The sequence below is a fragment of the Mauremys reevesii genome, linkage group 23, assembly GCF_016161935.1.
Source record: "Mauremys reevesii isolate NIE-2019 linkage group 23, ASM1616193v1, whole genome shotgun sequence".
Lineage (NCBI taxonomy): Eukaryota > Metazoa > Chordata > Testudines > Geoemydidae > Mauremys > Mauremys reevesii.
Genome location: NC_052645.1, coordinates 1350046 through 1420453, shown reverse-complemented (window position 1 = coordinate 1420453; position 70408 = coordinate 1350046). Strand labels below are relative to the sequence as shown.

The following is a 70408-nucleotide window of genomic DNA, read 5'->3' as shown; positions in this document are numbered from 1 at the left end:
CAAGCTTTGCTTGTGTTTGGATTCTGCAAAGCAGAGGAGCAGGTCAGGTTTTCCTTGCAAGCTCTGTGTGTGTGTGTGTGTGTGTGCGTGCGTGCGTGTGTGTGTGTGTGTGTGTGTGTGTGAGAGAGAGAGAATCTTTGGCCAGGTCTGCACTACAAGGTTACTTCAGCATCATTATATTGCTCAGCTGTGTGAAAAACACACAACGCTCCCTCGGTCGGCAGCTTGTGGCTGGTGCACACACTGCAATACCACGTCTGGCGACAAAATTGCCCTGTTTTGGTGACAAAATAAAACCACCTCGACGAGAGGCCTAGAGCTTTTTGCAGCAAACTTAAAGTGACAAATGTCAGTGTAAATGCTGCTGGTCATTATATCACCATAACTGGTCTCCACCAGTATCCCACAATGCCTGCCGTGAACTCACCTCCCCCGCATTTCTGCTACAGAGCCATGGGCCCCTCCCCTTTCATAGCTCCAGAAAGTTCTGACAGCTGAGCCACTATCTATACCGGGATTAGCTTGATAGAACTGCATTGCCAGCTTAAGTAATGTAATTACACCAACCTAATTTTGTAGTGTAGACCTGTCCAAAGAATCACACACACACCTTGGGAGCAAAACTTCATCTGCTCCTCTGCTTTACAGAATACAAACACGAACAACACTTGTCAGGGCCCAATGGGGATTGGCAGAGAGTCAGGTGTGGGCCATCTTTATCCCAGGAGAGATGGACTCTAAGGGTACGTCTCCATTGCAATGTAAGCCCAGGTGTGGCAGGCTGTGCTCAGAGCAGCACCTGGAAGCCCCATATTCACCACTCTCATATAATGATGACATGGTTTGTTCAAAGTCTGCCTGGTGACGTATCATTTCAAAAGTCTTGATCTGTTGAACATTAATATCGTGTTGGATTGTGTGTGCTCGCATTGGTTGGGAAGTTATGAAGTTTTGCTCTGTGTGTGTTACTGAAATATGTTATGAGGTTGGGAAATGCCCCCCACCAGCCTTTCAGGTGCGACAAGGGAGGAGCCAGACTCGCTGCTGGCCCATTGAGGGGATCCACACTCCCAAGCACTAGCCCAGGAACCGTGTACAATGCAGGCTTCTCCGAGATAGCACAGAGGCAATGGGCACTGCTTGACTCACATCGTAGCAAAGGAGCTTCCTAGCAAGTTGGAGGAACCTATGAAACAGGGGAAGAGACATCATGACTTGGCCTCTCTCCCCCACAACTCAGCAGCTAGAAACACACCTGGAGGACAAAGACTGAACTGAACTGATTCAGAAATCAGAAGAGAATAATAACAATAATACTTGCAAACCAAAGTCCCCAAACAGACTAGTATTGGTTTTTCAGCAGAAAATTTTCAGTTTGGGGAATTTTGTTTTCTCAGTCAGACCTTGCCAAGGGAAGCAGGGAGAAAATGTTTGAGTTGCTTCCTTCAGAACAGCTTGGCCTAGACACTAGCTCTGGTTCACTGCTCTGGCCTTGCTCGGGTTGAGGGTATTTTAATAATTTGGGCAGGTCCCAGGGTGTTTGGGGGAGAAGATGAGGATGTTCCCTTTTGAGATAAAAACTAGGAAATACAGCACTAGAGAATTTCTTTTTTTAAGAAATCTGGGATTTAGACATTTTATTTAAAGCAAGGGAGTTCTGAGTTTCTGAGAAGGTTTTTGTTTGCAAGAAGAAACATTGTTTGATCTGTCATTGTACCAAAGGGGGAGATGGTTGTCTACAAAGGAGGGGTGAAAACTAAATGCATCCAATGAGGATGGGATTCGAACCCATGCGTGCAGAGAACAATAGATCAGCAGTCCATCACCATAACCACTCAGCCACCTCATCTGAGTTCTTACAAAAGGGACAGGAGGAGAAATCTAAGTCCAGCAGAGCTAGGGACAATAAGGAGTTTTTAAATACTAAGCAGAAGCAGGGGCTGAATGAGATCCTCCCTCACATCTAGTGAGGAGCTGGGGGAAAGATTTCAGGAACAGACCGTGTTTGCACAGACACATCTACTCTGCCTAGGTATGCAGCATGATGGGGCCACTTTCCCAAAATGACCAGAGTTCGCTGGTGGTGGGTTACAAATCAATTTAGGATTGAGTGGAATGAAATGTTATTATCCTTCCTGCATGAGTGAAGGGCAGCAGAACATACCTAGTCCGTCCTGATGGAGGGGTGGGTGAGGAATAGCTTTTATTGGACATTGTAGACCCAACTGAGAACATCACCCTAAACCAGTGGTCCCCAAACATTTCACACTGTGCCCTCTTAGCCATGGCTATGGCCCCTCGGAAGCCGCGGTCATGTACCGAGGCTGGGAGTGGGGCCGTTGCTTGCTGGGGAGAGAGGTGCAGACAGGGGTAAGGGGGTCGAGGCCGAGCTGGGAGTCAGAGCCCCAGGTTGAGGGTGGGGTTGGGGAAGAGCTGGGGCAGTGTGGGGCTGAGTGCTGCTCCCTCCATGGGGGCTGGCTCAGGCCCTGAGGTGCCCCCATGAATGTTCCTCTGTGTCCCCCTAGGAGTCATGCCCCACATTTTGGGGACCACTGAACCCTACTCGCTAAGCAGGGGCTAGTGATGCCAAAGCCCAGGGAAAGGGAGAACAAGTGCGGGGCCCCCAGCACTGGAGCCATGTGAAGGGGCTGCAGGAGAGGGGCAATGGCTGGTGGCCCAGGGATTTAAGGGCAAAGGGGGCACAGGAGGGGGCAGGAGTTAGGGGTGAAGGAGGTGCAAGGGTTGGGAGTGCAGGAGCTAGCGGTAAAGGGGGAGTGGGGATCGTCCAGGGGCAATGGGGAAGTGCCAAAGTACAAGCTTTGCCCAGGGCACCATTTTCCCTAATGCTGGTCTGAGCAAACAATTGGAAATGACCCTTCAGTGAGACCAGAACCATCATGTAGAAAAGGCCCTTCATTAAGTGGTGGTGGCTGAGGGCTTAGGGAGATGGGTTAGAAAGCAACAGGCGTTTTTCTGTGGAGGTTTGATTCTTGCCTGTTAGGCAAGGCTGGTGTGTGGTGTCTCCATGGCTGCACTTTCAGTGTCTGATCACCCCCAGGGAGCCAAGTCTAGACATATTCAGAGGCTCTGTGCCAGGGTTTCTCAAACTTCCTTTCACTACAACCCCCTTCTGCCAAAAAAAACCTTACTACATGGCCCTGGAAAGAGGGACCAAGCCCCTCCACACTGGGCAGAGGCAGGGGAGACAAAGCCTGAGCCCTGCCCCAGTGAGGGGAGGGCAAAACCAGAGCTTGAGGGATTCAGCGCTGGGTGGTGGGGTTCAGACTTTTGGCTTCAGCCCCAGGCCCAAACAAGTCTAATGCCAGCCCTGCCAACCCCATTAAATCAGGGTTATGACCCACTTTGGGGTCCTGACTCTCACTCTGAGAACCACTGCTCTATGCTGAGGGGAGAGAGTTTTCCTGTGGGTGCAGTTAATCCACTTCCCAAGAGGTGGCAGCTATTTCGGTGGGAGAAGCTATATCGGTGGGTGCGCAAGCTGTGGTGTTTGCCACATTTAAGACGTTTAATCAAACCCCATTTTTAAAACCACCTGTGGTCTGGGAATGGCAAAGGAGCTTGATGAAGCAGGGTCTATCCTGCAAAGTCCTGGAGATCACAATTCTATAATCCTGTTGTCATGGGGGTATAGCTCAGTGGTAGAGTGCTTGCCAGCCAGTTAAGTGGTCCTTGGTTGAAACCACTGTGTTCTCTTATAACCTTCTTTCTTTTTTTAAAAAAAAGGAAAATATTTTCATTTCCATTCTCCATTCTGTTCAGGAGCTCCACTATACGGGGGTGCTTGATATGAATGTAAACACTCAACATTTCGCTGTCCAAATGCATAAAAACCTAGCAAAGCTGTCCATCGGCTGAAATCAGTTCCAATCCTCTAAGTGTCTAGTTTATGTTTTCATCAATTAAACAAAGGTATCATATGAATGTACATTTGCAGATCCCTCTTCTCCAGGAGCTGTGCTGTGCAGAAGAACAAGAACCACATCCAGCTGCAGTTCACAAGTCTGATGACCAAAGAGCCACGAAATGTTCTGAGGGTTGGAGAAAAATGCCTTCTAGGGAGCTATTGAACGAGCTCAACCTGTTTCGCTTATCAAAAGAAGATTGAAAGGTGACTTCATTGAAGTGTTTAAGGGCCTTAATGGAGAGAAAATATTCGATATGAAAGGGCTCTTTAATCTAGCGGAGAAAGGCCTAACAAGACCCAATGGCTGGAAGGTGAAAAGAGACAAATTCATATTACAAATAAGACACATTTATTCTACAGCGAGGATGAATCACCACAGGAACAAGCTACCAAGGAAAGTGGTGGATTCACCATCTCCTGATGTCATTTAATGAAGACTAGATGCCTTTCTGGAATGTGTTTTCTCCAAAAGTAGCTCTTGTGTCATACAGGAGGCCTGTGATATGCAGGGGGTCAGATTAGATGCTCTAATGGTCTCTTCTGGCGATAAAGTTGACTAATTTCTGAAAAACTGAGTGTAGCACTGGGAGCAGCGTCTGATGTTTTCCTGTCTAGCCGGCTTGCTTCCTAGAACGAACGCTCCTTGAGTGGGGTGATCCACAGGGAGTAGCTCAAACCTCCAAAGTGCCTGGCCAGGGGCAGGACATTAGCCCAGCAAGGGAGGGGTGTGGCAGTGACATCACAAAGGCCTTTTGCAGGACCTCAGACTATTGGTCAAAGGTGGTGGGGAGGTGGTGACCTCACAGAGAGATGCTGACATCAGCCAGGCAGGACAGGGGCGAGGGGGCAGGGAAACTTCAGAGACCCCTGTGGCTTTGCTTCAGCAAGTCTCCTTCTCCAGGTCTCTCTTTGAGGACAGAGAGTATTCGGGTTCACGTATGTGAGCGCCAGGAGGAACCTCTTTTGAGTTTTCTCCTTCCCTTTTCCTGATTTTACTAGAAAACAGCCGTCCCTGTTTAGAAGGTAAAAGCCTCCTCGAGGTTTGAAACCTGTTCAGTCTGATCCATCTGGTGACTGTTGAATTCTAGGCATGGAAAACATGAGCTTAAGGAGGCAGAGGCAGGAAATGGGCCCTTTGCCCACAGAAATGGTCTATAATGGACGGCTGCAGGCAGCAGGCCGAGAGATAATCTCATCAAAATTATTAGACTACTGGGTAATGTAATCAAAATCACTAAAGGAATGTCAGGGGTTTCTATTGGCACTTAACTTGCCTGCCTCTGGCTGTCTCTCATTGTACAAGATGTCCGTGTAATCAGGGTACAGTTGTGTAAAAAAGAGTACTCGCACTGCAAGGGATGTTAGGCAAAAGAGAACTTTGTGTGTGATGATGGAAGGTTTTAAGGACCTAAACTGACACTCATGGTTTGTAAAACTCTTGTTTTGAAGGTTCAAGGTGAATTGGTTTGGTTCTGCTTTGTTGGTTTTTTTTTATAATGCCACTGAATATCCATTTGAATCATTCAAAGTGGCAAAACTGCCAGACACCTTTTGCCAGACACAGGTAACTAGTTTTGTTTGGGTTTGGGATTTAGCATTTAACCCTTAAGGTACCTCACTACTCTATAAAGTTCAAGACTAGAGTTATGGCTGTAGTAAGGGGCAGCCAGAACCAGAAAGATGGAGAAAGAAACATGGACAGATGGACAAACCGAATAATTAAGCCTCTGTTTTAAAAAAAAAAGGCTTAAAAACATTAAAAGGAAAAAAGGGGCAAAATGTTTCCCCATTTACCAAAATACCTCAGCCTAGCTCTGCCCTTGGGGTTCGGGGGTGGGGGGCACCGATTCCAGGGTTTGCCTAGGGCGCCAGGTGCTGCAGCTAGTCTAGGGCTGCCCCTGCCCAGAGGCCTTTATCCCTCCAGCCTGCGAGGACAGAGGGGGTGTCAGGAAGTTGCCCCTTCAATCCCACACACAAAACCCCTTCTTAGGAAAGGCAAAATCCTGAAGAGAAGAAGTAACATCGAGAAGGACTCCAGAGACAGAGGTTTTTGAGACCTTGGGGAATAGTTGAGTGTCTGATCAGGGACTTGAACTCTTGACTCCCAGATTAAAAGTCTGACACTTGGTCAACTGAGCTAGCCAGGCTCACAGTGAAAGTGAGAAAGTTCATGCAGAGGAGAAACTATGGAAGAAAAAGAGAGCAGGAAACACTAGAGGAAACCTGCTGGTCTCTCTCTCTCTTCCCAGCCCTGGCCCTGGCCTGCTCCTCCCGCCAGCACCCTGAGGCATTTTGCCAGCACCATGCCCCAGTCAGCTCCACCCTCCCCAAACGCTGGCAGGCCCAGCTCAGGAACCTGGCCGCTCTTACAGCCGCCTCTTCCGCCCTGACCAATAGGGAGGAGGATTGAGTCTCCCTCCCTCAGGCCTGTGCTTCAGCATTCCTGGGGAAAGACCAGCGCCGCCAAAGTGGCTTTGGGCCAGTAGGTCAACCAAGAGGGCGGCCTCCTGTGCCTGGCTGCAGCCCAGCTGCAGGACTCCAAGTAAACCCAGGAGACAGCCCCCTTGGTTGACCTACTGGCCCAAAGTCATGTTGGCCATGTTGGTCTTTCCCCAGGAATGCCGAAGGGCGGGCCTGGGTGGGGGTGTGCGCAACGTCACACCCTCCTCCTGAACTTACTGCCAGAGGCTTGGACACTGTCCATGGTGGAGACGGGACACCTAAAATCCCTGCTTGTCTCTGGTCACACCCCCTTTCAGTACCTTTAAATGTATGATGTCCTACATGGGTGGTCTAGCAAGGTATGGGGTTCCTGGTCCCCGGCTGCCTGAAAACATGTTGGGGTGTGGTATTGCTAACAGAGTGCAGACAGCAATATCTGTTAACGTGTAGGTGTCTTGGCATTTAGCCACCAATGTGCCTCGGTTTCCCCTCCCACACAGCAGCGTAGGCCTGTTATGCTTTTGCTGCTGTGCCAAGCTTCCAGCCTATTTACAGGTATGAGTTGAAAAGAAACAATTCTTGTGGGACTGTCTTGTCACCATCCCTAGCATGTACAAAAGGTTTTTTCCCCACAAATCAGGTATGTCCCACATCTTTAAAGGGTTTACCACTAGTATTAACTCCTTGGTCTTGATGACGTAGCAAAAGACCCCCAGATTAACAGCAAATCTATGGCGGACAGGTTTTGTTCACACAATTTAACTTGTTTAGTGTCTATTACATTTCCCAATTCCTTTGTGTACCCTCGTAAGTGCTCTGATGCAGATTGTTCTGCCTCTTTGGAATAGGTTTTAAATTCAGGCATGTGTTTGAGGTGTTGGCAAGGAAGGGTGCACTGCAACCATGCCTGCCCTTGGCCCAAATCACACATTCCTTCAAAGCTTGTAATGTCTTTTCCCCTCACCCACGTATCTAACAAATCTCTCATTTCATTTACATAAGCCACATTACTGAATCCAGATCCCCTCTTAAGACTCCTGAATTTAACCCTGTAGGTTTCAGGTGTCATCTGAAACTGTTTTAAAACTAGTTCCTTACATTTACCATAGTTTGTAGCATCATCAATAGGCATCTCATTCAATATGTCCATAGCTCTTCCAGTCAATTTGGCTACCAATGTGACCATTTTTTGATCACCAGGGATTTCACAGAGGTGCAGAGTCTCTCAAAGGTGATGAAATATTCAGCAATATCACTGGATTCATCATACTGTGGACATAGTCACTCCCATTTGTGGATTTTTGGGGAAGTGGAGCCAGCTGCTGGAAGGTTTTGTCTCTTCCACTCCATAACAGCCAGTCCATGCTTCTGGGCCTCAGTTTGGGCCTCTATTTCTCTGTCTCTTAACTCCAGGGCTCTTGTGTGAGCAGCTCCCTCCCTGGCTGCCTCTGCTTCCATAGCCCTTCTGTGCACAGGTGCCTCTGCTTCTTTGAGCTTCAATTGAAACTCCCGGTCCTTTGCCTTCTCTTCTGCTTCCAGTCTGGCCAGCTCTAGTTAAGTAGCTGCCTCTCTGGTAGTCATTTTCCTGCTTTCTTGTGCTGAGACACCCCCTCTGCAGTTCACTGAAACTGGGATGCACTCAGCTCAGGGGCTTCTTAGTTAACAGAGACTTTCCCAGCGCCCAGTGTTCAGCCTTTCTGGGCAGCAACTTGCAACCTGTGCAGTTCCAGCTTCTTCTGCTCTTCACTCTTCATTAGTTTGCTTATTTTTCTTTCCCTATTTCCCTTACCCGAAAGGAGCAAACAGAAAATCATAAACCAGTAACCACTTTGTCTGTTCTCCAGCCACCACACCCAACTCACTACCAGTCTCTCAAAGCAATCAGCTGTGAGTCTGGAGGTCAGGACTGGGATAGCAGGGGCTGCAGGTCGGGAGTGAGGAGCACCAGCCGCTCAGTGACTGGGGAGCTCAGCGGGGAGCCCAGGGGGCTGCGGGTTGGGACTGAGGGGCACCGGTAGGGCTGGGAGTGAAAACTGTGCAATTCAGAATGTGAATAGTGACCTCGTCTCCTTCCTGCACCTGCTCTACATTGCTCCACAGCAACTTCTCCACCTGCAGAGTCACCCCAGCACGGCGGTGCAGCCGCCCAGGGTTCAGCAGGGGCCCCTAGCAAGGACCGTGGGTGCAGCTAACAGCCCAGTGTGCCTGGCCGTGAGGCAGCTGTAAAAAAGCAACACCCCCCCGGCCAGAAGTAGAGACTGAATTCCCCAACTTTAACATCATGACCCTGTGTAGAAAGCCACACGTGTCAGTTGTATTTTCACAGGGAGATGCAAAAATCAAGTGACATCAATTTTCAAGTTGAGTAAATAAAGTTGAGGAGATAGTTATTAACCTCCCAAAAATATACTAAAGATCCCTCAACATAACACCTGAAGGTGAAATATGACCAGAGACAAACCTTGTCAGCAAAGGCTCATTTCCCAAACGATCCTCAAAATGTTACTAATTCCCACCCCTCCTCCACAGGAGCTCTGTGCAGTGTAACTGTTCTGCAGGCAGCTTCCCATTCAATGCTGTTGTGGGACATTCCCAGGCCTGGAAATGTACCAACGACAGAATTTGAAGAGCAAACCTGGCTCCCTGCACCAGGCGGGATTTGAGTGTTTTGTCCCTGTCACTTAGTCTGTGTCAATAGTACGGACGCCAGGGGCAGGACTCCAGGCTCTGCTTGACGGATCCTGGCACAGGGGCTGCAGGAGGGAGGGGGGCAGAAAGGATTGCAGGTTCTGACCTGTGCTCTGGAGAGGAGGTAATAAGTGAAGGGGGGTGTTTTTGACTATTCCCCTGCCTCAGGGTCCCCAGGGCTGGAATTCTACATTCCACAGGGCCAAATGAGGGGGTGATGCCATGTGGTCAATGAAAACCAGGGCTCCAGGTGAGGTTTGCACTCACAACTTCAGCATAGCTCCTCTCAGCACTGCCCTGTAAGTACTGCGCACTAACCAATTGCACCACCTGAGCACCTGTTAATTATAATTCTGAGACCCCCCCTAGGCTGATACAGGCAAGGAGTGACCCCAAAACAGTCTCAGTGGAGGTGAGAGCCGGTAGCGACAAGCAGGGCCGCCCAGAGGGGGGGGCAAGAGGGGCAATTTTCCCCAGGCCCCGCGTCCCGCAGGGGCCCCCACGAGTGTTTTCTGGGACCCCTGCGGTTCCGGTTGAGCTCCCGCAGGCATGCCTGCGGCAGGTCCACCGGAGCCCGGGACGAGTGGACCTGCCGCAGGCATGCCTGCGGAGGGGGCGCTCGTCCCGCGGCTCGGCTGGACCTCCCGCAGGCATGACTGCGGCAGGGCAAGCGGAGCCGCGGGACCACGGCACCCGCCGCAGGCCCTCGTCCCGGGCTCCGGTCGACCTGCCGCAGGCATGCCTGCGGAAGCTCAACCGGAGCCAAATGCCGCCCCCCAGGTCTTCGGCGCGCTGGAGTCTAGAGCCGCCCCTGAGCGGGGGCCCCCCGCCGCCGAAGACCCCGGGCCCCCGGAATTCTCTGGGCGGCCCTGGCGACAAGTGTTGTACTCAGTGGGGTGGATCCTTCTTAATGGTTCCAGGCACCATTTGACACCTTGTGGTCCCACCAGGAGCAGAACAGGCTCCCTAAAAGCAGGGCCGCCCAGAGGATTCGAGGGCCTGCAGCAAAGCGGGGGAGCAGACATAAAAAAGGTGCCACCCGCTGTGGCGCTTGTACTCACTGGGTGGCGTCCGAGTCTTCAGTGGCAGCGGGTCCTTCACTCGCTCTGCGTCTTCGGCAGCACTGAAGGACCCACCGCTGAAGTGCTGCCAAAGACCCGGACTGCTGCCGGGTGAGTAAAAATTAAAAAGGCGCCTCTAGCCAGGGAAGGGATTCTTGGCCAGGGCTTGTGGGGCAAATTGCCCCACTTCCCTCCCGCACTTGCCCTGCCTAAAAGTAGCAGCCACCAGAGCCCAAACAGTAGCCCCACCCCTTCCACTCGAGGCCACGCCCCTGCCCCACCCCTTATTACCAAGGACCCAGTCTTACGCTGCCTCTTCCCCCCAGACCCCTCCTCCCACTCACTGCTCTCCACCCCTCCCCCCCTCACTCGCCCTTACGGTCATTACAAAGTGGCAAGGCAGAGCCCTCCCATCTTTTAAAGCCCTGGGGTGTTGTTCCCCCCTGTTCGGGCACCCCTGGGGCCCTGCACTTCACACAGCTCTCCCTGATTTCAGCTGTTAGTGAGGGAGCCTCACTGCGAGCGCAGACTGGGCAGTTTCTTGCATGAGAGACACTGTCCCAAAGCAAGACTAATGCTTAGAGCTGGTTCTCAGTGATTTCAGATCTGTTGGGCTGCAGCAAGACTCTCCATTGAGTCTTAACCAGCTCTGCTATTACACAGGGAAGAACAAAAGGGTCAAATGGGGCCTGGAACCCTTAAGAAGAATCCACCCCACCGAGTACAACACTTGTCGCTACCTGCTCTCAGCTCCACTGAGAATGTTTTGGGGTCACCCCTCGCCTGTATCAACCTAGGGGTCTCGGAGAATGATAATTAACAGGTGCTCCAGTGGCACAATTGGTTAGTGCACAGTACTTATAGGGCAGTGCTGAGAGGAGCTATGCTGAGGTTGTGAGTTCAAACCTCATCTAGAGCCCTGGTTTTCATTAGCCAAATGGCTTCACCCCCTCATTTGCCCCTGTGGAATGTAGAGTTCCAGCCCTGGGACACTGAGGAGGGGAGGAGTCAAAAATGCCCCTTCACTTATTACCTCCTCTCCAGAGCACAGGTGAGAATCTACCATCCTTTCTCCCGCCCAGCCCCTGTGCCAGGATCCCTCAAGCAGAGCCTGGAGTCCTGCCCATCTTTGACCCCTGAGCCTGGTGTGAGAGGAGCAAGGAGCCATTGTTAGAGGCTTTCCCTTCCCCCGCCCACTTCCCTGGCTCTAGTCACGCAGGCAGCAAGCAGCGAAAGACCAGAAGCCGGAAACGCAGACAAAGGGATGGTTACTGGGGTTAGTTTCCCAGCAGGCAGATTCCGAAGCCCTTCATACCAGTCGGGCTTATCTCTATACACCGAAAGAGTCTGTTCCCCAGTGTCCCCCTTCCCAGCTCTGACACCGCAGTTCTTAAAGTCTAGGCCTGTACAGGCAGCCTGAATATCTCTATTCTAACAGCCATCGGTCCCTGTGGGAAAATGATCTATTCAGGGTTGTCCCTAGACATTTTGGTGCCCTAAACAGCACCCCCGTCCCTCAGCCCGAGCTGGCAGAGCGGAGCAGGCTGGGGCCAGGTCACTCCACTTCCCGCCGCCCGGTAATTGCAGGGCAGGCCTGACCCCACACTCACGGGGCGGCGGGAAGTGGAGTGATCTGGCCCCAGCCCACTGCACTCTGCTCCCAGCCTTGGAACTTGGGGGGAAAACACCCCCCAGCACTCACCAGTGGCGCGGCTGGGAGCGGGTGGAGCAGAGCAGGCAGGGGCCAGGTCGTTTCATTTCCCACCGCCCGGTGAGTGCCGGGTGCACCTGATCCCTCCTGCAGTCCACCGGGATGTAGCTCAGGGGAAGGGGCGGAGTGCAGGGGGGATGGGGTAGAGCAGGGGTGGGAAGAGAGGGGTTGGGGCAGACCAGGGGTGGGGGCTGTGGGGAAGAGGCAGAGCAGAGGCAGGGGCAGCTTTCCTGGCCGGCTCAGCCAGCGCGGGGATGGAGTTCGCCGCTGGAGCAGTACACAGCTGCATAGGGCACCAGGAAATTTGGGGCAATTTGGTGCCTCACATTTCCTGGCGCCCTACACAGCTGCGTAGTTTGCGTATGGGTAAGGACGGCCCTGTATCTATGTAGCTCACTGAGGGGTTGGTGGGCTGAGCTTCCCCCTCCTGGAGCTTTCCAGGGATGAGATTTTGATGAATTGCAACAAGAAGAAAATCTCCCCTGTTCCTGTTTGTCACCTTGGCCCCTTCTTGTGCCCCCCTGAGCCTCTGTTCTTCCTGCTGGGGGAGATACAGAGCCAAGCCCCCATCTGCCTGAGTCACAGAGTCTGTGGCCACCTCTGAACTATTGCCGCTGGAGAGTGTGGCTCCCACTGCTTCCCCAGAGGGGCTGCAACAGCAGCTCCCCAGCTGGGTCTGGGGGTGTCAGAGATCCAGGCTGTAGGGTGCAGGGGATCCAGGGCCTGTGAGTCCCCTGCCTGAGGGGAGGCCAATGCGTGTGGTGGCCATAAGCACCACAGGTTTAACCCCGTCTGCTCCCTTCCCCACGGCTCTGAGTTCAGTGACACTGACGTCCCCCTGTGGCTGGGGAGATGGATTTGTGGGCCCAGCACAGTGCAGGGGGCTTCCAAGACAGCCTGTAATTCAGCAAGTGCTTTGCAGCTGGGCCTTGGGCTGGGGGTGATTTTCTCTCCTCGCAGCGGATGGGGGATGCGCTGGGACCAGCTCCTGGCTCTGTTTTTGGGAGCTGGTTTCTCGTGAGGACACACCAGCCATCACTGCTCTCTACCTAGGGGAGAACCACCTGGGAATGTGCTCCTGGCCCAGCCGATCTGGAAGGGTAAACGGGATCGTGGCCAGCACAGCAAGGTGGGGCTAGGTCCCTGAGCAAACAAAGGGGGTGGGGTAAGAGCAGAGACGAGAACTAGATATGGGGGAGGAGACAGGGTCTCGAGGGAGGGATCAGCTGGAGAGAACCAAGGAGCGCAGTGGACAAGTCTGCCCTGTGAATACTAGTGGTCACAGGTGTTCTGCAGAAAACCCACAGTCAGCTGGTCCCATGGTGTGATGGTCGGCCCTCAGGACTCTGACTCTCATAGTCCCAGTTCAGAGCTTGGCAGGATCTGCTGGAGCTGCGTTGTATTGGTACGAAGCCCCAGAGGCCCTACTGCTCAGCATCCCAATTGCACAAAAGTCTCTCTTGTCCCTCCTGCTTGGTTACTAATGCCTACTCAAGGGAGATCTTTGGTCCAGATGGCCCCATGCTATTGAACCTGAGAGTCCAGCTAGAGATGCCTTCCCTCCTTTGGGGTGACTTATAGCTGCATTCCTGGCTGCCTCAGCTGATGACCACAGGCTCTTCGGCACCCCGGCCCCGAACCCAGGGCAGGTGGAGGGTTTGGAGCTCCCCATAGTGGCTTTGGCTCCCTAGGTGGCTTTTACCGTGGCCCGGCTTCAGCTTCTGTCCTGGCTTGGGGGCAGGGCCTCCAGGGGAAGAGGAGAGTTGGGGCCATGGAGAAGGGCAGGGCCTCGGGGCTCCCCCACTTCTACCGAGGTTCCGGTGCTTTTGCTCAGGAGCAGAGGCTGCATCATTGTTTAAATCTAAACCAACCCCAGATGGGGATGGAGACATTCCCCAGGGATCTCAGTCCGAACTTGCAGCCCTCAGCTGTTGCTGCTGGAGGGCGTGAAGCCCTTTCACTCGTATTGCCTAGTGTCCCTAGCTCTGAGGCCTTTCTCTCGCCTCGTCCTGAGGGACCTTCCACTCCATTCCCAACCCACCTCCTAATTATCCAGGGGCTCTTCTCCCAGAAGAGGATCACTCGGGGACTGGATCCCTCTTTGCCTTTTCTCTGTGTCTAGCACAGTTCGAGGTGCCCATGGATGGGGTGTTTGATCACAATGACCCTCCGTGGAGCTGCCATTCAGCTTCCCTCATTTGGTCTCATCTTTCACTGAATCCAACATTTTTTCAATCCCTCATCACCATCCTCCCAAGCACATTTCAACTGCCTCCACATCCCTTCACCAGGCAGCGTCCCTGTGGTGTGGGCTGTCTGCATAGGCCCTTTCTCAATCTTTCTCACCCTCTTGTCTCCAGTCTCCTGTGTCTCTGCTTTCTAAGCACAGACTAACTCTGGCTGTTCAGAGGAGGGGAGAACCATGCCTATGCGTGGCCAGCAGACAGCGACAAAGACCCCTGGCCAGCCTGCTCCCTGCCACGCCAAACACCCACTGAAGGCCACCCACAGACCAGCATGTGGGGCGGCTGCTGATGCTCTGTGGCCAACATCAGAAGACGGTAGGAAAGCAGGGCCAGCCCCCCTGGTAGGGCCTCTGACCGTTCCCACTCAAGGTGCTCACTTTGGCAGTGGGGCAGGAGATTTTACCCCAAGAGGCTTTTCCCCAGCTGGCGAGAAGCAGAGAAACACCCAGGCTCCCAAGGGGCTATGTAGCAAGTACCCTCCAGCACAGGGACAGGCGCACACTTGGAAGAGGGAAACTGCTCCACACACTAGCCCGGGCAGCCGCCCATTTTCTTTGGCAAGTCAGGAAGGGCAAAGGCGAGACTGGAAGCACCTGAGGCTCATGCCCCAGCCTTTGTGACACCCACCCCCAACTCCTTCCCGGGGCTCTAGCTGAAGCCAGAGCATTGGCCTGAGCGGCCAAGAAGAGGTTCCAGCCCTGAAGGGAGCAGGACGTTCAGCTCAAAGGTAAAAATGCACAAGCCCAACCACGAAGGGACTTGAACCCTCAATTGCCTGATCAAAAGTCAGACGCTTTATCCATTAGGCCACGTGGTCACACACACAAAAAAAAAACCTCTCCACGTACTTCTTTACAGAAGACGGACACTGTGTTTCTCAGACTCGGGTCATCTACTGAGGGGGGCCGAGACTCTCTGGGCACAAGAAGTCGAGTTCCCAGTGAGATGTGAGACTTAATTCTCTGGAGCCAGGTGCAGGGCTTTGGCAGGGAGGCTCAGGCATGGGGGATTGGGGTGCAGCAGACAGACCGGCTGTCTAGGTGTGGAGATTTAGTCACATGAGGCACAGAAGGGAGGAGGAGGAGGAGTCGTGCTGATGGTCAGTGGCTGTGCAGAAAAAAGGGTGTTGATTCCCCCATCCTAAATGGGCTGGTTGGCTTGACCCTTCTCCCCTCTGCAGAGCGTGGTGGGGATTGCAGCTCACCCCTTGTGGGGCAGGAGAGCACAGATGCAGGGTGCTGGGCTCCGATGCACCTGGAGGGCAGCTCCAGTGGGGTGGGGCAGGGCAGGGCCTGTGGTTTACGTTCTGTGTTGCCTGGTGCTGGGCCACTGCACAATCCCCAGCCACGCCGCACAGTGCACCCCGAGAGGGGGCAGGGGGCCAAGCAGACGATCCAGCATGAGGGGGGAGAGGATGTGTGGCTGGGGGGAGGAAAAGCCTTGGGCTGCACTGGGGGAGCACAGAGCAGGGGTGACACCCCAGAAACCTGCAGCAAAGGGATGGACAGGTGGTCTGGGTGGATAGACGAGACAGTGAGCCTAAAAGGGGAGTGGGGTCTAGTGGTCAGAACAGGGAGGCGGCTGAGCACCAGGACCTCTGGGTTCTATCCTTGACTCTGGGAGCGGAGGGGGGTCTAGAGGTGAGAGCAGGGACTGGGAGTCAGGACTCCTGGGTTCCATTGTGGTGACTGTTTTTTCCTGTGTCTCCCTCCCTACAGATCCCAGCCCAGCCCCCTAGTGGAATCTGACTGGGGGAGGGGTTTGCCCTGCCACTCAGACTCGTGATTTGAACCCCTCCCCCCACGGGCTCTGACATCACGGAATCTCCCCCACCCAAATCAGAAAGTAGGAGCCCCTCCCCGCATGCAGAGGAAGCTAGTGAGTCTCTTGGGGGTCTCTGGCAGAGGTGACAGCACCCACCAGACACCCACTCATGGTTGCAAGGAGACCCCCCTGCACCCTACTGCACAGCCCCCTGCTACGAGGGGCCGGGGGCGCCCAGCCAGGGTCAGGAGGTGAGATGGGGTTGCAGTGGCAGGAAGGGGGCAGAGCTGGGGGTGGTGCCAAGTCTGGTGCTGGCTACACGGGGAAAAACCACACTGCTCCCCCGCAACACACACACACACACACACACACACACACACACACACACACCTCCTGGTCTTGGGAGGGGAACACGAGAAAGGACAAAAGAAGCAAGAGACAAAGAGAAAGGAGGGATGGAGGAAAAGGTGAAACAAAAAGGACAAACCCTAATGTCCCCCAGTGATTCTAAGGGACAAAATCCCAGGTGAGAAATAAAATTCTGCCTCCTTAAGCTCGTGTTTTCCATGCCTAGAATTCAGCTGTCACCAGATGGATCAGACTGAACAGGTTTCAAACCTTGAGGAGGCTCTTACCTTCTAAACAGGGACGGCTGTTTTCTAGTAAAATCAGGCAAAGGGAAGAAGAAAACTCGAAAGAGGTTCCTCCTGGCGCTCACGTACCTGAACCCAAATACTCTCTCAGTCCTCAAAGAGAGACCTGGAGAAGGAGACTTGCTGAAGCAAAGCCACAGGGTCTCTGAGGTTTCCCTGGCCCCTCGCCCCTGTCCTGCCTGGCTGATGTCAGCATCTCTCTGTGAGGTCACCACCTCCCCACCACCTTTGACCAATAGTCTGAGGTCCTGCAAAAGGCCTTTGTGATGTCACTGCCGCACCCCTCCCTTGCTGTGCTACTGTCCTGCCCCTGGCCAGGCACTTTGGAGGTTTGAGCTACTCCCTGTGGATCACCCCACTCAAGGAGCGTTCGTTCTAGGAAGCAAGCCGGCTAGACAGGAAAACATCAGATGCTGCTCCCAATGCTACACTCAGTTTTTCAGAAATTAGTCGACTTTATGGCCAGAAGAGACCATTAGAGCATCTAATCTGACCCCCTGCATATCACAGGCCTCCTGTATGACACAAGAGCTACTTTTGGGGCAAACACATTCCAGAAAGGCATCTAGTCTTCATTAAATGACATCAGGAGATGGAGAATCCACCACTTTCCTTGGTAGCTTGTTCCTCTGGTGAATCATCCTCGCTGTTGAATATTTGTGTCTTATTTGTAATATGAATTTGTCTCTTTTCACCTTCCAGCCGTTGGGTCTTGTTATGCCTTTCTCTACTGGATTAAAGAGCTCTTTAATAGCCAATCTTTTCTCTCCATTAAGGCCCTTCAACACTTCAATGAAGGCACCTTTCAATCTTCTTTTGATAAGCTAAACAGGTTGAGCTCGTTCAATAGCTCACTAGAAGGCATTTTTCTCCAGCCCTCAGAACATTTGGTGGCTTTTTGCTGCCCCAGCTCCAATTTCACAACATCTTTTTCAAATGAGGACACCAAAACTGGAGGCTATTCCAGTGTCAGTCTCACTAATGTCGTGTCACCTCCTGTGATGTTATTGACATAATCCCTTGCATCTGAAGAAGTGGGTATTCACCCACGAAAGCTCATGCTGCAGAACGTCTGTTAGTCTATAAGGTGCCACAGGATTCTTTGTTGCTTTGACATAATCTGTAACTCTATAGATCACCATTGGGACCACTGTTCTATATTTGCAGCCAATATGGTAGAAAGGTTGTCGTGTAAGGGGTCTATGGAGAGGTTCTGATTGGCTGATTATAATGATGCTATCTCTAGATGTGTATGATTTTTGTAGTTGACGTTATGAATATTGGGTCTATGCTGCCCGTATTTCAAACTTGTGCTGTGCTTCTGGGGAACACCCCAGCCATACAAGTTGGTGTCAGTTCTGCCTAGCTTGCTTGATGGCCCATTAAGGACCATCAGCTATACAGTCGACCCATTGAGAGAAGGCAGATACGCCTTGTGCCTCAGCAAGGTACGCAGGGACCTGCCTGTGGACACAACTCTTAAGTTTTTCTATGCCACATGCTGGATAGAGTGTCCTTGGGACAAAGAAAGCAAAGACCACATGGCAAGAGACTATACAAGGCTGATGCCTCATCTCCATCTTGTCTTCAATCCTGCTTCATACTTCTGGAGGGACTTTGCTACAAACTGAAGCTCTGTACAAAGGACTGAATGACCCATCCCAGCTGTGGATGGACTCCAGAGACTTGATTTGAACCTGCAGTTTATTCCATCACTGCTACAAGCCTGAACCAAGAACTTTGCCATTACTAAATGTGAAGGGTTAAAATCCATGTGCATTTTACATAACAACCTGGTGTATGGATTGTGCCAGCTCTTTTCCAGACCCAAAGTCCAGAGTATGGTCAAGGGACCAGTGGCCTAGCAAATCGTGATCAGCTAAGAGAAAGCTGGGTAAACAGAAAGCCTTGCTTGCTAAGATAGGCCTGGTCAGCAAATTGCCAGGTGTTGGAGCTAAGAACTAAAGAATTGTGTCTTATTCAGAGTTGCAGATTGAACAAAGAATCCTTGTTCCTATTGTGTTAGTCCCTTCTGTAGGGAGACGGTCTTCCCACAGATCCAGCCTTGAGTTTATGAGAAGTTGGCCCATGTCAGTATAAGATATGGCATCCTTCCACCTCCCTTCCCAGGAACCATGTAGTAAGTTTTTTGGCAGAAGGGGGTTGTAGTGAAAGGACATTTGAGAAACTCTGGCATAGAGGAGCTCCATTAATGAGCTGCAGTGACATAGACTCAATGTTTTAAATGTTGACTTGTCCTTAGCCTCTGAATACGTCTAGACTTGGCGCACTGTGGGTGATCTGACACTGAAAGTACAGCCATGAAGATACCACACACCAGCCTTGCCTTGCCGGCAAGAATCAAGCCTCCACAGAAAGACACCCATGGTTTTCTAGCCCAGCTCCCTAAGCCCTCAGCCACAACCACTTAATACAGGGGCCTTTCTACACTCTGGTTCTGTTCTCACTGAAGGGTCATTTCCAATGGTTTGCTCAGACCAGTTTCCCCAGCACACTCACTGCTGTGCAGCTCTGTACGTGTGGCCATGGCTGAACAGCAAGAATTCCTGCCCATTTCCCTACTGGCTGGAGCATGGCTAGAGTGTGTTTGTGGTTAAAGATGTTGCTGTAGATTGTTCATTCCCTGCCTTTGCAATTCAGACAGTCCCTTTTCCCGTCATATCGCCAGCACCTCTGTGAGTCCAATAGCAGGGGCAGGTTTTCTCTGGGCACTGAGATTTTTCAGGGAGTTGGTGGCTCCTTTCTTTCCTCACCCTGGAGTAAACTCAGCTTTTTATTCCATCCTTGATGACTCATGGAATAACAACAGCAACATGAAGAGGAGAGGGAATATCTCACTGCCAGGGGTGGGGTGGGGTGGGGTGGGGTGGGGTGGGGGGGAAGGTGGACACATCCCCTCTGTTTGAGCATCGCCATTGCAGGAGAGAAGGTTTCAATGGAATCGAATGCCCTGGCTCAGACAAGAGACACAGGGAGGTTTTGCTGTTCATGGATCCATGCAAAGGAAATTGTGTCTCTCTGTGAAAATGGGGAGGGAAATGAAATGCCCACATGGTGGTGCCTAAGGCAGAAGAGACCCCTATAGGATTAGAACAGGATAAGTTCTCAAGCAGCATGTTTCTTACTTTGCCCATCTGTCAATTTTGATTATCGATGGAAATATTTTGCCATTGGGTTTTGTGTTTACACAGAAATTGACATTCACCAACAAATACGTAATTCTTCCAAGCCTGCCTAGTCTGCTGGTGGTGAGTTTAGAGGGACAGAGCCACTCTTCCCACTCCCCATGCCAGGCCTGTGCTCTCCAGAGTGTCAACTTCCCTTACAGCTGGGATCCTTCCCTGATCTCCCTTCAGACGTCTGCCCCCCATCCCCACTTCTGGGATCCCCTCTGAACACTGACCAACTCCCCTGCTGGCAGGATCCCTTCCCATTCCTTTCATTTCCTGCCTCCCCTCTGAGCAAAAGCTCTAGACTGCTGCCACACTAGGAATTGAACCCAAGGCATCTAGGGAAAAACCAGGAATCCTGACCACTAGATCATATGGGACTTGTACAAGCAATAATCCATTTACACATTCACTAACACATTCACACATTCACATTCATTAACATTTAAAAGTAGCCTTTCAAAAAACTTCAAAAACAGACTTCAAAGAGAAATTGCAGAGTTACAATTTATTTGCAAACTTAACACAATTAATTTGAGCTTGAATAGGGACTGGGAGTGGCTGGCTCACTACAAAAGCAATTTTCCCTCTCTTGGTATTGACATCTCCCCATCAGTTATTGGGAGTGAACCACATCCACCCTGACTGAATTGGCCTTCAACACTGGTTCTCCCCTTGTAAGGTCCCTTCATGTCATGTTCCAATATATATTTATGCCTGTATCTGCAATTTTCACTCCATGCATCTGAAGAAGTGGGTTTTTGACCCACGAACGCTTATGCCCAAATAAATCTCTTAGTCCTTACGATGCCACCAGACTCCTCGCTGTTTTTGTGAAATAAAAGCAAAACGCATTCTAAGCTGATCTTAACCCTTTCAGTGCCCTTACAAACTTAGATGCTTCTCACCACAGGCTGGCTGGTTGCTTTTCAGCCGGGGTCTCCCCTTTGATCAGCTCCTCAGTCGCTTGGTGTGGTGATGGCTGTAGGTGGAGGTGGAAGAGAGAGATAAAGCTTGGCAAATGTCTCTCCTTTTATCATGTCCTTCCTTCCCCATTGGCTTTGTGGCCCTCTTCAGAGTCAGGTGAGCATCACTGCGTCTCTCCAAGCAAGGCTGAACAATTCCCCTCGTGTGGCCTCATGCAGGTGATGGCTGATTCCCCCAACTTACTGCATAGTGACAACCACACTACACAATTCTCATAACTTCATATGCATGAATGGTCTACATAGATCGGTAGAGAAATGACTTTCAGCAGATCATATCCTTTCCCCTGATACCTTACAAGTCATGCTCTATATGTAAGATCACGATTATATGAAAATGAGGAATATGGGGGTTACAGCCGCTCCCCCAAAGGTCTAGAATGTCACACTGAGATTCTATTTTCATTTCTTATGTAACCAACTTTGACCTCTCTGCCTAACACTTATAATCACTTACAATCTATCTTTCTGTAGTTAATAAACTTATTTTAATGTTTTAAACTTACTTGTGAAATTGTCCAAAGTGCTTGGGAAAGCTGCTCAGATTAAAAAGGCTGGTGCATGTTCACTTTCTTTTTGAGGAAGTGGTGAATTAATTAATGAGCTTGCACTTTTCAAGAGGTTTTGAGCAGTGTAAGATGGTACATTTCTGAGGTGCAAGGCTGAGGGCTGGGGAGATATGCTGGTGTCTCTCTACGTATAATTGAGGAGTGGCTTATAGAGCAGTCATGCAACTTAGTTGGGTGCATTGCTGCATGTTGTTGGCTGAGTGATCACAGCACACGGAGGGGGTTTTGCTGCTTGTCACTAGTGCAGCATTGTAAGACACAGCCCAGGCTGGAGAGATAAGAGGACAGAGCAGTTCCACAGTTTTGGATTGTACCCCACGGATCCCACCACACAGAGATCCTGCTGTGACTAGCCGTGGTAATACTGTGCTTAGTGCTCTGCCTTGTAGCTTCAGCAACTGCACATGCAAGATGAGTTACAGTGACCTTGATCTTGTTTCCACGTTTATCTGATGCCTCCTTTCTACACTTGTCAGCAAAAAGACCCGTTTCTTTTGCAAGCATTTGCATGGCTAGCCAGAGTTGGGCTTCTCCATTAACAAAAAAGATTGACCAAAAGGTGACAAGAGGAGGCACGTTCAGCAAGGCAGCACTGGATGCTGGATCCTGAATCTGCTCTTTATCCAGCAGCTCTCTTGGCAAGCTCTGCCATGGTGCCACGCTCTGGGACTTCTCCCCGAACTGCTCCATTTTCATCAACAATAACATGAAAGGTGAAAGGACAGTAATTCTCCATTTCCTGCAAGCCCTGCAGAGAACCCTCGAGAGCCTTGAGGGCTTAGTTGCAACCATTCCACTTGATGGTCCCAGAGATCAGCTTCAAATTCCAAAGTAAAAATGTTCCCCATTTCCCTCAAGACTTGCAGACCTTGAGCAGGCTGGCTCTGTGTACAGAAAGCTACAGCTGAGCTGACAGAGGGCTTCTAACATGTGCTTCTGCCACCAGCTGCTGTGATCAGATACTGATTAGTGCTCTGTGTTTCAGTCACAGCAGCTTCAGCTCAACTCTGAGTCATGGTAACCTTTCCATCAGCTCCAGACTTACCATTTAACACTTTCCAAGACTTAGCTGCAAGGAAGGGTCTCTGTGTCTTGAACAAGCACTTACAAGGATTGTGCAGTGAGGACTTTTCTTTTCATTAGAATAAATAAAAGGAGCCTGACAGAAAAGCCAGGTTCTGCAAGGAAGAACTGGCAGGCCAAGCCAGGATCTCCTGGTGAGTAGGAAGGCTCTTCAGCCAGCTCTGCCCAAAGATCACTATCTACAGGCCACTTCCCACAGAGACTGATTATGGTTACAGACCCATCCAGAAATTAGAGCAGGATATTTTAAAGCTTTATCTCACAGTAAGGTAACACAATTCAACCATGTCAGCACAGAGGACAAAGCACTCCGTCATTTCACAGTTATTGCTACTGATCTCACTGACAAACTTCCTTTTCTCCGGGCTGCTCACAGCACTTTAGGGAGTTTTTCCTCTTCTCCCTTCCACAGGGCCAGCTCCAGACCCCAGCGCATGTCGCCGGGAGGGCGGCAGGCAGCTCCGGTGGACCTCCCGCAGGCGTGCCTGTGGATGCTCCACCGGAGCCGCGGGACTAGCGGGCCCCCCGCAGGCACGTCTGCCCTTGCCCTTCCAGCTGTGGTGACGGGACTGCAGCAGCTCCCCAGGGCCAGCTTTGCTCTTTCACTTACATCCTTCACTGCTTTGGCTGAAGCTGTGTTTGCCACCAGTTTAATCCATAGCTGAGACCTCAGGTACCAGCAGCTAGTTCCAAAGGCTCAATTCCCATTGCCATCAGTGGGAGGTTATCCAGGGCTGCCAGGGCTGCAGGATTTGGCCCATGGACAGTCAAGGTGCTACAGCAGTTACATTCTTATGTGGTGAGTACTGCAGCCTATTACCAAACTGCTCTGCCATAGTCTGCAGGGGGCCTGACTTGCTGAGAATCTGGCAGAAGAGAGACCCTGGAGCAGAGAAGGAAAATGTCCTCAGCAGTCACAGCTGGCAGGAGCAGCAAAGGCTGAGTATCAGACACACTTTTTCACCAGGACAATAAATGTGCACAACCCCCTGATATATTCTCATTTCACTCCCCCTCCCAAGGAAGCCCTATTCTGCTCTATTACACTCTCATGGGATGAGAGGGAAGGCCCTCTCATGGGTGAATAACTGGTTACAAGGTAGGAATAAATGGTCAGTTTTCAAAATGGAGAGAGGTCAATAGTGGTGCCCCCCAGGGCGTCTGGGATAAGAGCTATTCAACATATTCATAAATGATCTGGAAAAAGGGGTAAACAGCGAGGTGGCAAAATTTCCATATGATCCAAAACTACTCAGGAAAGTTAAGTCCAAAGCAGCCTGCGAAGAGTTACAAAAAGAGCTCACAAAACTGGGTGAAAGGGCAACAAAATGGCAGATTTGTTGATAAATGCAAAGTGATGCACATTGGAAAACATAATCCCAACTATACATATAAAATGACGAGGCCAAAAATAGTTGTTGCCACTCAAGTGAGGGATTTTGGAGTCACTGCGGATAGTTCTCTGAAAACATCCACTCAGTGTGCAACGACGGGCAAAAAAGCAAAGAGAATCTTGGGAATCATTAAGAAAGGGATAGAGAATAAGACAGAAAATATCATATTGCTTATGGCCGACCACATGCATTGGCCTCCCCTCAGGCAGGGGACTTATAGGCCCTTCTGCCAGTTGGTGTTGGCAGCAGCAAGGGCTGGGTTCAATGTCCTAGGGGAGGAGAGCAGCAGAGAGGGAGGAGGAGAGAGAGTCCCAAGAGCAGAGTGCAAACCAACCAGCTGAGGGACTCACAGGAGTCGTGAAATAACAGTAGCTCCAGGTCCCATCGGGGCCGCCCAGATGGTGGTTTAAGTGGGGCAATTTGCCCTGGTCGCTGCAGGGGCCCCCACAAGAGTTTTTTGGGGCTCCTGGAGCGGGGTCCTTCACTAACTCCGGGAGCTTTGGAAAACTCTCGTGGGGTCCGGGCCTCCAGAGATTCTTCCACTCTGGGTCTTCGGCGGCAATTCGGCGGCGGGGGGTCCTTCATGAATGAAAAGTGACTTCATTGAAGTATTGAAGGGCCTTAATGGAGAGAAAAGATTGGGTACGAAAGGGCTCTTTAATCTCGCAGAGAAAGGCATAACAAGACCCAATGGCTGGAAGGTGAAAAGAGACAAATGCATATTACAACTAAGGCACAAATATTCAACAGCGAGGATGATTCACCACAGGAACAAGCTACCAAGGAAAGTGGTGGATTCTCCATCTCTTGATGTCATTTAATGAAGACTAGCTGCCTTTCTGGAATGTGTTGCCCCCAAAAGTAGCTATTGTGTCATACAGGAGGCCTGTGATATGCAGGGGGTCAGATTAGATGCTCTAATGGTCTCTTCTGGCCATAAAGTCGACTAATTTCTGAAAAACTGAGTGTAGCATTGGGAGCAGCGTCTGATGTTTTCCTGTCTAGCCGGCTTGCAGCCTAGAACGAACGCTCCTTGAGTGGGGTGATCCACAGGGAGTAGCTCAAACCTCCAAAGTGCCTGGCCAGGGGCAGGACATTGGCACAGCAAGGGAGGGGTGCGGCAGTGACATCACAAAGGCCTTTTGCAGGACCTCAGACTATTGGTCAAAGGTGGTGGGGAGGTGGTGACCTCACAGAGAGATGCTGACATCAGCCAGGCAGGACAGGGGCGAGAGGCCAGGGAAACCTCAGAGGCCCCTGTGGCTTTGCTTCAGCAAGTCTCCTTCTCCAGGTCTCTCTTTGAGGACTGAGAGAGTATTCGGGTTCACGGACGTGAGCGCCAGGAGGAACCTCTTTCGAGTTTTCTCCTTCCCTTTTAGTGATTTTACAAGAAAACAGCCGTCCCTGTTTAGAAGGTAAGAGCCTCCTCGAGGGAAGGGGTGTCATGGGGGCGTCACAGTTCGGATGCCAGTGCCCCGTCCACAATGTATGGAAGTTCCCGCCACCCTGCTCTGTGTTCGCAGGGCGGGAGAGAGCAGCATCCATGGCAGTGATTTGTTCCTGGCTGCCGGAGCAGAGCAGCAGGCTCAGCTGTCAGAACTTCCCAGAGCTATGAAAGGGGAGGGGCCTATGGCTCTGTAGCAGGAATACAGGGCAGCCGAGTTCATGACGGGCATTGTGGGATACTGGAGGAGGCCAGTTATGGTGATATAATGAACAGCAGCGTCTACTCTGTCACTTTAAGTTTGCTGCAAAAAGCTCTAGACCTCTCATCGAAGTCGTTTTATTTTGTCACCAAAACAGGGCAGTTTTGCCGCCAGACGTGGTATTGCAGTGTGTGCACCAGCCACAAGCTGCTGACTGAGGGAGCGTTGTGTGTTTTTCACACACCTGAGCAATATCATTCTGATGAAACAACTTTGTAGTGCAGACCTGGCCAAAGATTGACTCACACACAGCTTGCAAGGAAAACCTCACCTGCTCCTCTGCTTTGCAGAATCCAAACACAAGCAAAGCTTGTCAGGCCCCTGTAAAGATGGCAGGGAGTCAGGTGTGGGCAGGGCCGGCTCTGGCTTTTTTGCCGCCCCAAGCAAAAAAAAATGGGGTGGGGCCACCAGAGCAACAAAACCGGGGGGGGGGGAAGGCACGGGTGGAGCCGCAAAGTGGGGGGGTGGGGGGGGATAAGGCCCGGCTGAAGCGGCAAAACGGGGGACACGACGAGGCTGGAGTGGCAAAGTGGCGGGGACAACACAAAACGGTGGGGCTGGAGCAGCAAAGCTGGGGAGGAACACGGCACAGCTGGAGCAGCAAAGTGGGGGGCGGGGGACAACACAAAATGGTGGGGCTGGAGCAGCAAAGCAGGGGGGTGGGGGGAAAAACATCGGTGCGGCCGGCAAAGCAGGGGAAAAACAAAAAAAACAACCCACAGGGCGGCCGGAGCCAGTGGACTCCCTGTGCTGCAGAGTGCGCACCTGGTCTAGTGTGGGGGGAAGGGGAGGGAGTGGGGGGAGAGAGAAGGGGGGCGGCCAGCGCTTCAGCCGGACACTCACCACGTGGCCCCGACCACCACACTGCCTGGTACCCTCACTCCTTCTCTAGACTAACCAGTCCTGATATACTGTAACATGGTTATATTCCACCTCCTTCACTGGTTACACCCAACAAAATTAATTATACAGCAGACAGAAACAATCACAGACCCAGACAGAGACCATGCAAATAAACATACAAAACAATACAGAAGGGAGGATTTCACAACTACATCTGTACAGACATAAGGGTTTTCCAGCTGTGTCTATTGATAAGTGAGTTCTTGCCAGACAGGATGCTACCAAACTAAGTTTCCCTTTCTCTGGAGGTGATGGAATATCAGGGCAGGATTGTATTCCTAACAGCCCAATAGCACCTTATTTCAATGTGACTAGTTGGGAATGTGTGAATGTGACCAGACACTTCCCAGCTTATGGCTGCCTTTGCTGCTTAGCCGAAGAACCAGGCCTCAGACTGTCACAGTAAGAGAAGGCCATTACACAGACAGACAGTGATTTTTTATTCTCTCTTTTATATCTTTATAACTAGCTAAGTGATAAAAATACACCTAAATTCTTAAAGTACAGGCCTTTGCAGACAGGCCTGAATCTCTGTATCCTAACAGTCCTCGAGGTCAGGCAGCCTCTGGGTAAGGGGGTGGGGACTCAGATCCTCCCGCCGGCCAATTCCACCAGGGTCTTGTATAAACCAGGCAAGTTCCCCACAATAGCCAGACCTGAACCCCCTGTACACTTGTGCTCTGTTCTCATTGCTTCTCTGTCTCCCTTCCCCTCATCTCTGCTGCTCCCCCTCTGGGCTTTCTCAGCACCTGGCCCCACAGCACTTCCTGGCAGCCAGAGACTGTGTGTTCTAGGCCTGCTCCTGTGGATGTGGCCTCTCTCCTGCTTCCTGAGGAAAGGAACCTTTCCAGGAAATGGCCACAGCTTCTGGGAATCCCTGTGTGGCTGTGAAGAAAGTTTGGCTCCTGGCACACAAGGCAACTTAAAAGCTGGGTGTCAAGACAGGGGCTTGAACCCTGTACCCTCAGATTAAGAGCCTGATGCTCTACCAACTGAGCTAACTGGGCTTGTTAGGAAACAGCTTCACCATTCACCACAAGAGTGATTATCCCTGTGTGCCGGCAAGAGTGAGCAGGCAGGCAAAAAAGAGGCAAAAAAAGTCCCAGGAACCCCTCCTCTTTTTCTGCACAGCCACTGCCTGTCAGCAGGATTCCCCCTCCTCCTCCTCAGGGAGACTAAATCTCTGTGCCTAGACAGCCGGTCCATCCGCTGCACCTCAATCCCCCATGCCCGAGCCTCCCTGCCAAAGCCCTGCACCTGGCCCCATACAGTTAAGTCTCACGTGTCGCTGGGAACTTAACTTCTTGTGCCCAGAGAGTCTCGGCCCCCTCAGCAGATGACCTGAGAAACACAGTGTCCGGCTTTTCCAAAGAAGTGTTTAGACCCCTTCATCATGTGGCCTAAAGGATAAGGCATCTCCCTGTGGATCGGATGATTCAGGATTTGAGTCCCCTCGTGGTTGTGCTCACTTTGTGCTGAAAGTCCTGCTCCCTTCAGGGCTGGAACCTCTTCTTGGCCGCTCAGGCCAATGCTCCGGCTTCAGCTAGAGCCCCGGGAAGGAGTTGGGGGTTGGGTGTCACAAAGGCTGGGGCATGAGCCCCACGTGCTTCCAGTCTCACCTTTGCCCTTCCTGACTTGCCAAAGAAAATGGGCGGCTCCACTTCCAAAGTCAGCACCATGAGTGGGAACGGTCAGAGGCCCCACCATGGGGGCTGGCCCTGCTTTCCTACCATCTTCTGATGTTGGCCACAGAGCATCAGCAGCCGCCCCACATGCTGGTGACCTTCAGTGGGTGTTTGGCATGGCAGGGAGCAGCCTGGCTGGGTGTTTTTGTGCCTGTCTCAAGGCCACACGTAGGCATGGTCCTGCCCTCCTCTAGCGCTGACCTCAGTTGCTCTGTGGCTTTTAAGCTTCCCTTGGAGCTGTCAGCACCAGCTGCCTCTGCTCTAGGTGCCCAGAGGAGGAGAGGTGTTGCTGGGTCACTTTTACAGATGCCCCTTCCCTGGTACTGCCCTTGCTCAGCTGCACAGAGGAGCTTCCATCCCCACTCCCTGCCTGTCACTGCCCAGCAGCCCTCTGGTGCCACTCCTGAGGGTCACCCTGCCTCACTCTCTTCCTGCTGTGTTGGGAAAGGCAGCTCCCATCTCGCCTTGTTAAAGGTCAGGTGGGCCAACTAGGGGCAGAAGCTCCTTCTATGTTTTCCTACTGCAGAGCCCAAGCTCAGGGACTCACCTTGGGTGCAGGCACTGCTGTGCTCCCACAAAACAAGCCACCCCTGCACAAAGAGAGAGGAAAGGACCTGCCAAAGCCTGGGATTGAACCAGGGCCCTTTAGATCTTCAGTCTAATGCTCTTCCAACTGAGCTACTTTGGCACCTCCAGAATAGTATTTTCGCCTGTTGCTTCTCTGTCTGGGATGTTTTTGTCAGATGTTGCACACAAAAAGGACAGGAAAACAAACGGCTGCTCCACACCCCCACCGGAGGAACCCGGCGCCCTTAGCTGTGGGGAGTAAGAAGTGGCTGTTGGCTGACAGGGCGTGTCCCCGAGGAGCTGGAACAGCAGCTGCCGCCTCCCCCTCGGCTCCAGGCTGTGGGAAATGCTCATTGCCTGGCTGCATGGGCGGCTGCTGCTCCGTGCTCTGGAGAGCGTCTGTATTGCTCTGCCAACCCCCCGTCTTCACTGAGCCAGTCTGGTAAGGTCCCAAGTGCCCCCTCCGGCCTGGCAGCTGAGAGTCTGTGCAGACATCAGCCCCCCTGCCAGCCCCACAGGCAGCAGCAGCGCCAGCCCCCCAGCACCACAGGGGCACTCGATGCACTTCCTGTGGGGAAATGGCTCCTTGGCGTCCAGCTGCTAGAGTGAGAGCCAAGAGAGAGCAGTGTCTGGCTCACCGTGGGGGAGAGAAGAGACCTGGTGAGTGCGGATCTCCCTCAGCCTCCCCCGCAATGCTGGTCAGTTGTATTGTCACTGTGATAGTCAGTGCTTCCCTTCAGGGCCGGCCCTAGAGGGGTCTGTGACAAATCCCCCATTTCCTCCCCAGGCCCTGCCCCCACTCCAACCCTTCCCCCAAGCCCCCACCCCTGTCCCATCTCTTCCCGGCTTGCACCTTCCTGCCCCATTCCTCTCCCTCTCCGACCTCCTGCCGTCCCTGCTCCTCCCGCTCCCCACTCAGCGCCTCCTGCACCCCACTGAACAGCTGATCACTGGCAGGTGGGAGGGGCTGAAGGGGAAGAGGAGGAGCTTGTCAGCAAGGCCTGTAGTGGGGTGGGGGAGCTGGCTGCCAGTGGGCGCTGGGCAACTATTTTTGCTCTGTTGGTTCTGCAGCCCCGTAGCTCCCATGGAGTCACTGACTTGGCTCCTTTCACACCCTAGAGAGAGGAGCAGAACCAGGGCTGTGGCTGATCTATGGGGCACCAGGTGAGTGGCAGAGGCTTCAGGTGCTAAGAGTTTGCCTGACCCCTCAGGGACACACTGTGAGGTGGTGTCCCAGGGATCTCTGTGAAAGGAGCAGAACAGGATTTCCTTGGGGTGGGGAGAGAATTGAGAGTGTCTCAGGGGGTTGTACAGAGGTATTGCCCGGGTGAGGGACTGGCTAAAACACAGGCCTCGCTGTGAGCATAATTTGACCCTGCGCAGGGGAACCCTATTGGATTTCGACTCCAACACCTTAACCACTCGGCCATCAGCACAAAACTGTCCCAATGCCAGAGAAACTGGTAAAGAATCACAATGTCCAGGCTTGAAGTCATCTGAACTTCAGAATTCCCACAGCAAACCTGGCTCCCAAAGCACAGGGGGGATTTGGGGTTTGTGCTCTTTGCTTAGCCATGTGCAGTCGCTCATGCTCCAATACGTCTGTTAGTCTATAAGGTGCCACAGGACTCTTTGCTGCTTTTACAGATCCAGACTAACACGGCTACCCCTCTGATACTCCTAGTGACACTCTCCAATGGATCCCCATCCTCCACCCACCGTGAGGCAGGCAGGAGCGGATCATTATTATCCCTACTTGAAAGAGGGAGGAGCTAAGGCTGAGAAAAGAGAATTGACTTGTCTTAGGTCACACGGCCAGTCAGTGGCAGAGTTGGGAATAGGACCCAAGAGCCCTGATTTTCAAACTAACCATCACATCTTGAATTTCAGACATTGAATGACCTGAATAAAGTGCTCTCGGATGAGCTCCAGACCAACAACAGTGCACAGTAATTATTCAGCAAGTATTTGAGGAGAACTGCAATGTTAGAGAGAATCATGAACTGCTCAGAGACCATTAATGCAGCAAAGCAGCAAAATTCATCAAACATATGACTGGTTCTGACTTATTTCCTTGGTCTTAAAAGAGAACAACAAGGATCTGAGTCTCCTCCCTGTCAATAACCCCCTGCTCAGCCAATCAGGGTAGAGACTGAGGACGGGAGGCTGAGGGTTCTCACCAGAGAGCCCAAAGGATGGCCCGGGTCACTGGTGGGGATCACTGCCCGAGCACTATTTCAGCCCCACATTTTTGGGTGGACCTCCCACAGTGCGAGCTGCCGAGCACTCCCCCGCAACACACACACACACACACACCGCTCCTGCTGTTGGGAGGGGAACAGGAGAAAGGACAAAAGAAGCAAGAGACAAAGAGAAAGGAGGAAGGGATGGATGGAGGAAAAGGTGAAAAAAAAGAACAAACCCTAATGACCCCAGTGATTCTAAGGGACAAAATCCCAGGTGCGCAAAAAAATTCTGCCTCCTTAAGCTCGTGTTTTCCATGCCCAGAATTCAACTGTCACCAGATGGATCAGACTGAACAGGTTTCAAACCTCGAGGAGGCTCTTACCTTCTAAACAGGGATGGCTGTTTTCTAGTAAAATCAGGAAAAGGGAAGGAGAAAATTCGAAAGAGGTTCCTCCTGGTGCTCACGTCCGTGAACCCGAATACTCTCTCAGTCCTCAAAGAGAGACCTGGAGAAGGAGACTTGCTGAAGCAAAGCCACAGGGGTCTCTGAGGTTTCCCTGCCTCTCGCCCCTGTCCTGCCTGGCTGATGTCAGCATCTCTCTGTGAGGTCACCACCTCCCCACCACCTCTGACCAATAGTCTGAGGTCCTGCAAAAGGCCTTTGTGATGTCACTGCCACACCCCTCCCTTGCTGTGCTAATGTCCTGCCCCTGGCCAGGCACTTTGCAGGTTTGAGTTACTCCCTGTGGATCACCCCACTCAAGGAGCGTTCGTTCTAGGCAGCAAGCCGCAGGGCCGGCTCCAGACCCCAGCGCGCCAAGCAGGCGTGTGGGGCGGCATTGTCCTGGCAGGGAGGCATTTGGCTCCGGCGGACCTTCCGCAGTCATGCCTGCCGATGCTCCACCGGAGCCGTGGGACCACGAGACCGTCCGCAGGCACTTCTGCCCCGGCCGCGGGACTGGGGAAGGGCGGCGCGAGCGGTGCAGCGCGCCGCCCTGCTTGGGGCAGCGGAATTTCTAGAGCCGCCCCTGGCAATCTGGCTAGACAGGAAAACATCAGACGCTGCTCCCAATGCTACACTCAGTTTTTTCAGAAATTAGTCGACTTTATGGCCAGAAGAGACCATTAGAGCATCTAGTCTGACCCCCTACATATCAAATGCCTCCTGTATGACACAAGAGCTACTTTTGGGGCAAACACATTCCAGAAAGGCAGCTAATTCTTCATTAAATGACATTCCTTGGTAGCTTGTCCCTGTGGTGAATCATCCTCGCTGTTGAATATTTGCATCTTATTTGTGTAACCCCTTTGGGGTATAGAGAGCATGGCCCCTATAAATCTTTTTCCCAGAAGGAGGAAGGAGAAAGGCAGTCTTCAGGCCCTGGAAAAGGAAGGGGAAAAACCTACATAAAGCCTGAGAAGGACAGGCCCAGTCGGGGACAGCCCAGGACAGGAGCCAGGAGGTGCACTGTGCCATGGGGGGAATCGCCGAAGAAGGACAGGCCGGAGCCGGACCCTGTATCATGGCTGCCCAGAGCTGCATGGGGCTGTGAGTACTGGGGCTGGTGACTCTGCACTGGGAACAAGGAGGGAGGCTGTAGCTAGTTAAGTGGGGATGGGGGTCGCTCTCTGGGGCTTTGCAGAGAGCGGCAGAAGAGGGCACCGGAGGGGTTTGCTGGGGAGAGTTCACTGGCACTGAAGATGACCAGGAGCACCCAAGACTCACCACTGGACTGGAACTTTGCTCAGGACTCGTGAACTCTGTGCGCAGACACATTGCTCAGTGTCTGCCCTGTCAGACTGTGCTCCCACTGGGCCCGTGGGACCTGGGTTTAAATGCAACCCTGTTCTACTGCTCCCTCTATATTTCACCTTGTTGTTTTTCTCCTCTCATCCCTCTGTAAATAAATATCTTCCTTTGTTATATCCATTGTACTTTTCCTGTGGGTGGGTGTGTTCACTCTGGGGGGTTTGGAACAGGTGGTCCCTGGGGTGGAAGGGATTTTCCCCTATCCCTGCGTGGTGACATGGAGAAAATTCAAATGCAGTTCAGTCAACAGGACAGAATACTCCAAGCTGCTGGACATATTATCAGAGAAACAGTTGTGTATTTAAATCTCCACTCTGAAAAGGTGAACAGCAGGAGACCCCAAATGGTGCAACCGACGGAAGTAAGTGCACATGGTCACAGGGTAGTTCAATTGTTTAAGTCAATATTGTCTCAGATGATCCAGGGATAGAATTCCACAGTTAGTGACTTGGAACTAGGCAAAATGCCCAGGTATTTGGTTCCCAAGGTATTTGTGACCCAGTCCCTGCAGGAGGTTACTCCTGAAGAGATCTCCTAGCTAATCCCAACATTTGGGAAATGCTGTCTGTGATGAGGTGTATCAACCTTGAACTGGCACTGCTAGGGTTAACTGCGCCCTGTGGGCTGAAGAGGCCACACCCCCTCCCCCTCTCTGGGCATGCGCCGACTGGAGACGGAGTATAAAAGGGAGCAGCTCAGCTCAGCCAGGGTGGACTGAGGAGGAGAACCAGCCTATGTTGTGGGCTCCTGCCAGGAAGCTGCTGGACCCCCAGGCTGCACCATCCAGCCACCTTGAGGCCCCTGCAGACACCCAGTTGACCGCCAAGGATGCGACGCTGGATGCCGGGACATTACCGACTCTGGACGTAAGGGGGGAAGTGACTCAGGGAGCGGGACTGTTGCAGTGAGAGATCAACCCTGGACACAGGAGTATTGGATCCTCAAGGCCCTGGGTCAGGACCTGGTGGAGTGGGGTGGTCCCAGGTCCCTCTTCCCCACACTGCGCCCACCACTGGATGGAGTCACCACCTGAAGACAAGCTGTCTTGACCCAGGGGACAGATTTCTCCGCCCCGCCCCCAAATCCCTGCCTTCTTCTGTACATGGCCACACACCCTGTGACAGGATGTATCAACCCCATGACACTGTCCATAATGATGTAGATGTGGAGGAAACAGAAGTGGTGTTTTTGTTGAACTCACCATTTGTGGATGATGGAACTGTGTGTAGGACGAAATCAGTGTCGTATGTGAGATGGCTGCATTTTTAATAGGAACCTCATCTCTGTTATTTTACAGAGATTCTGATCCAGGACTGTATCTAATCCAGGGGTGGGCAAACTACGGCCAAGGGGCCGCATCTGGCCCTTCAGACATTTTAATCCAGCCACTGGGGAGCAGGCGCTAGGGCTTGCCACATTCCAACACTCCAGCCGGGGAGCGGGTCGGGGGCTTGCCCCGCTCCGCATGTGCTGTGGCTCCGTGCGGCTCCTGGGAGCACTGGCATGTCCCCCCTCCAGCTCCTACACATAAGGGCAGCCAGGGGGCTCCACACACTGCCCCCACCCCAAGCACCACCTCCACAGTTCCCATTGTCCGGGAACTGCATCCACTGGGAGCTGCCTGGCCATGCCTCCGTGTAGGAGCCAGAGCGGGGACGTGCTGCTGCTTCCAGGAGCTGTTTGAGGTAAGCATCAACCGGAAACTGACCCCCTCCCTTGCCCCAGCCTCCCACTCTCCTAACCCCTCAGTCCCAGCCTGGAGCACCCTCCTCCACCCCCAACCTCTCATCCCTCGCCCCACCCCAATACCCTGTCCAAGCCTGGAGCCCTCTCCCACACCCTGAACTCATTTCTGGCTCCACCCCAGAGCCCACTGCCCCAGGCAGAGCCCTCACCCCCTCCCATACCCCAGCCCCCAATTTTGTGAGCATTCATGGCCCCATACAATTTCCATACCCAGATGTGGCCCTCGGGCCAAAAAATTTGCCCACCCCGATCTAATCCCTAACCACAACTGTACTCAAGGGTTCACTGGTGGAAAGGGGGATTAAAGGAAAACTGCCATATATGAGAAAATTCTTTAATTGTTGAGGATTTATTATTACCAATGAAAATGAAATTACACATGAAGTTACACTTTAACGGAGAAGAGACTTAATTGTGTGATCAACTGAATTATACTGGAGAAATAAAACTTGTCTTGTTTTTCTTTTTGTTAGTAATGTAGGAAATGGGGGCTAATCCTGAAAAGCTTCTTTGATGTAATTTACCCCCCTTGGCCTAAAATGTCCGGCTGTAAAACCTCACTCCAAAGGTTGGGGTGGGGGAATGTGTGTGAGAAATAGAATAGAGGAGAAAACTGACCCAGTATCGATTTGAATGATTTGTATTTCAAATGGAACTTCTTTTGATTAGCTTCAAAGTCAATTTCTACGTAGGTGTGTTAGCAAAAAGAAGGTGGTCAGGGAAAGTGTGGGACCCTTATTGAATGGGGCAGGCAACCTAGGGACAGATGATGTGGATAAAGCGGAAGTGCTCAATGCTTTTTTTTGCCTCGGTCTTCACAGACACGGGCAGCATAGTACGGGGAGGAGGGGAGCAGCCCTCAGTGGTGAAAGAACAAATTAAGGACTATTTAGAAAAGCTGGACATGACCAAGTCCTTGGTTCTGGATCTAATGCATCTGAGGGGCCGGAGGGAGTTGGCAGATGTGACTGCAGAGCCATTGATCATTCTCTTTGAAAACTCGTGGCGATTGGGGGAGGTCTTGGATGATTGGAAAAAGGCAAATCTAGTGCCTATATGTCTGCACTGCAATTTTAGTCTTGCAGCCCAAGCCCCATAAGCCTGGGTCAGCTGACCTGGGCTTTAAGACAGGTGCCCTGGGTGTTTTAATCACAGTGTAGACATAAGGAAGCACCCACGGCTGACTGCTGTCACATTAATCAGGGTCAGGCAGCTTGGGCTGTAAAGTTGCAGTGTCCGTGTCTGGGCTCAGGCTCAGTCCCCTGCTCTAGGAGCCCAGAAGATTGGGAGGGAGTTTAACGAGTGGAAATGGTGAAGTATTACCCTGGACTCAATGGCATTTCTCCATTGGTCTGTCTGCTTTGGGGCAGGGACAATAACACGTCCTGCTGCATTCGTTATTTCAAAGGGTGGTTTAGGATTTTCATTCTCACACACGGTGCACAAAGCAGGACTCAATCCTGGGTGTAAACTAAATGAGCTGCCCATGGATTCTGGCAGCCAGAATGAGCCATTTGGTGTGAGAGCCCAGACCTGCCCCTGTCCCAGAGGGAGGGGGGGGGTCATCTGTGACAGGCTGGAACACTGACCTATCAGGTCTTAACTCCTGAACTTTCATCAACTCTATTATCAGTGCCTGTGAGCGTAATTTAAACCATACTGGACTGGACCAAAGGTCCATCTAGCTCTCTGTTTTGGCCTCTGACAGTAGCCAATACCAGGTGCTCCAAGAGGTACTCAACAAGGCACTATTGGGAATTGAACCCAGGATCTCCTGTTTACAAAACAGGTGCTTTAGACAGCTAAGCCATGGTACCTGCCTGTGGATAGGGATAATCTCTGCCCACACCTGACTCTCTGCCATCCCCAGTGGGGACTGACAAACTTTCCATGTGTTTGGATTCTGCAAAGCAGAGAAGCAGGTGAGGTTTTCCTTGCAAGCTGTGTGTGTGTGAATCTTTGGCCAGGTCTGCACTACAAAGTTATTTCAGCAGAATTATATTGCTCAGTTGTGTGAAAAACACACAACACTCCCTCAGTCGGCCCTCTTCTCCTGTGTCCCAACCCACAGCCCCTCCTATTCCCAGTGCCCCTCAATCCCAACCTCGATGAGAGGCCTAGAGCTTTTTGCAGCAAACTTCAAGCGACAAATTGTCAGTGTAAATGCTGTTGTTCATTATATCACCATAAGTGGCCGCCTCCAGTAACCCACAATGCCTGCCGTGAACTCGCCTGCCCTGTATTCCTGCTACAGAGGCTGGGTTCCTTCCCCTTTCATCGCTCCAGAAAGTTCTGACAGCTGAGCCACTATCTACACCAGGATTAGGTTGATATAACTGCATTGCTGGAGGGGGGTACATTTTTTACACCTCTAAGTAATGGAGTTACACCAACCTAATTTTGTAGCGTAGACCTGTGCAAAGAATCACTCACACACCTTGGGCGTAAACCTTCCCCTGCTCCTCTGCTTTACAGAATCCAAACACGAGCAAAGCTTGTCAGGGCTCAGTGGGGATTGGCAGAGAGTCAGGTGTGGGCAGACACGATGCTTTAAGTAACAGCAGGCACTGTGACTCTGCTGATTACAGCACCTGCTTTGTAAACAGGAGATTCTGGGTTCAACTCCTAGTGGTGAGGTGAGGTGAGGAGTGGCTTTTGGGGCACCTGGCATTGGCTACTGTCAGAAGACAAAATTCAGAGCTAGCTGGATCTTTGGTCTGGCCCAGTGTGTTTTTTCTTATGGTTTAAATTACACTCACAGGCACTGATAATAGAGTTGATGAAAGTTTGGGTGTTAAGAGCTGATAGGTCAGTGGTCCAGTCCCCTCAATGCGGTTTCACCATTTCCACTCGCTAAACTCCCTCCCACCCTTCTGGGCTCCCAGAGCAGGGAACTGAGCCTGAGCCCAGACACGACACTGCAACTTTACTCCAGACCAAGCTGCATGACCCTGATTAATGTGACCCGGCCCAGCCAAGGAAGTTTCACTGTACTGTAGACGTAGCCTAGTGTTATGTCTACACTGTGATTAACACACCCAGGGCACCTGTCCCAAAGCCCGGGTCAGCTGACTCAGGCTTATGGGGCTTGGGCTGCAAGACTATAAAATTACAGTGCAGACAAACAGGCTTGAGCCCAACCTCTGAGGCCCCACGAGGGGCGAGGGTTTCTGAACCCAGGCTTCAGTGTGAACACAAATATCTGCACCACAGATTTTAGCCCCTCAGCTTTAGCTCCAGGAGCCCAAGTCAGATGACCCAGGCCAGCCCTGCTGCCATCTTTATCCCAGGAGAGATGGACTCTAAGGGTACGTCTCCATTGCAATGTAAGCCCAGGTGTGGCACGCTGTGCTCAGAGCAGCACCCTGCAAGCCCCATACTCACCACTCTCATATAATGATGACATGGTTTGTACAAAGTCTGCCTGGTGAGGTGTCATTTCAAAAGTCTTGATCTGTTGAACATTAATATCGGGTTGGATTGTGTGTGTAGCATTGGTTGGGAAGTTATGAAGTTTTGCTCTGTGTGTGTTACTGAGATATGTTATGAGGTTGGGAAATGCCCCCCACCAGCCTTTCAGGTGTGACAAGGGAGGAGCCAGACTCGCTGCTGGCCCATTGAAGGGATCCACACTCCCAAGGACTATCCCAGGAACCGTGTACAATGCAGGCTTCTCCGAGATAGCACAGCGACAATGGACACTGCTTGAGTCACATGGTAGCAAAGGAGCTTCCTAGCAAGTTGGAAGAAACTATGAAAGAGGGGAAGAGACATCATGACTTGGCCTCTCTCCCCCACAACTAAGCAGCTGGAAACACACCTGGAGGACAAAGACTGAACTGAACTGATTCAGAAATCAGAAGAGAATAATAACAATAATACTTGCAAACCAAAGTCCCCAAACAGACTAGTACTGGTTTTTCAGTTTGGGGAATTTTGTTTTCTCAGTCAGACCTTGCCAAGGGAAGCAGGGAGAAAATGTTGGAGTTGCCTCCTTCAGAGCAGCTTGGCCTAGACACTAGCTCTGGTTCACTGCTCTGGCCTTGCTCAGGTTGAGGGTATTTTAATAATTTGGGCAGGTCCCAGAGTGTTTGGGGGAGATGATGAGGATGTTCCCTTTTGAGATAAAAACTAAGAAATACAGCACTAGAGAATTTTTTTTTAAGAAATCTGGGATTTAGACATTTTATTTAAAGCAAGAGAGTTCTGAGTTTCTGAGAAGGTTTTTGTTTGCAAGAAACAACATTGTTTGATCTGTCATTGTACCAAAGGGGGAGATGGTTGTCTATAAAGGAGGGGCGAAGACTAAACGCATCTGATGAGAATGGGATTCCAACCCATGCGTGCAGAGCACAATGGATTAGCAGTTCATCACCTTAAGCACTCAGCCACCTCATCAGAACTGTTGAGTAAAAGACAGGAGGAGAAATCTAAGGCCAGCAGAGATAGGGACAATAAGGAGTTTTTCAATACTAAGCGGAAGCAGGGGCTGAATGAGCTCCCCGCTCACATCTAGTGAGGAGCTGGGGGAAAGACTTCAGGAACAGACCGTGTTTGCACAGACACACCTATTCTGCCTAGCTATGCAGCATGATGGGGCCGCTTTCCCAAAATGACCAGTTTTGGCTGGTGGTGGGTTACAAATCACTTTAGGATTGAGTGGAATTAAATGTTATTATCCTTCCTGCATGAGTGAAGGGCAGCAGAACATACCTAGTCGGTCCTGATGGAGGGGTAGGTGGGTGAGGAATAGCTTTTATTGGACTTCATAGAAGTGATTGAGAACGTCATCCTAAAAGAGTGGTCCCCAAACATTTCACACTGTGCCCTCTTATCCAGTTGGGGGAGGCCAAAACCAGAGCTTGAGAGATTCAGCCCTGAGTGGTGGGGCTCAGACTTTTGGCTTCAGCTCCTGGCCCCAACAAGTCTAATGCCAGCCCCGGCAACCCCATTAAAACAGGGTTATGACCCACTTTGAGTTCCTGACTCACAGTTTGAGAACCGCTGCTCTATGCTAAAGGGAGAGAATTTTCCTGTGGGTGTAGTTAATCCACTTCCCAAGAGGTGGCAGCTATGTCAGTGGGAGAAGCTATATCGGTGGGTGTGCAAGCTGTGGTGTTTGCCACATTTAAGAAGTTTAATCAAACCCCATTTTTAAAACCACCTGTGGTCTGGGAATGGCAAAGGACCTCGATGAAGCAGGGTCTGTCCTGCAAAGTGCTGGACATCATGATTCCATAGTCCTGTTGTCATGGGGATATTGCTCAGTGTTAGAGTGCTTGACTGCAGTTCACGTAGTCCTCAGTTCAAACCTCTGTGTTCTCTTATAACCCTCTTTCTTTTTTTTTAAAAAAAGGAAAACATTTTCATTTCCATTCTCCATTCTGTTCAGGAGCTTCACTATACGGGGGTGCTTGATATCAATGTAAACACTCAACATTTCACTGTCCAAATGCATTAAAAACCTAGCAAAGCTGTCCATCAGCTGAAATCAGTTCCAATCCTCTAAGTGTCTAGTTTATGTTTTCATCAATTAAACAAAGGTATCATATGAATGTACATTTCCAGATCCCTCTTCTCCAAGAGCTGTGCTGTGCAGAAGAACAAGAACCACATCCAGCTGCAGTTCAGGAATCTGATCACCAAAGAGCCAATAAATGTTCTGAAGGCTGAAGAAAAATGCCTTCTAGTGAGCTATTGAACGAGCTCAACCTGTTTAGCTTATCAAAAGAAGATTGAAAGGTGACTTCATTGAAGTGTTGAAAGGCCTTAATGGAGAGAAAAGATTGGGTATTAAAGGGCTCTTTAATCCAGCAGAGAAAGGCATAACAAAACCCTGTGGCTGGAAGGTGAAAAAAGACAAATTCATATTACAAATAAGATGCAAATATTCAACAGCGAGGATGATTCACCACAGGAACAAGCTACCAAGGAAAGTGGTGGATTCACCATCTCTTGATGTCATTTAATGAAGACTAGATGGCTTTCTGGAATGTGTTTGCCCCAAAAGTAGCTCTTGTGTCATACAGGAGGCCTGTGATATGCAGGAGGTCAGATTAGATGCTCTAATGGTCTCTTCTGGCCATCAAGTCGAATAATTTCTGAAAAACGGAGTGTAGCATTGGGAGCAGCGTCTGATGTTTTCCTGTCTAGCCGGCTTGCTGCCTAGAACGAACGCTCCTTGAGTGGGGTGATCCACAGGGAGTAGCTCAAACCTCCAAAGTGCCTGGCCAGGGGCAGGACATTAGCACAGCAAGGGAGGGGTGTGGCAGTGACATCACAAAGGCTTTTTGCAGGACCTCAGACTATTGGTCAAAAGTGGTGGGGAGGTGGTGACCTCACAGAGAGATGCTGACATCAGGCAGGCAGGACAGGGATGAGGGGCTAGGAAACCTCAGAGACCCCTGTGGCTTTGCTTCAGCAAGTCTCCTTCTCCAGGTCTCTCTTTGAGGACTGAGAGAGTATTCGGGTTCACGGACGTGAGCGCCAGGAGGAACCTCTTTTGAGTTTTCTCCTTCCCTTTAGTGATTTTACTAGAAAACAGATGTCCCTGTTTAGAAGGTAAGAGCCTCCTCGAGGGAAGGGGTGTCATGGGCGTGTCACAGTTCGGATGCCAGTGGCCCCCCTACACTGTCAGGAAGTTCCCGCCGCCCTGCTCTGTGTTCGCAGGGCGGGAGAGAGCAGCATCCACGGCAGTGATTTGCTCCTGGCTGCCGGAGCAGAGCAGCAGGCTCAGCTGTCAGAACTTCCCAGAGCGATGAAAGGGGAGGGGCCCATGGCTCTGTAGCAGGAATACAGGGCAGGCGAGTTCACGGCGGGCATTGTGGGATACTGGAGGAGGCCAGTTATGGTGATATAATGAACAGCAGCATTTACTCTGTTACTTTAAGTTTGCTGCAAAAAGCTCTAGGCCTCTCATTGAAGTCGTTTTATTTTGTCAGCAAAACAGGGCACTTTTGTCGCCAGACAGGGCATTGCAGTGTGTGCACCAGCCACAAGCTACCGACCTAGATAAAGTTGTGTGTTTTTCACATACCTGAGCAATATAATTCTGCTGAAACAACTTTGTAGTGCAGACCTGGCCAAAGATTTTCTCTCTCTCTCTCTCTCTCTCTCTCTCTCTCTCTCTCTCTCTCACACACACACACACACACACACACACACACACACACACACACACACACACACACACACACACACACACACACACACACACACACACACACACACACACACACACACACAGAGAGCTTGCAAGGAAAACCTCACCTGCTCCTCTGCTTTGCAGAATCCAAACACAATCAAAGCTTGTCAGGCCCTGGTGGCGATGGCAGGGAGTCAGGTGTGGGCAGACAGTGTGTTATAGCTACCCACAGGCACCATGGCTTAGCTGGCTAAAACGTCTGTTTCGTAAACAGGAGATTCCCAGGTTCAACTCCCAGTGGTGCCTTGTTGTTGGGGCATCTGGTATTGGCTACTGTCAGAAGACAAGATTCAGAGCTAGATGGGCCTTTGGTCTGGCCCAGTGTGGTTTTTCTTATGGTTTAAATAACACTCACAGGCACTGATAACAGAGTTACTGAACGTTTGGGAGTTAGGAGCGGGTAGGTCAGTGGTTCAGTCCCCACACAGATGACCCCCTCCCTCTGGGACAGGGGCAGGTCTGAGCTCTCACCCAAAAGCTCATTGTGCCTGCCAGAATCTGTGAGCTGCTTGTTTAGTTTACAGCAATGGTTGAGTCCTGCTTCGTGCACCGTGTGTGAGAATGAAAATCCTAAACTGCCCTTCGAAATAACAAATGCAGCAGGACGTGTTATTGTCCCTGCCCCAAAGCAGACAGACCAATGGGGAAATGCCGTCGAGTCCAAGGTAATACTCCCCTGCCATTTTACCTTTTTTGCTGGCTAAACTCCTTCTTATCTGCCCGGCCCAGGCTGTCCTCTGCCTCAGCTGCTGCTCCCGGCCTGCTCTAGAGTCAAACACGCAGGGCCCCCAGGGGAACAGAGGCTGGGACAGGGCAGCAGCCTGGGCTGGGCTGGGAAGATGCTGGGAGTTCTCGTTCCCTGAGAACTGGCCCGGCTGCCTTCTCAACAGCAAACAAATCAATTCCATGTCCCCTCCCTAGAAAAACCAGCCTGGAGCCAAGGGCAGCAGGGGACGATTCCCTGCAGTTCCCACCCAGGCAGGAGAGAACCCAGGGTGTTTCTAGCAGAGCTTATGGAACTGACGTGGGGAAACCAGCCTTTAATAACAGGCAGTTCCAGTTTAAGCTAATTGTTTTTAACAATTTTTACAACATTAAATAACCCTTCAATCCTAGTGTCACCATCCATAACATTGCTTCAGCCTTATAGGTTCCCAAGTGCACAACTAAACATCTCTTCAAACACAAGGGAGTGGAGATCAGTCAGTGTTCAGAGTCATCCCACATAGAAGAACCATGTTGTGGTACATACTGGCCCCATCATGTGGCCATGGCCTTTCCCTCCTCTCTGTTAAAAGTTTTAGTATTTTGCACAGAAACTTTCTTCCCTCAGGAGAGACCTGGGCACCAGTGCTGCCAGCCAGACAAACACCCTTAAGAGGAGGCATAACCTGTCAAAAAGTGATCTCCTCTCTTCAGTTCAGTGACAGCCTGAAATGTTACTTATCCCAGCAAAGCCAGAGGATTGAAAGCAGCTACATCAAACCCCTGTGTAGCTCGCAGGAATGAACACAAACACTCCCTTGTATCTGAAGTGATGTTTAGTTTTACCCTTTGTTAACTGCAAGACTAAAGGGAAAGGCAGTGGTGGTGCCAGATATTAAGAGTGAAACACGAAACAATCATCATAGTTATGCCCATAGTGACAGCAAAATCTTTCTATATACTTCTTATTATCATCAGTGTATTATTTTGGCCTCAGAGCAGGGAATGTGTCCCTCATGCTGCTTTTAGGCCACTAGGTGCTCTGGAAACAGGAGGGCTCTGAGTGTAACCTATAGCACACATGGCCCATCTGGGGACGTAGCTCAGTGGTAGAGCACATGCTTTGCATGTATGAGGCCCTGGGTTGTATCTCCAGCTTCACTTTTTCACCCTGCTGCTTTGCTCATGCCCAGAGGGGATGTGGCCCAGCAGTCTCCCTGCAGGAGTTTCAACCCTGCTCAGTGAGGGGCAAGTGCTAATTGCATGGAAGGTCTGGGGGGGTTTCTGCTCCTAAGTCTTCTCTGTACATTTAAGATTCCCACCCGCTGTGCTGCTTGGGACAAGGGTAGATGAGAAGGACAAATCCTCCAGCACTGGAGGGAAAGGTCCCATCTGCACAGACTGAGAGGGAAAGACTAGACTTATTTCTTGTCTGGACCCAATCTTTTCACCTGGTACAGTCCTTGTTCCAGCTCAGGTGGTAGCTGGGGGATGTCTCATGACTGCAGCCATGTTTGTTCAGTTCCACCCCCTTATACAGCTTTGGTACAAGGCAGGAATCTTTTGTCTCTCTCCTGGGGAAGAGCCCCAGGTTTAAGATGGATTCCTGTACCGGGGGACATGGTCACATGTCCTGTGAGACCCCCAAGCCTCCATTCTTCCTGGCCTGACTCACAGATGGTGTAGGACAGAGCCATCTACAGTCTATTGTCCTGGTTAATGGGAGCCATCAGGAGTCCAAAACACTATTAATGGCCCACACTTTGCATCATTACAACAGGACCTCAGAGTTATAGTTCATATTTCTAGTTTCAGAACCAAGAATGATCGGTTCATACAAATAGGATGAACACACACAGTAGATTATAAGCTTTGTAATGATACCTTACAAGAGACCTTTTGCATGAAGCATAGTCCAGTCACTTTATATTCACACTCATTAGCATATTTTCATAAAATCCTATGGAGTGCAACGTCACAGTTGGGAAAGGGTTTTACTGCGACACCTGGGAGCAGTTGAGTTTCATGTTCAGGCTGTGGTATGAGTTCCTCCAGGTTTCTCGTAAGCACACAGAGACCTTGGCGGGTGCTCTCGATACAGGAATGGCCCAGACATGACAAAGTGATGGGGATTGCATTTTCCTTTTTTATTTCTGTATTTCCAATGACATTTCTGTTTGTGATTTCATTTTGCTTTGTATAACTGTGTTTTCTCCTGGATTTGATATTTAACGAAAAAAAGAATACAGCTTCAGGGCTCCAGGTGGAGGAGCAGGCTGGGGCTAGGACTGCTAAGAGAGTGAGAGTAGCAGGTTTTCTGTATTGTTTCCTGCCCTCATATTTCTTGACTAGTTTCTCTTCTGCATGAAATTTGCCTCTTTAAAATGTGAGCCTGGCTAGCTCAGTTGGCAAAGCATCAGACTTTTAATCTGAGGGTCCAGCGTTCAAGTTCCTGGTCAGGTAAAGAAACACTATCCCCCAGGACTTTCCTTTACTTTAGTTTTTCCTTTTCAGGACATGGCCTTTCCTAGTAAGGGCCCTTTACTGCCTGGGACTGAAGGTGCTACTGGCTCACCTGTCCACTGGCCTCACAGTCTGGAGGAAGAAAGGCCTCTGGGCCTGCAGCAAAGTGCTGGGTGCTGACTTTTTGAGCAAATGCAGGGCTGGTCACAGAGGCATGTTCCCACTGAGTCCTCCCTGCCAGAAAAAATTGTCCCCACAGACAGGGGCGGCTCCAGGCCCCAGCACGCACGTGCTTGGGACAGCAAGCTGCAGCGGGTGCTCTGCAGGGCGCCCCGAGGGCGGCAGGCAGGCTGCCTTCGGCCGCATGCCTGCGAAGGGTCTGCTGGTCCTGCAACTTCGGCAGACCTCCCACAGGCAAGCCGCCGAAGGCAACCTGCCTGCCGTGCTTGGGGTGGCAAAATGCCTAGAGCCGCCCCTGCCCACAGAGTCCTCCCTGCTGGAAGTCGACAGTAATCAACACGTGCTCTGCTGGTCCCATGGTGTAAGGGCCAGCACTCAGGACTTTGAATCCTGCAATCTGAGTTGAAGTCTCAGTGGAATCTGAGAACAATTCCTGTGCCACAAACTCTGCGGGGCCTTCCAAGGCTCTGTCTTGCTTTCTCAAAGGCCATGAAAGCCACTACAAAAGGTTTTTTTCTCCTGCTGATAATAGCTCACCTTAACTGATCACTCTCATTATAGTGTGTATGGCAACACCCAATTTTTCATGTTCTCTCTGTGTGTGTATATATATCTATCTTCCTGCTGTATTTTCCACTGCATGCATCCAATGAAGTTGGTTTTAGCCCAGGAAAGCTTATGCTCAAATAAATTTGTTAGTTTCTAAGGTGCCACAAGTACTTCTTGTTCTTTTTGCAGATAAATTAATGGAGGTTAAGTCCATGAATGGCTATTAGCCAGGATGGGTAAGGAATGGTGTCCTTAGCCTCTGTTTGTCAGAGGGTGGAGATGGATGGCAGGAGAGAGATCACTTGATCATTACCTGTTAGGTTCAGTCCCTCTGGGGCACCCGCCATTGGCCACTGTTAGCAGATAGGATGTGAGGTTGGATGGACCTTTGGTCTGATCCAATATGGCCATTCTTATGGTCTTATGAAGAGAGGGGCAGAGCCCTTCAACAGAGTTTCTGTAGTGTAGTGGTTATCACATTTGCCTAACACGCAAAAGATCCTTGATTCAAAACCAGGCAGAAATATGATGACTTAATTTTCCCAGCTCCTACTGGCCTGTCCCTGCTGTTGTAGTAGCAGCAGTGATTTCTATGCTCAGAAGGTCTGTTATACTTCCCCTGCTCCCACTTTTGTCTCCTCTCCCTCTCTGAATGCCTGTGAAGTGGCTTTTCCCATCCCGCTCCCTCCTGGAATGCTGGTGGGATGAATGGGCTGCTTGAAGAGCAGAAGAGCTTCCAGGTAGACAAGGTGTCTGGGACGCTAATTAGGCAGCACTCACACACCCAGAGCATGGACACTGCCCAAGGTGGAGTGTGACCAACCAGATGCAGCCAAGTCATCTCTAGTCGCAGGCCATGAGGAGCAGGTCCTTAAAAGGGGAAGGGCCCTGTGCTCAGGAGAGCACTCACAAGCTTGTACCTCCAGTGAATGCCCTTTGCCCGGACCGCCTGGCCAGTGGTTCTCTGCGTTGCATTTCATTGTGCCTCAGGGAGACTTACCTTCATCACACCATCCATAGCTGCGCTGTGGGACACTTATTTTGCAGAATCCTGACATCTCCAGTGCTGTGCCTGTCCTGGGAGCGTGAGTATGCAAGTGTGAGTGTGACACCTCCCCCCCACCCGCTTCTTCTTTTGAGCTTAGCTGTCATTATAACAAACGTGCTGCTTTCTGCCAAACTCTGGTGGGTCATTAGTCCTCCCTACGCTTACTAGCTGGCCCAATTTCGGGTAACACCTGCGATAACCCCAATCCCTGCATGGCAGAGGGTGGTGAAATGAGCTGAGGAAAAAGCCTTGGCATCAGCACGGGAAAGCTAGAGGATCTTGGCCAGTCACCTTTTGAAGCCTTGTGGCTTGGTCTCCTCTGCCCTGGGAGGTTGGAATATGGCGGCCGGCTCTTCCTGCTGCCTCCTCTGCGTGACTTGCCAAAGGAGGAAGTGAGGCAGCAATGGGGCAAAAGAGGAAAGTCGAACTGAGGAAGGCAGGGCAGAAGCTCAGTGCCTCAGTGCGGCTAAGTGGGGTTAGTAGAGCACCACCAGTCGTTCTGCAAAGCCTGGGGAGGTGCGGTTGGCTGCTGGGAGGTAGAATCCTGTGCCTGCCTCTTGGCTTCCCAGGGATGGCTACTTGCAGCCCAGGAGAAGGACAGTTCTGGGTGAAAGGAAGACAAGCAAAGCTCTGGCAGGAAATTTGGGTGCGGGGTGCGGGCTCTGTGCTGGGGGAGGGGGGTGGAGTGCAGGAGGGGTGGCGCTTACCCTGGGCACTGCAGCTCCCAAAGTGACTGGTACACACAACCCTCCGGCAGCAGCTCCTAGGTGGGCCATGCCAGGGGGTCTCCGTGTGCCGCTGCCTGCAGGCGCCGGCCCCAGAGCTCCCATTGGCTGCAGTTCCTGGCCAATGGGCACTGCGGAGTTGGTACTCAGGGCAGAGGCAGTGAATGGAGACACTCCCCCCACCCCAGGGGATGCTGGGACGTGCCAACCACTTCTGGAAGCGGCACGGAGGGACGGAGGCAGAGTGGGCAGGGAGCCACCTTAGTGCTGCTGGCACATCTCTGCACACTGATGTGGGCAGGGGAGCAGAGGGCCTCCATGTGCTGCCTGGGGTAGGGGCAGAGCACAGAGCTGCCTCCCCTCCCGGGTCTATTACAGGAGTGGGTGGGTGGGGTCTTTTGGCCTGCAAGGTGCAGCAGGTCGGACTAGATGATCACACTGGTCCCTTCTGACCTTAAAGGCTTTGAGTCTAAAAGGGAGAGGGAAGTAAAGATTTTTTTTTAAATAAACCAAACATTGTAATACCAGATAACTCCAACAGCTCATTGTACAGTCCCACCCCTTTCTTCCTCCATTGTGTGTTGAATGACCTGCAGGACATCGATTCTCTCATTTCATTGATAAACTGACACAACGTGACTGAAATAAAACCAATTCCCAGTAGAGAAAGTGTCACATCCCTGCATTGGCTGGGAATTGAACCCAGGTCAACTGCTTGGAAAGCAGCTATGCTCACCACTATACCACCAATGCATCTAGCAAAAGTGCTACTTATGCTTGCCTAATGAGGCTAGAGCAGCATTGAGGCACTTTTCTGCCTGTTAAAATGTACTGGATTCTCATCACTAAAAAAACACCTCCATCTTCACTTGGGTTTGAACCATCAGCCTTTCAATTAGCCAGCAAAGTTGTTAATCACAGGGTATGTCTACACTACGGCATTATTCCAATTTTACAGAAACTGTTTTTTGGAAACAGATTGTATAAAGTCGAGTGCACGCGGCCACACTAAGCACATTAATTAAGTGGTGTGCATCCATGTACGAGGCTAGCGTCAATTTCCAGAGTGTTGCATTGTGGGTAGCTATCCCATAGCTATCCCATAGTTCCCTGAGTCTCCCTGCCCATTGGAATTCCGGGTTGAGATCCCAATGCCTGATGGGGCAAAAACAGTGTCATAGGTGATTCTGGGTAAATGTCGTCACTCAATCCTCCCTCCGTGAAAGAAACGGCAGACAATCATTTCGCGCCCTTTTCCCTGGATTGCCCGGGCAGACGCCATAGCACGGCAACCATGGAGCCCGTTCAGCCTTTTTTCACTGTCACCATATGTCTACTGGATGGTGCTGACAGACGCGGTACTGCAGCGCTACACAGCAGCATCCCCTTGCCTTTTGCAAGTTAGCAAAGATAGTTACTAGCCATACCGTCCCATCTGCTGCTTTGCAAGTTGACAATGACAGTGACCAGTCATAATGTACTGTCTGCTGCTGTCATGGGTGCTCCTGGCTGGCCTCGGTGAAGTCGGCCGGGGACGCATGGACAAAAATGGGAATGACTCCCCCGGTCATTCCCTTCTTTACGTTTTGTCTAAAGGGAGAGTCAGTCCTGTCTAGACTATCAGGCAAGCCTACTAAAGAACCAGAGAGGCAAACAGCCGCTCCGGGTCACAGCCCCAGACATCCCACAGAAATGATGGGCTGCATGCCATTCTAGGGGGTGCCCCTGCAACAACCCCACCCATTGCTTCCCTCCTCCCCCACTCCTCCTGGGCTTATGTGGCAGTTATCCCCCCATTTGTGTGACGAAGTAATAAAGAATGCAGGAATTTGAAACAACACTGACTTTATTGCCTCTGCAAGTAGAGTTCAAAGTGGGGAGGGGAGAGAAGCCTCCAGCTGCTATGATATTCCAGGCAGGACTGAATCTCCATTAGACAAAGCTTAAAGAAGAGAATGAGCTGGGAGTCATTCACATTTTTGCCCAAGTGCCCCTGGGCGACCTCACCAAGGCCAGCCAGGAGCACTCATGGGACGACGATGACGCATACCAGTCCTACTGTACCGTCTGCCATCTGGAAGGAAAGGGAAGGGAAGGGGATGCTGCTGTGTAGCGCTGCAGCACAACATGAGCCAGCAGCATCCAGTAGACATACGGTGACATTGAAAAAAGGCGAGAAATGATTTTTTCCCCTTTGCTTTCACGGGGGCGGGGGGGCAACGACATATACCCTGAACCACCCGTGACAATGTTTTTGACCCTTCAGGCTTTGGGAACTCAGCCAAGAATTCAAATGGTTTTTGGAGAGTGCGGGAACTATGGGATAGCTACAGTCATCAGCCGCCCCTCCCTCCGTGAGTGTCCATTTCATTCTTTGGCTTTCTGGTACGCTTATCTCAGCTCCTTAAGTTTCAGCACTGTGTTGAGTCCTTGATGTGGCCTCTGTCCATCATAGCCTGGGAGATTTTTTTCAAATGTTTTGGCATTTCGTCTTTTGGAACGGAGTTCTGATAGAAGAGATTCATCTCCCCATACAGAGATCAGCTTCAGTATCTCCCGTACGGTCCATGCTGGAGCTCTTTTTTGATTCTGGGACTGCATGGTCACCTGTGTTGATCGGCGCTCCACGCCGGGCAAACAGGAAATGAAATTCAAAAGTTCATGGGGCTTTTTCTGTTTACCTGGCCAGTGCATCCGAGTTCAGATTGCTGTCTAGAGCGGTCACAATGGTGCACTGTGGGATAGCACCCGGAGGCCAATACCGTCGAATTGTGGGCACATTAACCTTAATCCGACATGGCAATGCCGATTTCAGCGCTACTCCCCTCGTCGGGGAGGAGTACAGATACCGGTATTAAGAGACCTTTTTATCGATATAAAGGGCTTCGTTGTGTGGACGGGTGCAGGGTTAATGCGATTTAACGCTGCTTAATTCGATATAAACTCGTAGTGTTGACCAGGCCAGAGAGAGCAGCAGGTTTCCCCTATTGTTTCCCACTCTTGTTTTCTTGACTAGTTTCTCCTCTGCACCAACTTGCTGCTTTTCTTTGTGAGCCTGGCTAGCTCAGTGGGCAGAGCATCAAACTTTTAATCTGAGGGTCCAGGGTTCAAGTCCCTGGTCAAGTGATAAACTACTCCCCAAGATCTTACACTGTCTTGCTGGAGTCCTCTTTGATGTTACTTTTTCTCTTCAGGATTTTCCCTTTCCTCAGAAGGGCCTTTTTGTGTGTGGTTTGAAGGGGCAACTTCCTGACAGCCCCTCTGTCCTTGCAGCCTGGAGGAATAAAGGCCTCTGGGCATAGAGCATGTTCCTTCCCTGCACACACACACACACACACATACAAACACACAGAATATCCCTAAGGAATTAGAATCACCCGCTGCCTTCCCCTGTCCTGCTGGATCCCCAAATGAAGATGCTCTTCAGCCTAAACCCATGTCCCCTCTTTTCCCAGTGCCCCTCAGACCCAACCCTCAGTCCCTCCTATGCTCACTGCTCCTCACTCCCAACCAGAGCCTGCTCCTCTTCACCCTTCTCCTCTGTCCCAACCCACAGGCCCCTTCTCCTCATGCTGCTCCTCAATCCCAATCCACGGCTCCCTCCTTCCCTCCAGCAGCAGGTGCTTCAGACCCCTCAGGAAGATTTTCTTGCAAGGTTTCGTGTATGAGTCTGCATGTGAATTTTACAGTATGTTGGAAATAGGTTGGGTTGCTGGCTGAAATGATCACTTGTGGCTGGTGTTGGATTCCCAGTCTCCATGTTACAGGGGCAGGAGAAATAAAGGGTTGTTATCCTTGTTGTGTGAATCGAGGGCAGCACAACTGTGCTTGGCAGACCCCGACTGAGGGACTCACCCTCAATTCAATAGCACTTGCTAGGCAGGGGACAGGGGTTCCAAAGCCAAGTGGGCTGGGGTCTGGGTCCCAATACTAAAATGTAGGTGTTAGACCAACGTTAGGACAGGGTGGCTGTAGAGGGATGAGTGAGTCCCTAGACAACACAGTGAGTACGGTGCCTTCTTATTTTCCCCCCTTTTCCACCCAGGATGGCAGGTGAACTCTACAGAGGCACCTCTGGGCTTGCACTGACTAAGGACAACAGCTGTGAGTGGGGTGCAGAGCGGGGATGGTTCATGTTAAAGGACTTTTGGTTGCTGGACTTACGAACCGTAGGGAGAAGGACACTGCCCAGCTTATCTGGGGGGTGGGTCTTTCCCTCGTGGTTTATGTTTATGTGTTGGGGCTGCTGACATGACTGCTGCTAACCCTGGGCTTACATTGCAGTGTAGACATACCCTGAGAGGGCATCTAGACTGTGACAAAATCCCGCTGGCCTGGATGGTCTGATTTGGGCTCCTGGGGCTCAGGTTGTGGAGCTAAAAACTACAGCGTAGACATCTGGGCTCAGACTGGAGCCCAGGCTCGGAGACCCTCACCCCTCGTGGGGTCTCGGAGGCTGGGCTGAAGCCCAAGTGTCTATGCTGTGATTTTATAACCCTGCAGCACAAGCCTGAATCAACTGACCCAGGGTTTGAGAATAGTGACTTGGGTGTGTTAATGGCAGTGTAGACATAATGCTAGGCTATGTCCGCACTGCGATGAAACACCCAGCGCTGTCCCGTGCCAGTGCAGGCTCCCAGGCTAGGGCCGTGGGGTGGTAAATTTGCAGCGTAGACATCTTGGCTCAGGCTCAATACCGGGCTCTGGGAGCCCTCAATGTTGGGAGGGAGTTTAGCAAGCAAACAAGGTAAAATGGCAGTGGAGTATTACCCTGGACTCAATGGCATTTCTCCATTGGTCTGTCTGCTTTGGGGCAGGGACAATAACACGTCCTGCTGCTTTTGTTATTTCAAAGGGCGGTTTAGGATTTTCATTCTCACACACGGTGCACAAAGCAGGACTCAACCCTCGGTGTAAACTAAATGAGCCGCCCACAGGTTGTGCCAGCCACAATGAGCCATTCGGTGTGAGAGCCCAGACCTGCCCCTGTCCCAGAGGAAGCAGGATCATCTGTGACACGCTGGAACACTGACCTATCAGCTCTTAACTCCCAAACTTTCAGTAAGTCTGTTATCAGTGCCTGTGAGTATAATTTAAACAACTATACTGGACCAGACCAAAGAGCTCTGTGTTTTGTCCTCCTACAGTAGCCAATACCAGGTTCCCCATGAGTTACACAACAAGTCACCACTGGGAGTTGAACCCAGGATCTCCTGTTTACAAGACAGGCACTTTAGGCAGCTAAGCCATGGTGCCTGCTTGTGGCTAAACTACCGTGTCTGCCCACACCGGACTCCCTGCCATCCCCACTGGGGCCTGACAAGCTTTGCTTGTGTTTGGATTCTGCAAAGCAGAGGAGCAGGTGAGGTTTTCCTTGCAAGGTGTGTGTGTGTGTGTGTGTGTGTGTGTGTGTGTGTGTGTGTGTGTGTGTGTGTGTGTGTGTGTGTGTGTGTGTGTGTGTGTGTGTGTGTGTGTGTGTGTGTGTGTGTGTGTGTGTGTGTGAATCTTTGGCCAGGTCTGCACTACAAGGTTACTTCAGCATCATTATATTGCTCAGATGTGTGAAAAACACACAACGCTCCCTCGGTCAGCAGTTTTTGGCTGGTGCACACACTGCAATGCCACGTCTGATGACAACACTGCCCTGTTTTGGTGACAAAATAAAACCACCTCGACGAGAGGCCTAGTGCTTTTTGCAGCAAACTTAAAGTGACAAATGTCAGTGTAAATGCTGCTGGTCATTATATCACCATAACTGGCCTCCACCAGTATCCCACCATGCCTGCCGTGAACTCACCTGCCCTGCATTCCTGCTACAGAGCCATGGGCCCCTCCCCTTTCATAGCTCCAGAAAGTTCTGACAGCTGAGCCGCTATCTACACCGGGATTAGCTTGATAGAACTGCATTGCCAGCCTAAGTAATGTAATTACACCAACCTAATTTTGTAGTGTAGACCTGTCCAAAGAATCACACACACACCTTGGGAGCAAAACTTCATCTGCTCCTCTGCTTTATAGAATACAAACACGAACAACACTTCTCAGGGCCCAGTGGGGATTGGCAGAGAGTCAGGTGTGGGCCATCTTTATCCCAGGAGAGATGGACTCTAAGGGTACGTCTCCATTGCAATGGAAGCCCAGGTGTGGCAGGCTGTGCTCAGAGCAGCACCTGGAAGCCCCATATTCACCACTCTCATATAGTTTGTTCAAAGTCTGCCTGGTGAGGTATCATTTCAAAAGTCTTGATCTGTTGAACATTAATATCGTGTTGGATTGTGTGTGCTTGCATTGGTTGGGAAGTTATGAAGTTTTGCTCTGTGTGTGTTACTGAGATATGTTATGAGGTTGGGAAATGCCCCCCACCAGCCTTTCAGGTGTGACAATGGAGGAGCCAGACTCGCTGCTGGCCCATTGAAGGGATCCACACTCCCAAGGACTAGCCCAGGAACCGTGTACAATGCAGGCTTCTCCGAGATAGCACAGCGACAATGGACACTGCTTGAGTCACATGGTAACAAAGGAGCTTCCTAGCAAGTTGGAAGAAACTATGAAAGAGGGGAAGAGACATCATGACTTGGCCTCTCTCCCCCACAACTCAGCAGCTGAAAACACACCTGGAGGACAAAGACTGAACTGATTCAGAAATCAGAAGAGAATAATAACAATAATACTTGCAAACCAAAGTCCCCAAACAGACTAGTATTAGTTTTTCAGCAGAAAATTTTCAGTTTGGGGAATTTTGTTTTCTCAGTCAGACCTTGCCAAGGGAAGCAGGGAGAAAATGTTGGAGTTGCCTCCTTCAGAACAGCTTGGCTTAGACACTAGCTCTGGTTCACTGCTCTGGCCTTGCTCGGGTTGAGGGTATTTTAATAATTTGGGCAGGTCCCAGGGTGTTTGGGGGAGAAGATGAGGATGTTACCTCTTGAGATAAAAACTAAGAAATACAGCACTAGAGAATTTCTTTTTTAAAGAAATCTGGGATTTAGACATTTTATTTAAAGCAAGGTAGTTCTGAGTTTCTGAGAAGGTTTTTGTTTGCAAGAAGCAAGATCGTTTGATCTGTCATTGTACCAAAGGGGGAGATGGTTGTCTACAAAGGAGGGGTGAAAACTAAATGCATCCGATGAGAATGGGATTTGAACCCATGCATGCAGAGCACAATGGATTAGCAGTCCATCACTTTAACCACTCGGCCACCTCATCTGAGCTGTTAAAAAGGGACAGGAGGAGAAATCTAAGGCCAGCAGAGCTAGGGACAATAAGGAGTTTTTAAATACTACACAGAAGCAGGGGCTGAAAGAGCTCCCCCCTCACATCTAGTGAGGAGCTGGGGGAAAGACTTCAGGAACAGAGCGTGTTTGCACAGACACACCTACTTTGCTTAGGTATGCAGCATGATGGGGCTGCTTTCCCAAAATGACCAGTTTCGGCTGGTGGTGGGTTACAAATCACTTTAGGATTCAATGGAATGAAATGTTATTATCCTTCCTGCATGAGTGAAGGGCAGCAGAACATACCTAGACTGTCCTGATGGAGGGGTGGGTGGGTGAGGAATAGCTTTTATTGGACTTCATAGAAGTGATTGAGAACATCACCCTAAACCAGTGGTCCCCAAACATTTCACACTGTGCCCTCTTAGCCATGGCTGTGGCCCCTTGGAAGCCGCAGTCAAGAACTGAGGCTGGGAGTGGGGCTGTTGCTTGCTGGGGAGAGGGGTGCAGACAGGGGTAAGGGGGTCGAGGCTGAGCTGGGAGCCAGAGCCCCAGGCTGAGGGTGGGGTTGGGGAAGAGCTGGGGCAGAGTGGGGCTGAGTGCTGCTCCCTCCATGGGGGCTGGCTCAGGCCCTGAGGTGCCCCCATGAATGTTCCTCTGTGTCCCCCTAGGAGCCATGCCCCACATTTTGGGAACCACTGAACCCTATTCGCTAAGCAGGGGCTAGTGATGCCAAAGCCCAGGGAAAGGGAGAACAAGTGCGGGGCCCCAGCACTGGAGCCATGTGAAGGGGCTGCAGGAGAGGGGCAATGGCTGGTGGCACAGGGAGTTAAGGGCAAAGGGGGCACAGGAGGGGGCAGGAGTTAGGGGTGAAGGAGGTGCAAGGGGTGGGAGTGCAGGAGCTAGCGGTAAAGGGGGAGTGGGGATCGTCCAGGGGCAATGGGGAAGTGCCAAAGTACAAGCTTTGCCCAGGGCACCATTTCCCGTAATGCTGCTCTGAGCAAACAATTGGAAATGACCCTTCAGTGAGACCAGAACCATAGTGTAGAAAAGCCCTTTTGTTAAGTGTTGGTGGCTGAGGGCTTAGGGAGATGGGTTAGAAAGCAACAGGCGTCTTTCTGTGGAGGTTTGATTCTTGCCTGTTAGGCAAGGCTGGTGTGTGGTGTCTCCATGGCTGTACTTTTAGTGTCTGATCTGCCACAGGGAGCCAAGTCTAGACATATTCAGAGGCTCTGTGCCAGGGTTTCTCAAACTTCTTTTCACTGCAACCCCCTTCTGCCCAAAAAAAACTTACTCCATGGCCCTGGAAAGAGGGACCAGGCCCCTCCACACTGGGCAGAGGCAGGGAAGACAAAGCCTGAGCCCTGCCCCAGTTAGGGGAGGGCAAAACCAGAGATTGAGGGATTCAGCCCTGGGTGGTGGGGCTCAGACTTTTGGTTTCAGCCCCAGGCACCAACAAGTCTAATGCCAGCCCTGGCGACCCCATTAAAACAGGGTTTTGACCCACTTTGGGGGCCTGACCCACAGCTTGAGAACCACTGCTCTATGCTGATGGGAGAGAGTTTTCCTGGGGGTGTAGTTAATCCACTTTGCAAGAGGTGGCAGCTATGTCAGTGGGAGAAGCTATATCGGTGGGTGCGCAAGCTGTGGTGTTTGCCACATTTAAGAAGTTTAATCAAACCCCATTTTTAAAACCACCTGTGGTCTGGGAATGGCAAAGGAGCTCGATGAATCAGGGTTTGTCCTTCAAAGTCCTGAAAATCACGATTCCCTACTCAGGTCATTGTGGGGGTATAGCTCAGCGGTAGAGTGCTTGACTGCAGCTCAAGTGATCCTCAAGTGGTCAGATTAGATGCTCTAATCGTCTCTTCTGGCCATAAAGGCGACTAATTTCTGAAAAACTGAGTGTAGCATTGGGAGCAGCATCTGATGTTTTCCTGTCTAGCCGGCTTGCTGCCTAGAACGAACGCTCCTTGAGTGGGGTGATCCACAGGGAGTAGCTCAAACCTCCAAAGTGCCTGGCCAGGGGCAGGACATTAGCACAGCAAGGGAGGGGTGTGGCAGTGACATCACAAAGGCCTTTTGCAGGACCTCAGACTATTGGTCAAAGGTGGTGGGGAGGTGGTGACCTCACAGAGAGATGCTGACATCAGCCAGGCAGGACAGGGGTGAGGGGCCAGGGAAACCTCAGAGACCCCTGTGGCTTTGCTTCAGCAAGTCTCCTTCTCCAGATCTCTCTTTGAGGACTGAGAGAGTATTTGGGTTCACGGACGTGAGCGCCAGGAGGAAGCTCTTTCGAGTTTTCTCCTTCCCTTTTCCTGATTTTACTAGAAAACAGCCATCCCTGTTTAGAAGGTAAGATCCTCCTCGAGGTTTGAAACCTGTTCAGTCTGATCCATCTGTTGACCGTTGAATTATAGGCATGGAAACCACGAGCTTAAGGAGGCAGAATTTTATTCTGCACCTGGGATTTTGTCCCTTAGAATCACTGGGGTCATTGGGGTTTGTCCTTTTTGTTTCACCTTTTCATCCATCCCTCCTTTCTCTTTGTCTCTTGCTTCTTTTGTCCTTTCTCCTGTTCCCCTCCCAAGACCAGGAGGTGTGTGTGTGTGTGTGTGTGTCGTGTGTGTGTGTGTGTGTTATGGAGGAGCAGTGTGGTTTTTCCCCGTGTAGCCAGCACCAGACCTGGCACCACCCCCAGCTCTGCCCCCTTCCTGCCACTGCAACCCCATCTCACCTCCTGACCCTGGCTGGGCGCCCCCGGCTCCTCATAGCAGGGAGCTGTGCAGGGGGGTCTCCTTGCAACCATGAGTGGGTGTCTGGTGGGTGCCGTCACCTCCGCCAGAGACCCCCAAGAAACTCACTAGCTTCCTCCGCATGCTGGGAGGGGCTCCTACTTTCTGTCTTGAGGGGGAGATTCTGTGATGTCAGAGCCTATGGTGAGAGGGGTTCGAATCACGAGTCTGGAGTGGCAGGGCAACCCCCTCCCCCAGTCAGATTCTGCTAGGGGGCTGGGCTGGGATCTGTAGGGAGGAAGACACAGAAAAAAGCAACCGCCACAATGGAACCCAGGAGTCCTGGCTCCCGGTCCCCCTGCTATGACCTCTAGACCCACCTCTGCTCCCAGAGTCAGGGATAGAACCCAGAGGTCCCTGGCGCCTGGTGCCCAGCCCCCTCCCTGCTCTGACCACTAGACCCCACTCCTCTTTTAGGCTCGCTGCCTCTTCTATCCACCCACCCCACCTGTCCATCCCTTTGCTGCAGGTTTCTGGGGTGTCACCCCTGCTCTGCACTCCCCCAGTGCAGCCCAAGGCCTTTCCTCCCCCCAACCACACATCCTCACCCCCCTCGTGCTGGATCATCTGCTTGGCCCCCATCCGCCTCTCGGGGTGCGCTGTGCGGCGTGGCTGGGATTGTGCAATGGCCCAGCACCAGGCAACGCAGAATGTAAACCACAGGCCCTGCCCTGCCCCACCGCACTGGAGCCCAGCACCCTGCACCTGTGCCCTCCTGCCCCACAAGGGGTGAGCTGCAGTCCCCACCATGCTCTGCAGAGGGGAGAAGGGTCAAGCCAACCAGCCCATTTAGGATGGGGGAATCAACACCCTTTTTTCTGCACAGCCACTGACCATCAGCAGGATTCCTCCTCCCTTCTGTGCCTCAGTGCAACTAAATCTCCTCACCTAGACAGCCGGTCCATCCGCTGCACCCCAATCCCCCATGCCTGAGCCTCCCTGCCAAAGCCCTGCACCTGGCTCCAGAGAATTAAGTCTCACATCTCGCTGGGAACTTGACTTCTGTGCCCAGAGAGTCTCAACCCCCCTCAGTAGATGACCCAAGTCTGAGAAACACAGTGTCCGTCTTCTCTAAAGAAGTACGTGGAGAAATTATATGTGACCATGTGGCCTAATGGAGAAGGCATCTGAGTTTGGATCAGGCAATTGAGGGTTCATGTCCCTTCATGGTTGTGCTTGTCCAGTTTTACCTTTGCGCTGAAAGTTCTGCTCCCTTCAGGGCTGGAACCTCTTCTTGGCTGCTCAGGCCAATGCTCTGGCTTCAGCTAGAGCCCCGGGAAGGAGTTGGGGGTTGGGTGTTACAAAGGCTGGGACATGAGCCCCAGGTGCTTCCAGTCTCGCCTTTGCCCTTCCTGACTTGCCAAAGAAAATGGACGGCTGCCCAGGCTAGCGTGTGGAGCAGTTTCCCGCTTCCAAGTGTGCGCCTGTCCCTGTGCTGGAGGGGGGTTGCTACATAGCACCTTGGGAGCCTGGGTGTTTCTCTGCTTCTCGCCAGCTGGGGAAAAGCCTCTTGGGGAAAAATCTCCTGCCCCACTGCCAAAGTGAGCACCGTGAGTGGGAACGGTCAGAGGCCCCACCGGGGGGGCTGGCCCTGCTTTCCTACCGTCTTCTGATGTTGGCCACAGAGCATCAGCAGCCGCCCCGCATGCTGGTCTGTGGGTGGCCTTCAGTGGGGTTTGGCGTGGCAGGGAGCAGGCTGGCTGGGGGTCTTTGTCGCTGTCTGCTGGCCACGCATAGGCATGGTCCTGCCCTCCTCTGAACAGCCAGAGTTAGTCTGTGCTTAGAAAGCAGAGACACAGGAGACTCAAGACAAGAGGGTGAGAAAGATTGAGAAAGGGCCTATGCAGACAGCCCACACCACAGGGACACTGCCTGGTGAAGGGATGTGGAGGCAGTTGAAATGTGCTTGGGAGGATGGTGATGAGGGATTGAAAAAATGTTGGATTCAGTGAAAGATGAGACCAAATGAGGGAAGCTGAATGGCAGCTCCACGGAGGGTCATTGTGATCAAACACCCCACCCATGGGCACCTCGAACTGTGCTAGACACAGAGAAAAGGCAAAGAGGGATCCAGCCCCTGAGTGATCCCCTTCTGGGAGAAGAGCCCCTGGATAATTAGGAGGTGGGTTGGGAATGGAGTGGAAGGTCCCTCAGGACGAGGCGAGAGAAAGGCCTCAGAGCTAGGGACACTAGGCAATACGAGTGAAAGGGCTTCACGCCCTCCAGCAGCAACAGCTGAGGGCTGCAGGTTCGGCCTGAGATCCCTGGGGAATGTCTCCACCCCCATCTGGGGTTGGTTTAGATTTAAACAATGATGCAGCCTCTGCTCCTGAGCAAAAGCACCGGAACCTCGGTAGAAGTGGGGGAGCCCCGAGGCCCTGCCCTTCTCCATGGCCCCAACTCTCCTCTTCCCCTGGAGGCCCTGCCCCCAAGCCAGGACAGACGCTGAAGCCGGGCCACGGTAAAAGCCACCTTGGGAGCCCAAGCCACTATGGGGAGCTCCAAACCCTCCACCTGCCCTGGCTTAGGGGCCGGGGTGCCGAAGAGCCTGTGGTCATCAGCTGAGGCAGCCAGGAATGCAGCTATGAGACAGCCGAAAGGAGGGAAGGCATCTCTAGCTGGACTCTCAGGTTCAATAGCATGGGGCCATCTGGACCAAAGATCTCCCTTGAGTAGGCATTAGTAACCAAGCAGGAGGGACAAGAGAGACCTTTGTGCGATGAGGATGCTGAGCAGTAGGGCCTCTGGGGCTTCGTACCAATACGACGCAGATCCAGCAGATCCTGCCAAGCTCTGAACTGGGACTGTGAGAGTCAGAGTCCCGAGGGCTGACCATCACACCATGGGACCAGCTGACTGTGGGTTTTCTGCAGAACACCTGTGACCACTAGTATTCACAGGGCAGACTTGTCCACTGCGCTCCTTGGTTCTCTCCAGCTGCTCCCTCCCTCGAGACCCTGTCTCCTCCCCCATCTCTAGTTCTCGTCTCTGCTCTTACCCCACCCCCTTTGTTTTCTCAGGGACCTAGCCCCACATTGCTGTGCTGGCCACGATCCCATTTACCCTTCCAGATCGGCTGGGCCAGGAGCACATTCCCAGGTGGTTCTCCCCTAGGTAGAGAGCAGTGATGGCTGGTGTGTCCTCACGGGAAACCAGCTCCCAAAAACAGAGCCAGGAGCTGGTCCCAGCGCATCCCCCATCCGCTGGGAGGAGAGAAAATCACCCCCAGCCCAAGGCCCAGCTGCAAAGTGCTTGCTGAATTACAGGCTGTCTTGGAAGCCCCCTGCACTGTGCTGGGCCCACAAATCCATCTCCCCAGCCACAGGGGGACGTCAGTGTCACCGAAATCAGAGCCGTGGGGAAGGGAGCAGACGGGGTTAAACCTGTGGTGCTTATGGCCACCACAGGCATTGGCCTCCCCTCAGGCAGGGGACTCACAGGCCCTGGATCCCCTGCACCCTACAGCCTGGATCTCTGACACCCCCAGACCCAGCTGGGGAGCTGCTGTTGCAGCCCCTCTGGGGAAGCAGTGGGAGCCACACTCGCCAGTGGCAATAGTTCAGAGGTGGCCACAGACTCTGAGACTCAGGCAGATGGGGGCTTGGCTCTGTATCTCCCCCAGCAGGAAGAACAGAGGCTCAGGGGGGCACAAGAAGGGGCCAAGGTGACAAACAGGAACAGGGGAGATTTTCTTCTTGTTGCAATTCATCAAAATCTCATCCCTGGAAAGCTCCAGGGGGGGGAAGCTCAGCCCACCAACCCCTCAGTGAGCTACATAGATACAGGGCCGTCCTTACCCATACGCAAACTACGCAGCTGTGTAGGGCGCCAGGAAATGTGAGGCACCAAATTGCCCCAAATTTCCTGGTGCCCTATGCAGCTGCGTACTGCTCCAGCGGCCAGCCTGATCCCCCGGCTGCCTGAGCCGGCCAGGAAAGCTGCCCCTGCCTCTGCTCTGCCTCTTCCCCACAGCCCCCACCCCTGGTCTGCCCCACCCCCCCTCGTCCCACCCCTGCTCTACCCCCTCCCCCCCACACTCCGCCCCTTCCCCTGAGCTACACCCCGGTGCACTGCTGGAGGGATCAGGTGCACCCGGCACTCACCGGGCGGTGGGAAGTGAAACGACCTGGCCCCAGCCTGCTCTGCTCCACCAGCTCCCAGCCGCACCACTGGTGAGTGCTGGGGGGGTGTTTTCCCCCCAACCCCCAAGTGCCAAGGCCAGGAGCAGAGTGCAGCAGGCTGGGGCCGGATCACTCCACTACCCGACGCCCCGTGAGTGTTGGGTCAGGCCTGCCTTGCAATTACCGGGCGGCGGGAAGTGGAGTGACCTGGCCCCAGCCTGCTCCGCTCTGCCAGCTCGGGCTGGGGGACGGGGGTGCCGTGTAGGGCACCAAAATGTCTAGGGACAACCCTGAATAGATCATTTTTCCACAGGGGCCGATGGCTGTTAGAATAGAGATATTCAGGCTGCCTGCACAGGCCTAGACTTTCAGAACTGCGGTGTCAGAGCTGGGAAGGGGGACACTGGGGAACAGACTCTGTCGGTCTATAGAGATAAGCCCGACTGGTGTGAAGGGCTTCGGAATCTGCTTGCTTGGAAACTAACCCCAGTAAACATCCCTTTGTCTGCGCTTCCGACTTCTGGTCTTTTGCTGCTTGCTGCCTGCGTGACAAGAGCCAGGGAAGTGGGCGGGGGAAGGGAAAGCCCTGTAACAATGGCTCCTTGCTCCTCTCCCTCCAGGCTCAGGGTCAAGGATGGGCAGGACTCCAGGCTCTGCTTGAGGGATCCTGGCACAGGGGCTGGGGCGGAGAAAGGATTGTAGATTCTCATCTGTGCTCTGGAGAGGAGGTAATAAGTGAAGGGGCATTTTTGACTCTTCCTCAGTGTCCCCTGGGCTGGAACTCTACATTCCACAGGGGCAAATGAGGGGATGATGCCACTTGGCTAATGAAAACCAAGGCTCTAGGTGAGGTTTGAACTCACAACCTCAGCATAGCTCCTCTCAGCACTGCCCTATAAGTACTGTGCGCTAACCAATTGTGCCACTGGAGCACCTGTTAATTATCATTCTCCGAGACCCCTAGGTTGATACAGGCGACGGGTGACCCCAAAACATTCTCAGTGGAGCTGAGAGCAGGTAGCGACAAGTGTTGTACTCGGTGGGGTGGATTCTTCTTAAGGGTTCCAGGCCCCATTTGACCCTTTTGTTCTTCCCTGTGTAATAACAGAGCTGGTTAAGACTCAATGGAGAGTCTTGCTGCAGACCAACAGATCTGAAATCACTGATAACCAGCTCTAAGCATTAGTCTTGCTTTGGGACAGTGTCTCTCATGCAAGAAACTGCCCAGTCTGCGCTCGCAGTGAGGCTCCCTCACTAACAGCTGAAATCAGGGAGAGCTCTGTGAAGTGCAGGGCCCCAGGGGTGCCTGAACAGGGGGGAACAACACCCCAGGACTTTTAAAAATGGGAGGGCTCTGCCTTGCCACTTTGTAATGACCGTAAGGGCGAGTGAGGGGGGAGGGGACAGAGAGCAGTGAGCGGGAGGAGGGGTCTTGGGGGAAGAGGCAGCGTAAGACTGGGTCCTTGGGAATAAGGGGTGGGGCAGGGGCGTGGCCTCGAGTGGAAGGGGTGGGGCTACTGTTTGGGCTCTGGTGGCTGCTACTTTTAGGCAGGGCAAGTGCAGGGGGCAAGTGGGGCAATTTGCCCCAGACCCCGACCCTGCAGGGGCCCCACAAGCCCTGCCCGAGAATCCCTTCCCTGGCTAGAGGCGCCTTTTTAATTTTTACTCACCCAGCAGCAGTCCGGGTCTTCGGCAACACTTCAGCGGCGGGTCCTTCAGTGCTGCCGAAGACGCAGAGCGAGTGAAGGACCCGCTGCCACTGAAGACTCGGACGCCACCCAGTGAGTACAAGCGCCACAGCGGGTGGCACCTTTTTTATGTCTGCTCCCCCGCTTTGCTGCAGGCCCTCGAATCCTCTGGGCGGCCCTGCTTTTAGGGAGCCTGTTCTGCTCCTGGTGGGACCACAAGGTGTCAAATGGTGCCTGGAACCATTAAGAAGGATCCACCCCACCGAGTACAACACTTGTCGCTACCGGCTCTCACCTCCACTGAGACTGTTTTGGGGTCACTCCTTGCCTGTATCAGCCTAGGGGGGTCTCAGAATTGTAATTAACAGGTGCTTTAGTGGTGCAATTGGTTAGTGCGCAGTACTTACAGGGCAGTGTTGAGAGGAGCTATGCTGAGGTTGTGAGTTCAAACCTCACCTGGAGCCCTGGTTTTCATTGACCACATGGCATCACCCCCTCATTTGGCCTGTGGAATGTAGAATTCCAGCCCTGGGGACCCTGAGGCAGGGGAATAGTCAAAAACACCCCCTTCTCTTATTACCTCCTCTCCAGAGCACAGGTCAGAACCTGCAATCCTTTCTGCCCCCCTCCCTCCTGCAGCCCCTGTGCCAGGATCCCTCAAGCAGAGCCTGGAGTCCTGCCCCTGGCGTCTGTACTATTGACACAGACTAAGTGACAGGGACAAAACACTCAAATCCCGCCTGGTGCGGGGAGCCAGGTTTGCTCTTCAAATTCTGTCGTTGGTACATTTCCAGGCCTGGGAATGTCCCCCAACAGCATTGAATGGGAAGCTGCCTGCAGAACAGTGACACTGCACAGAGCTCCTGTGGAGGAGGGGTGGGAATTAGTCACATTTTGAGGATCGTTTGGGAAATGAGCCTTTGCTGACAAGGTTTGTCTCTGTTCATATTTCACCTTCAGGTGTTATGTTGAGGGATCTTTAGTATATTTTTGTGAGGTTAATAACTATCTCCTCAACTTTATTTACTCAACTTGAAAATTGATGTCACTTGGTTTTTGCATCTCCCTGTGAAAATACAACTGACGTGTGGCTTTCTACAGGGGGTCATGATGTTAAAGTTGGGGAATTCAGTCTCTGTACTTCTGGGGGGGGCGGGTGTTGCTTTTTTAACAGCTGCCTCACGGCCAGGCACACCGGGCTGTTAGCTGCACCCACGGTCCTTGCCAGGGGCCCCTGCTGAACCCTGGGCGGCTGCAGTGCCGTGCTGGGGTGACTCTGCAGGTGGAGAAGCTGCTGTGGAGCAATGTAGAGCAGGTGCAGGAAGGAGACAAGGTCACTATTCACATTCTGAACTGCACAGTTTTCACTCCCAGCCCTACCGGTGCCCCTCAGTCCCAACCCGCAGCCCCCTGGGCTCCCCGCTGAGCTCCCCAGTCACTGAGCGGCTGGTGCTCCTCACTCCCGACCTGCAGCCCCTGCTATCCCAGTCCTGACCTCCAGACTCACAGCTCTGCTGGTGCCCCTCACTCCCGACTTGCAGCCCCCTGGGCTCCCGCTGAGCTCCCCAGTCACTGCACTGCTGGTGACCCTCATGCCCGACCCGCTACACCTGCTATCCCAGTCCTGACCTCCAGATTCACAGCTCTGATGGTGCCCCTCACTCCCGACCTGCAGCCCCTGCTATCCCAGTCCTGACCTCCAGATTCACAGCTCTGCTGGTGCCCCTCACTCCCGACCCGCAGCCCCTCGGCTTCCCCCAGCCCTACCGGTGCCCCTCACTCCCGACTCACAGGCCCCTGGGCTCCCTCCAGCTCTGACGGTGCCCCTCACTCCTGACACGCAGCCCTTGCTATCCCAGTCCTGACCTCCAGACTCACAGCTGATTGCTTTGAGAGACTGGTAGTGAGTTGGGTGTGGTGGCTGGAGAACAGACAAAGTGGTTACTGGTTTATGATTTTCTGTTTGCTCCTTTCGGGTAAGGGAAATAGGGAAAGAAAAATAAGCAAACTAATGAAGAGCGAAGAGCAGAAGAAGCTGGAACTGCACAGGTTGCAAGTTGCTGCCCAGAAAGGCTGAACACTGGGCGCTGGGAAAGTCTCTGTTAACTAAGAAGCCCCCTGAGCTGAGTGCATCCCAGTTTCAGTGAACTGCAGAGGGGGTGTCTCAGCACAAGAAAGGAGGAAAATGACTACCAGTGAGGCAGCTACTTAACTAGAGCTGGCCAGACTGGAAGCAGAAGAGAAGGCAAAGGACCGGGAGTTTCAATTGAAGCTCAAAGAAGCAGAGGCACCTGTGCACAGAAGGGCTATGGAAGCAGAGGCAGCCAGGGAAGGAGCTGCTCACACAAGAGCCCTGGAGTTAAGAGACAGAGAAATAGAGGCCCAAATTGAGGCCCAGAAGCATGGACTGGCTGTTATGGAGTGGAAGAGACAAAACCTTCCAGCAGCTGGCTCCACTTCCCCAAAAATCCACAAATGGGAGTGACTATGTCCACAGTATGATGAATCCAGTGATATTGCTGAATATTTCATCACCTTTGAGAGACTCTGCACCTCTGTGAAATCCCTGGTGATCAAAAAATGGTCACATTGGTAGCCAAATTGACTGGAAGAGCTATGGACATATTGAATGAGATGCCTATTGATGATGCTACAAACTATGGTAAATGTAAGGAACTAGTTTTAAAACAGTTTCAGATGACACCTGAAACCTACAGGGTTAAATTCAGGAGTCTTAAGAGGGGATCTGGATTCAGTAATGTGGCTTATGTAAATGAAATGAGAGATGGTGACAAGACAGTCCCACAAGAATTGTTTCTTTTCAACTCATACCTGTAAATAGGCTGGAAGCTTGGCACAGCAGCAAAAGCATAACAGGCCTACGCTGCTGTGTGGGAGGGGAAACCGAGGCACATTGGTGGCTAAATGCCAAGACACCTACACGTTAACAGATATTGCTGTCTGCACTCTGTTAGCAATGATACACCCCAACATGTTTTCAGGCAGCTGGGGACCAGGAACCCCATACCTTGCTAGAACACCCATGTAGGACATCATACATTTAAAGGTACTGAAAGGGGGTGTGACCAGAGACAAGCAGGGATTTTAGGTGTCCCGTCTCCACCATGGACAGTGTCCAAGCCTCTGGCGGTAAGTTCAGGAGGAGGGTGTGACGTTGCGCGCACACCCCCACCCAGGCCCACCCTTCAGCATTCCTGGGGAAAGACCAACATGGCCAACATGACTTTGGGCCAGTAGGTCAACCAAGGGGGCTGTCTCCTGGGTTTACTTGGAGTTCTGCAGCTGGGCTGCAGCCAGGCACAGGAGGCCGCCCTCTTGGTTGACCTACTGGCCCAAAGTCACTTTGGCGGGGTTGGTCTTTCCCCAGGAATGCTGAGGCACAGGCCTGAGGGAGGGAGACTCAATCCCCCTCCCTATTGGTCAGGGCGGAAGAGGCGGCTGTAAGAGTGGCCAGGTCCCTGAGCTGGGCCTGCCAGCGTTTGGGGAGGGTGGAGCTGACTGGGGCATGGTGCTGGCAAAATGCCTCAGGGCGCTGGCGGGAGGAGCAGGCCAGGGCCAGGGCTGGGAAGAGAGAGAGAGAGAGACCAGCAGGTTTCCTCTAGTGTTTCCTGGGCCCTTTTTCTTCCATAGTTTCTCCTCTGCATGAACTTTCTCACTTTCACTGTGAGCCTGGCTAGCTCAGTTGACCAAGTGTCAGACTTTTAATCTGAGAGTCAAGAGTTCAAGTCCCTGGTCAGACACTCAACTATTCCCCAAGGTCTCAAAAAGCTCTGTCTCTGGAGTCCTTCTCGATGTTACTTTTTCTCTTCAGGATTTTGCCTTTCCTAAGAAGGGGGTTTGTGTGTGGGATTGAAGGGGCAACTTCCTGACACCCCCTCTGTCCTCGCAGGCTGGAGGGATAAAGGCCTCTGGGCAGGGGCAGCCCTAGACTAGCTGCCAGCACCTGGCGCCCCAGGCAAACCCCGCAATCAGCGCACCCCACCCCCGAACCCCAAGGGCAGAGCTAGGCTGAGGTATTTTGGTAAATGGGGAAACATTTTGCCCCTTTTTTCCTTTTAATGTTTTTAAGCCTTTTTTTTTTTAAACAGAGGCTTAATTATTCGGTTTGTCCATCCATCCATCTGTCCAACCAATGTTTCTTTCTCCATCCTTCTGGTTCTGGCTGCCCCTTACTACAGCCATAACTTTGGTCTTGAACTTTATAGAGTAGTGAGGTACTTTAAGGGTTAAATGCTAAATCCCAAACCCAAACAACACTAGTTACCTGTGTCTGGCAAAAGGTGTCCGGCAGTTTTGCCACTTTGAATGATTCAAATGGATTTTCAGTGGCATTATAAAAAAAACCCAACAAAGCAAAACCAAACCAATTCACCTTGAACCTTCAAAACAAGAGTTTTACAAACCATGAGTGTCAGTTTAGGTCCTTAAAACCTTCCATCATCACACACAAAGTTCTCCTTTGCCTAACATCCCTTGCACTGCGATTACTCTTTTTAACACAACTGTACCCTGATTACACGTCCATCTTGTACAACCAGAGCCAGCCAGGGGCAGGCAAGTTAAGTGCCAATAGAAACCCCTGACATTCCTTTAGTGATTTTGATTACATTACCCAGTAGTCTAATAATTTTGATGAGATTATCTCTCGGCCTGCTGCCTGCAGCCGTCCATTATAGACCATTTCTGTGGGCAAAGGGCCCATTTCCTGCCTCTGCCTCCTTAAGCTCGTGTTTTCCATGCCTAGAATTCAACAGTCACCAGATGGATCAGACTGAACAGGTTTCAAACCTCAAGGAGGCTCTTACCTTCTAAACAGGGACGGCTGTTTTCTAGTAAAATCAGGAAAAGGGAAGGAGAAAACTCGAAAGAGGTTCCTCCTGGTGCTCACGTCCGTGAACCCGAATACTCTCTCAGTCCTCAAAGAGAGACCTGGAGAAGGAGACTTGCTGAATCAAAGCCACAGGTGTCTCTGAGGTTTCCCTGGCCCCTTGCCACTGTCCTGCCTGGCTGATGTCAGCATCTCTCTGTGAGGTCACCACCTCCCCACCACTTTTGACCAATAGTCTGAGGTCCTGCAAAAAGGCCTTTGTGATGTCACTGCCACACCCCTCCCTTGCTGGGCTAATGTCCTGCCCCTGGCCAGGCACTTTGGAGGTTTGAGCTACTCCCTGTGGATCACCCACTCAAGGAGCATTCGTTCTAGGCAGCAAGCCGGCTAGACAGGAAAACATCAGATGCTGCTCCCAATGCTACACTCAGTTTTTCAGAAATTAGTCGACTTTATGGCCAGAAGAGACAATTAGAGCATCTAATCTGACCCCCTGCATATCACAGGCCTCCTGTATGACACAAGAGCTACTTTTGGAGAAAACACATTCCAGAAAGGGATCTAGTCTTCATTAAATGACATCAGGAGATGGTGAATCCACCACTTTCCTTGGTAGCTTGTTCCTGTGGTGATTCATCCTCGCTGTAGAATAAATGTGTCTTATTTGTAATATGAATTTGTCTCTTTTCACCTTCCAGCCATTGGGTCTTGTTATGCCTTTCTCTGCTCGATTAAAGAGCCCTTTCATATCCAATATTTTCTCTCCATTAAGGCCCTTAAACACTTCAATGAAGTCACCTTTCAATCTTCTTTTGATAAGCGAAACAGGTTGAGCTCGTTCAATAGCTCCCTAGAAGGCATTTTTCTCCAACCCTCAGAACATTTCGTGGCTCTTTGGTCATCAGACTTGTGAACTGCAGCTGGATGTGGTTCTTGTTCTTCTGCACAACATAGCTCCTGCAGAAGAGGGATCTGCAAATGTACATTCATATGATGCTTTTGTTTAATTGATGAAAACATAAACTAGACACTTAGAGGATTGGAACTGATTTAAGCTGATGGACAGCTTTGCTAGGTTTTTAATGCATTTGGACAGTGAAATGTTGAGTGTTTACATTCATATGAAGCATCCCCGTATAGTGGAGCCCCTGAACATAATGGAGAATGGAAATGAAAATGTTTTCCTTTTTTTTTTAAAAAAATAAAGAGGGTTATAAGAGAACACATGGGTTTGAACTGAGGACTACTTAAACTGAAGTCAAGCACTTTAACACTGAGCAATATCCCCAATGACAACAGGACTATGGAATTATTATGTCCAGCACTTTGAAGGACAGACCCTGCTTCATCGAGCACCTTTGCCATTCCCAGACCACAGGTGGTTTTAAAAATGGGGTTTGATTAAACTTCTTAAATGTGGTAAACACCACAGCTTGCGCACCCACCGATATAGCTTCTCCCACTGACATAGCTGCCACCTCTTGGGAAGTGGATTAAATACACCCACAGGAAAATTCTCTCCCTTTAGCATAGAGCAGTGGTTCTCAAACTGTGAGTCAGGAACTCAAAGTGGGTCATAACCCTGTTTTAATGGGGTTGCCGGGGCTGGCATTAGACTTGTTGGGGCCAGGAGCTGAAGCCAAAAGTCTGAGCCCCACCACCCAGGGCTGAATCTCTCAAGCTCTGGTTTTGGCCTCCCCCAACTGGATAAGAGGGCACAGTGTGAAATGTTTGGGGACCACTGGTTTAGGGTGACGTTCTCAATCACTTCTATGAAGTCCAATAAAAGCTATTCCTCACCCACCTACCCCTCCATCAGGACCGACTAGGTATGTTCTGCTGCCCTTCACTCATGCAGGAAGGATAATAACATTTAATTCCACTCAATCCTAAAGTGATTTGTAACCCACCACCAGCCAAAACTGGTCATTTTGGGAAAGTGGCCCCATCATTCTGCATAGCTAGGCAGAGTAGGTGTGTCTGTGCAAACACGGTCTGTTCCTGAAGTCTTTCCCCCAGCTCCTCACTAGATGTGAGCGGGGAGCTCATTCAGCCCCTGCTTCCGCTTAGTATTGAAAAACTCCTTATTGTCCCTAGCTCTGCTGGCCTTAGATTTCCCCTCCTGTCTTTTACTTAACAGCTCAGATGAGGTGGCCGAGTGGTTAAGGTGATGGACTGCTAATCCATTGTGCTCTGCATGCATGGGTTCGAATCCCATCCTCATTGGATGCATTTAGTTTTCACCCCTCCTTTGTAGACAACCATCTCCCCCTTTGGTACAATGACAGATCAAACGATCTTGCTTCTTGCAAACAAAAACCTTCTCAGAAACTCAGAACTCCCTTGCTTTAAATAAAATGTCTAAATCCCAGATTTCTTAAAAAAAAATTCTCTAGTGCTGTATTTCTTAGTTTTTATCTCAAAAGGGAACATCCTCATCATCTCCCCCAAACACTCTGGGACCTGCCCAAATTATTAAAATACCCTCAACCCGAGCAAGGCCAGAGCAGTGAACCAGAGCTAGTGTCTAGGCCAAGCTGCTCTGAAGGAGGC

General features: G+C 51.7%; 6 non-coding genes across 6 annotated transcripts; 1 reads left to right on the top strand and 5 right to left on the bottom strand.

Annotated features, from left to right (window-relative positions):
* Window positions 1-1767: 1767 nt before the first annotated feature.
* TRNAS-GCU lies at window positions 1768-1849 on the bottom strand. The gene has a single exon. It is a non-coding gene; the product is annotated as a tRNA-Ser (tRNA).
* Window positions 1850-28622: 26773 nt separating this feature from the next.
* Window positions 28623-28695, bottom strand: TRNAF-GAA. The gene has a single exon. It is a non-coding gene; the product is annotated as a tRNA-Phe (tRNA).
* A 19177-nt stretch (window positions 28696-47872) lies between these two features.
* Window positions 47873-47944, bottom strand: TRNAG-UCC. Its single transcript has one exon. It is a non-coding gene; the product is annotated as a tRNA-Gly (tRNA).
* A 6368-nt stretch (window positions 47945-54312) lies between these two features.
* On the bottom strand, window positions 54313-54394 carry TRNAS-GCU. Its single transcript has one exon. It is a non-coding gene; the product is annotated as a tRNA-Ser (tRNA).
* A 7762-nt stretch (window positions 54395-62156) lies between these two features.
* On the bottom strand, window positions 62157-62250 carry TRNAI-UAU. Its single transcript has 2 exons — window positions 62213-62250; window positions 62157-62192 (listed from the first exon to the last, which is right to left on the bottom strand). It is a non-coding gene; the product is annotated as a tRNA-Ile (tRNA).
* A 7749-nt stretch (window positions 62251-69999) lies between these two features.
* On the top strand, window positions 70000-70081 carry TRNAS-GCU. Its single transcript has one exon. It is a non-coding gene; the product is annotated as a tRNA-Ser (tRNA).
* The last annotated feature ends 327 nt before the right edge of the window (window positions 70082-70408 follow it).